At 38.2% G+C, this 72,089-nt stretch overlaps 3 pseudogenes; 2 read left to right on the top strand and 1 right to left on the bottom strand.

The window, feature by feature from the left end:
- Positions 1–20,775: 20,775 nt before the first annotated feature.
- On the bottom strand, positions 20,776–44,699 carry LOC125104537 (ribosome biogenesis protein NSA2 homolog; annotated as a pseudogene).
- Positions 44,700–47,804: 3,105 nt separating this feature from the next.
- On the top strand, positions 47,805–48,630 carry LOC125105438 (60S ribosomal protein L13-like; annotated as a pseudogene).
- Positions 48,631–51,622: 2,992 nt separating this feature from the next.
- On the top strand, positions 51,623–52,491 carry LOC125104536 (hsc70-interacting protein-like; annotated as a pseudogene).
- The last annotated feature ends 19,598 nt before the right edge of the window (positions 52,492–72,089 follow it).

Raw genomic sequence — 72,089 nt, 5'->3', positions numbered from 1 at the left:
TCAGAGTCAGGAAAGAAGAGGAAGGGACAGAGCCTCAAGGAGAAGCCATAGATTCCCCAACAGACTCAGTATAAAAAAACACACAACTCTCAGTGGTAAGCATCCTGGAGAATAACTGAAAGTAGGATTCACATAATTCTGTTGAAAACAGTAGTGAGCAGTCAACCTATGGGAGGGTGTGGGCAGAGCCAGGTGGCAATGCCCCAACTAGAACATGCATTTTTTAAAAAGAATTTATTTATTTATTTGACAGAGAGAGAGAAAGAGAGCATGTGGGGAGGGTCAGAGGAAGAGGGAGAAGCAGGATCCCTGCTGAGCAGGGAGCCCAAGGCAATGTGGGCCTCAATCCCAGGTCCCTGAGATCATGACTTGATTCAAAGGCAGACAACCAAGCAACTGAGCCCCCCAGGCACCCCTAGAACATGAATAACTTCTAGTTTGGTAATCATGTGGAAAGACTATGTTCTAGATAGTATTTTTTCCTTATTTTCTACCTTCCTCTATTATTAGCCTCAGTAATACTAGCATATAAGACTCTGTTACACTCAAGTGAGGAAGAATGCAACACTCTTTTACTTTACCTTTTTTCTCATTGTTATGTTTTACTGGCACAGCTGCTGCCTTATCAGTCCCAACCTGGGCTGAGCCATAATCCATTACAGACCAGTTTTCTAACAGATTCAATGAGTTTCTTGTTTAATCATTACTTTTATCTTCAAAACTTCATTTTACAAAATCTAGATAAATGTCTGCCAGTTCTTGTCTTCACATTCTCCATTCAATAAGAATCTAGAAGACTCTAAGCAGGCTTCATCATTTTCTTTCTCTTTCAGCCCTCTGTCAAAATCAATGTATGCACCTGACAGTAATTTTCATCAGGATGTTACAAATACATAGCCCATAATGGTAAATGAAATCATGCTTAGGGCTGCCAAAGGAGCATAGTGACTCATAGACAATTGACTTGCGTGTGGGTGGGGGGTTCTGTTCTCAGAGGCATTCTCTTCGACTAAGCATGGAGTTGGTAGGAGAGTAGATGTAGACCTAACTGTTAAGATAATCAGCTGAGTCAATCAGAGCAATCAATATGTAACAAATACAACAATCTCATTGTTAATGAATTCTGGCAAATACCCTTCCTTCCTCCCTCCCTTCTTTACTTCCTTCCTTCCAAAAGTAATTCTTTTTTTTTTTTTTTTTTTTTTAAAGATTTTATTTATTTATTTGACAGACAGAGATCACAAGTAGGCAGAGAGGCAGGCAGAGAGAGAGAGAGAGGAGGAAGCAGGCTCCCCGCTGAGCAGAGAGCCCGATGTGGGGCTTGATCCCAGGACCCTGGGATCATGACCTGGGCCGAAGGCAGAGGCTTTAACCCACTGAGCCACCGAGGCGCCCCCCCCAAAAGTAATTCTTAAACACTACCCCAAATACCATGAGAAGTGCTCACAAAATAGCAGGTAAGATAAGCTTAGGCCTTGACCTGGAGCTTACATTCCAGTGGGAAAATCACACAATTATAAAAGTCAAAACAAAAAAACCAAGGTAGCATAGGTATATCCAGAAGTCAGTTGTAACTAATTTAGTCTAGGGTCTGGGTGTTAGTCAAGGAAGACTTTCTTAAGGAAGTGACTTCCAGAGTGTGACCTGCAGGGTAAATAAGCATTGACCAGACAAATGGCACAGTAGGGAGGTGGTGGTAAGCATAGGAGTTCTCAGGTAGAGAAAAATGGATACAGAGAGGAATCATCAAAGAGACTCCTTTAAGGAACAGAAATGAGTTTGGTCAAACTGGAGGACAGAATGCAAAGAAAGAAAATGAGGAGTGATAAGAATATAGATGTAGACAGGAACCAGGTCTTGAATATTCTTATAAACTATGTATTGATAGTATAAAACTTCAGGCTGTAAAATTCAAACATGAAAGATCTCTAGCTCAATTTTACTTTAACCCAATCTTTTGATTTTGAGCCCTGTAGTAAAGATTGACTAGCTATTTACCAAATCTGTTTCCCATTCCTCTGAGACATGTGGCTAGACAATGTTTTCCTTTCTCCCTTGCAATTAGCTGTGGCCATGTGTCTGAGTTCTAACAGAATGAGAGAAGATTCTTCTATGCTTAGCCAATGAAAACCTCCTGTGCAGTCCTCCACTGGCTGTCTTCCACTGTCATGCCGCTGGATATCAATGCCCAAGGTGAGCTTGTAAGCCATGTACAAAGAACATCACTCCTCCCTCCCCCATGCACACATACACACATACATACCACTGTGTTAAGTGGATGTTAGAAGGAACGTGTTCCTATTGTCCTAAGCCTTTGAGATTCTGATGCTTATCTATCACACCAGTAATCCTCAAAATGTTATTCTGAGAGGAACAGCAGTAACATCACCTAAGAACTTGTAAGAAATGCAAATTTTTGAGCCCTCCCCCAGATCTACCTGCTGAATCAGAAACTCTGGAGCTAGGGCCAGCAATCTGTGGTTTAGAAGCCTTCCAGGTGATTCTGATAGGAGTTAAAGTTGCAGAACAGGCTTCCTTATTTTACATTACTTTAACCCATTCCACCCAGTGACAGTCAAGTTCAGGTAATTCAGGGTAGTCAATCAATGCAGGCTTGCATTTGTCAGTTCAACTCATGTACATTATCAAGGTGTGAGATGGGATCCATCTGACCCTTAGTTATTAGCCTTTATTCAGCTGCAGTACCCTTTACAATTTCTCTCTCTCTCTCTGTGTATGTGTTTATTTTTGACTGGTTCTCATTGTTTTTCCATGATGATTGCTACTTTGTCTTCCTTATGCCAACCTCTTCAGGTTGGACCCCCAGCTACTTTTGCATCATCCTTCACATGCAAACAGACCCTCCTACTCACTTTAAGGGAATGCAGATTTCCACCTAGCTGCCTCTACTCTTCCCCTTCCTATGCTATGCCAGGATAGGAGAACTCTTTAATATTCAGCTTCCTCAGCCTTTTCCTGGGGTCTTAGAGACAGGTGTTCTGTATTCTATATTTTATTCTTTATCTAACCAGACTTGTCTAGTGGAAGGGCAGGAGCGGGACTTTGTTTTAGGGACAAAAAGCATAATTTAAGTGTATGGCTTCCTTTTGACTATCTCTGAAAATCTCCCTTCTCTGGCCTGCTGTGGGACTAAGAAAGCTGGCTGTATTAAATATGCTGATTGTTTCGTGCATTTTGTTAAATCTATTCTTTATGCTATAAAATTTGTGTCTTAGGTTTTTTTTCAAGTTTCATGTTTTTTCTTGTTTTTGTCTGACAAATCCGTGATTCTCTCAACTTCCTAATAAAGAAGTTATTCTCATGAATTTTCAGATTTTGCAGTTCAAAAAGCTTAGATATATTTCTGAATATGCCTTAGTCCACAAATCTTTTCAATTTCTCCATGATTTGTACTGAGTTTCCCACAAGTAAAATCAATTCTTTTCCCACATGAATATAGTATGATAAATATAAATATAAATATAAATGATCATTTATCTTGGGACTTTTCTATTTTTTTTTGTTATTTTATTGTGGTAAGGATATTTAACATGCTACGCTCAACAAATTTTTAAGTGTACAATCTATTATTGGTTACTATTAGTACAACATTGTACAGCAGAGTTCTAGAACTTATTCATCTTGCTTAACTCAGACTTTATGCCTCTTGATTAGTAATCCTTATTTCCTCCTCCCTCTAGCCCCTGACTACCATCATCCTACTCTGTGATTCCATGGACTGAAGTATTTTCAGTACCTCATATAATTGGAATCATATAGTATTTGTCTTTCTATAGCTGGCTTATTTCACTTAACATAATGTCTTCAAGGTTCACCCATGTTATCTCATATTGCAAAATTTCCTTCTTTTTAAGGCTGAATGATGTTCCATTGTATGTATATCCTGACTTTTCATTACCCTTTCATCCATTGGTGGGCATTTAGGTTGTTTCTACATCTTGGCTATTCTGAGTAGTGCTGCTGTGAATATGGGGGTATGGTACAAATATCTCTTTGAAATATTGATTTCATTGCCTTGGATATATACCCAGAAGTGGAATTGCTGTGTCATATGTACTTCTCTCTTCTTCTTCTTCTTTTTTTTTTTTTTTAAGATTTTATTTTATATATTTGGTAGAGAAAGCACAAGTAGGAGGAGCAGCAGGCTCCCTGCTGGGCAAGGACCCCCCCCCACCCCCACCCCCCAATGTGGGACTCGATCCTAGCATCCTGGGATCATGACCTGACCTGAAGGCAGATGCTTAACTGAATGAGCCACCCTGGTGTCCCTGTACTTCTCTTTTTAATTTTTAAAGCAACCTCCATACTGTATGCCATAATTTATATTCCCATCAACAGTGTAGAAGGGTTTTAATTTATCTCCATCCTCACTGCTTATTTTCTGTCTTTTTTAATAACAGCCATTCCAACAGATGTGAGTTGATATCTCACCATGGTTTTGATTTGTATTTGCCTGAGGATTAGTGATGTTGAAGACCTTTTCCTCACCTGTTGTGTGTCTTCTTCTGAGAAATGGGTCCTCCCAGGTCTCTGGAAAGATGGGACTGGTCAAAAGGGGCTGGAGCTGAGTCCATAAAGGGACTGGGGATGTTTTGGGTCTATAACTGTAATTATGTTCAGCAAGCCTACTGCCAGGGCGAGGGCCTGCTTTCTCACAGCAGTTCTCCTTAATCTTGGACTTTACTGGGATTTCACAATCTCCCACCTGGATCTCCAAGCTCACATAAAGGCACTTTGGTTGATGGATGACTGCCAGATTGTTGCTTGTGTTGAGGGATGTGAGCTGGGGACCTTTTATTTCATCACCTTTGCTGGTATTACCCTCCCCCTGTGGCATTTTTTACAGAAATAGAAAAAACAATTCCACAATTCATATGGAAACAAAAAAGACTACATATAGCTAAATCAATCCTGTGTCTTAGTTTTAATGATGTCAAAAGACACCTAAAAGAAAGAAGATGAAAAGATAAGCAATAAACTAAGAGAACATATCTGTAATATCTAGAGTCACAAAGGAGATATATATATACATATGTGTATATATATATACATATGCATATATATTTTATTATATAATATATAATATATTACATACAAATATATACATATTTGTATGTAATATATTACATATATCTTGCTAATCAATAGAAAAATCTTATATATGTATTTACTGGTACATAATATATTACATATATCTTGATAATCAATAGAAAAATCTTATGTATTTATTGGTACATAATATATTACATATATCTTGATAATCAATAGAAAAAATCTTAAGTATGTATTTGTGTATGTATATCAGTATGTAACTTAACTAATCAATAGAGAAAACAAGCATATCAATAGAAAAATGGAGAGAAAAGCAGAAACAGCTATGAACAGAGGGAAAAAAGGCATATGGCTAATCAATGTACTAAACCGCATTAGTGCTTTGGAGAAGAAAATCAAGGCCATAAAGATAAACAAATCAAGACCACACAAGATAAAATTTGATTCCACTTAATGGGTAAAGATAAAAAAAGCCAGACAATTCCAGAACAGATCAACAGGATTTCTTATACAGGGCTCACCAAAGCCATGCTTCAAACATTTTAGCATTATCTATTAGTGTTGCGTATCTAATAAAGTTGTCTAAGCAATTCCATTCCTTCTTACCCAAGAGTCAGTAGATGCAAGTTATATTGGTAGGGTTTTGGTTCTTTGACAGTATACTAGGTTATAAGGTGCTCTTTATATTACTAAAAAGAGGACAAAATAAATGATGGCCTTGTATGAAACATTGATAGTGTTTCATAAACCAAGGATCATGATTCATTCAATTCTAAGCATACAAGGTCCATAAAAAGAAAGAAAAATAATCTTTAGCCTTTTCAAATAGAAAACTCTGATTTCTGAAACAGATGAGATTTATTTTTGATTGTTATTATTATTATTATTATTATTATTATTCTTGGTGGTGGTGTTATTTACTACTCTTATCAGGTTTACTTGCCTGGGGCATTAATGGATTCCATGGAGTAAAAGAAAATCATTACTGGGAACAAAACAAGCATTTGGTTAATATATGAAAATAGCATATCATTATTAATGATAAGATGGTTAGATTCATACCATCAAGGGCTTTCCTTTTAAGCAGCATTATAGGGTTTTTGTGAACCATTTGGAATATTAATACATTAACATATTCCATATTTTTCAGAAAGTCTGATATAGAAAGATCAACTTGATTGGCGATTTTCTAGTCATTTACATTGAGACAAAGCCATTATTCCCATCCACTTGTAAAGCACAAATATGCACCATCTACTCTACTTCTTAATGAGCATCTAAAGAGGAAGGGAATTTTCATCTTTCAAAGAAAGCTGGTGCATTGTTGAAAAGTGTCAGTGAAAGAAAAACCTGATACCTAAACAATTTTCTGAAAATGAAGGTCCTTCATAACTCAATGACTGGGTTAAAAAACAAAAAGTTTCCCATTCCGAAACATCATTGGTGGGTCTCCTTGCAGTTCTCGTCAACAACATGAAACACATCCGTAAAATAGAAGTTAGTACTTATAACAAAGTATATTTTCTTTTTGCATGTTTTTGAAGCATGAAAACAATTTACAGTTAGTAGTTCTTCAAAGTGGAAAACGGAGGGATTATACAGATAGAGGAAATAGAACTAGAGGAAATATTCTGACATCATAACCCTTTGACAACATAATGAACATAGTTTTGAGATATACAATTAAAAAATCATTCTCAATTCTTTAAGAAATTAAAAATAGAGCTACCCTATGACTCTGCAATTGCACTACTGGGTACTTACCCCAAAGATACAGATGTATTGAAAAGAAGGGCAATCGGTACCTCAATGTTCATAGCAGCAATGGCCACAGTTACCAAACTGTGGAAAGAGCCAAGATGCCCTTCAACAGACGAATGGATAAAGAAGAGATGGTCCGTATATTCAATGGAATATTATGCCTCCATCAGAAAGGATGAATACCCAACTTTTGTATCAACATGGAGGACTGGAAGAGATTATGCTGAATGAAACAAGTCATGCAGAGAGAGTCAGTTATCATATGGTTTCACTTATTTATGAAACATAAGGAATAATACAGAGGACATTAGGAGAAGGAAAGGAATAGCGAATTGGGGGAAATCAGAGGGGAAGATGAACCATGAGAGACTGTGGACTCTGAGAAACAAACTGAGGGTTTTGGAGGGGAGGAGGATGGGGGTTGGGAGGGCCTGGTGGTGGGTATTAGGAGAGCACGTATTGCATGGAACACTGGGTGTGGTGCATAAACAATGAATCTTGGAACACTGAAAAAATAAAACAAAATTTAAAAAAAACATCCTCATTGATAAAGCCCTGACTATAGCAATTTAAATTATTAAAACTGATTATAGGTAATCTACCCATAAGTAAAGACATAGACAAAAAGAAGCAATATGAAGTTCTAAATAAGAGGGTTTTTTTTTTTTTTTTTTAAAGATTTTAGTTTTAAGTAATCTCTACACCCAATGTGGGGTGCAAACTCACAACTCAGAAAACAAGAGTTGCATGCTCCACTGTCTGAGTCAGCCAAGCACCCCCTGAATAAGTTTTCAAAATGAATAGTTGGGGTGCCTAGGTGGCTCAGTCAGTGGAGCCTCCGACTCTTGATTTCAACTTAGGCCATGATGTCAGGGTCATGGGATCCAGACCTGCATCATTGGGCTCCATACTCAGTGGAGAATCTACTGGAGATTTTCTTTCTCCTACTCCCTCTCCTCCTCCTCCCACCCCAGGCTTGTGCTGTCTCTCCCTCCTTTTCTCTCTCTCTCTCTAAATAAATAAATCTTTAAAACAAAGAAAAGTGAATGGCTATTTGTGTAATAAATACATATTATACCTAATATGCTTTAAATAAAGGCCCAATTTGTGCCTTGTGGATTTTTATTTTTTGTTTTGAAGCACCTATGTTTACAATTTTAAGAAATAAGTTCTTTACATGAAAAGACATTGCCTCTAGTTATGAATGCTATAGCTAACAAATTAAACATCCAATTGTTTGTATCATTATTTATAATATTATAAATAAAATGGAAAACATATTGAACAACAGGGAATTATTTAACTTATGTTACATCATTAAAATAATGCAATTAAAATAATGATTTGCCTTTGCAGCACTTGTCTAAATCATTTTAGAGACATTAAAATTCATGTGTATCACAATTTATCTGTATGAGCAAAAGCTTATGACACGATATTAAGTTTAAAAATACATAAAACAATAAACAATTGGTGACAATTAGGTATAGCCATGATTGGTGAAACGAAAAGTCTCATGTGTCATTATTGCCATGTTTTCATGTTGTAAAAGCAGGTGGTATTTTTCTCTATTACCAACATTTTTAATAAAAATTACGATTATCATAATAAGCATCCTTGTGGGAAAGTTTCTGTTCATATCATTTGTCATTGCCATATAACAAATCCTATAAATAGATGCATTAGATCAAAGAACATTTCCAAAACTTCTTACCTAGTGCCAATTGCCGTCCAGAAATGCACAAATATACAGTCCAGCAAGCAGTAAATAAAGATGGCCCATTGTAATTTTTACAAAGAAAGACTAATGAAGCAAACCATCAATATTTGAGCCTCTTTTTTTCCAAATGTGGTTCTAAGGTCAATTGTGTTTTATGATTACTATAGAAAATATGCAAAGAAGTTGGGAAGAAATCATTGTCATGTACTTCTGCTTTTCAGCGTGGTAACAAGTGCATTTGAAAATTGTCCGCTTTCTCTGATTGGGAAGCTTTGTAGAGATCCCCAGGAAATATAGTCCCATTAGTTTATGTAGTCAAGGTAAAAAAAGCCGTGAGTGCTCTGAGAGAGACCATTCTTCAATTACCCCCTTGAAGACCGCTTCCAATCTCTGTGGGGTTGGTAAAGAAAGTAATTTATGTCTAGATTTTTCTCACGTTTGAGAACAGTTTTTACTTATATTCAGTTCGGTTTGTCTGTTTTCCCCGTGTTAATGTTTGAATACTTTATAGACTTTAGCCAAGACTTTGGCCATTATTTAAATCTTTTTTTTTTTTTCTTAAGATTTTATTTATTTATTTGAGAGCAAGAGAGAACATGAGCAAGGGGGAAGGGCGGAGGGAGAGGGATAAGCCCACACCCCACTGAACAGTGAGCCTGCCCAGAGAACTTGATCACAGGACCCTGGGATCATGACCTGAGCCAAAGGCAGACGTGTAACCAAGTCACCCAGGTGCCCCTTTAGTTAAATCTTTTAATAAACTGTAGGATTTTAAAACATTTAATCACACTACAATTACTTTTCACCTAGTCATTCGGTAAATCCTAGAAAAACGGCAGAGTCCGTATTATACAGCTTTATGTTGTTTAATTTTTTAATTTCATTGTGAATTGCAGTACTTTGTTTTGGACACCCTTGCCTGAAATTTTCTGTAACTGAAACACTGATAAAATGTAGAGTTTGAGGAGGCAGAATAAAGTCTAGAACCAGGATACCTAGATATGACTGTATGAAGCTCCAGTTCCTTCATCTAATGTGAGGATATTAATAGTAACTGCCTCTAGGATTTTTAGGAGTTTAAACAAGATAACTTCATGTACAACATGTATACATTTCTATTCAGCACTAAGTAGGTATTAGTTACTAGTTCATTTACCATCATCACGTGCTCGTTTCGGCAGCACATATACTAACATTTACCATCATCACCACCATCATTAAACCTGCATTGTTCAATGAGTAGGTCTCAAATTCATGAGTAAGTCTCAAACACTGGAGAGTAGTTTTAAATGCAGATTCTTAGACCTCACATCCAAAGATTCTGATTCAGTATGTGGGACTGAGGCTCAGATGATTCTGATATAAGTGGTCAACTGACTACATTTTGAACTTCTGACTTATACCTGGTCTAGGGATGCCTAGGTGGCTCAGCTGGTTAAGCATCTGCCTTCGGCTTAGGTCATGATCCCAGGGTTCTGGGATTGAATCCCACATCGGGCTCTCTGCTCAGTGGGGAGCCTGCTTCTCCCTCTGCCTGCCACTCTCATTCTCTGTCTGATAAATAAATAAATAAAACCTTAAAAAAAAAAACTTTAGCTGATCTAAGAATTAAATTGACATGAGACAGATTAACAGGAGAAAATAAAATTAAATTTTATAGTTACAGGGAATCCCCAGACATGAGGTTCCAAAGACAGGCAAAGTAAAGTATATATATCATCCCCATCCAAGAAGGGGATAGGGATCAGGGACTTCAAAGAGAAGGAAAGCAATTCCTGGGTATGTTTGGTAGACAAGTGTTTGCTGAGCCATAGGAAATCAATGGGACAAAGAAAGGAATTTTAACAAACAGAGTTTACTAAATTCATTTTATACTATAATTATCTATGGCAATAGCTCCCTTCCTGGAGCAGGTCCTTTATCTAAATTCCTTTAGGCAATTACTTGAAGGTCAAAATGTCTTCCAAAACTCAAACTTCCAAAAAACTCATTTTTTGGACCTTGATTGCCTTCAGCTTGAAATGTAATCTGTATGCTAAAGTGGCACGTTATGGGCAACTCACCCTTGGCCCCTACAGGGGTCAGGGTAAGGAACTTAACTCTCTGGGGTTTTTTTTGTTTGTTTGTTTGTTTGTTTTTGTTTTGCTTGTTTTTTAATTTCAATCACATGGAAGTGGAAACAACCAGAAAAACTGTTTCAACAGGGCAACTTTTTCTCCAAATGGATTATCCCATGTTCACTGTGTATAACTATTGATAATGGACCAAATAGTATATGCCTTTGGGGATAGATAGCCCTCCTGCTTTCCTCCTGATGCTTTCCTTTTGGAGAATTTCATCACTCTGTGAAATCACAAGTCGGGGTTTATTGGAACAGAAAAGAGGAGTGGACCCAGAGGAGAATTCCATCAGGAAGCACCAAAACCTTGGTCAAAATTGGAATACTGATGCTGTGTGGCCTCAGCACATTCTCTGGGTTGATCACTTCAATCCACCATGCCTACTTTCTCATCTGTAAAATAGGGAACTAACAGTGTGTCTGTCCTATAGCATTGTTACTAAAAATTAAATCATGGGACTTTGAAATAAGATGACTAAAGTTAAAGTGCATTTTAATTAATCATCTTTGTTCAGCCGTCTTCCTCCCTAAAGGTTGGCCGTCATTGATCAAATAATGTATCCTATCTCTTCCTCTCCCTAGTCAAAGATGCCGCATATGATACAGAATACAAATTATAAAAGGAAACATGGAACACTGGTCAAGCAAAATGTACTGCTCTGCCTGCAATTTCCCCTTCTCTACTCCAGATATTAAAAAATAATTCTCTCAGTTATTCATTGCTGGCAGAGATGATTAATTTAATCTTTATAGATAAAGTAAAATGTTTGGACGAAAGGAGCAAATACTCTGCTGAGGCTAATTGTAAGGCACATTCGGGTGAATAATTCATTGTGTGCAGTATAATAATATCATAGATGGTTAGCCAAGAACAAACATCAATTCTATAAAGAGAATTAAACTAAAACCAAGTCCATTTGGAAGCAGAAAATGAATATAGTCCTTACAGCCAATATGGATCTCGCTTTGGTAGATCCTACCAAGGCCCAGGAAGATTTCACTATTACCAATTTATGATAGCCCTTCATATGTGCCTTTATCTCTCAGTACTGATTTTTCGCTTCAGTAAAATATTTAGGGTATCACCTGGTATTTAGAAATGTGTATGAGTAAGATAGACATTGGAAAAATCCCACGCTGCTACTAAATGTGGTAGTTGTGCGTATGACTTAAACTCCACAAGCTTTCAGTTTCTCACCAGAAAAATGGGGAAACAAACATCGGGTAGTTACGAGGATAATATGAGATCTATTTAAAGCATTACTTAAGGGGCAACTGGGTGGCTCTGTCGGTTAAGCATCTGCCTTCAGCTGAGATCCTGATCTCAGGGTCCTGGGATCCAGCCTGACATCGAGCCCCATTTCAGGCTCCCTGTTCAGTGGGGAGTCTGCTTGTCCCTAAGCCACTCCCCATGATCTCCCCATGCTCACTCTCTCTCAAATAAAGAAATAAAATCTTTTAAAGAAAAGCATCACTTAATGTAGTCCTGGGCTTATAGCAAATACTTGATCAGGGAGAAATATGGAGACATGTAATATGTGTACATGTGCATATCTATAAAAAATACATATGCATATTATAAATAATATTTCTATTTATCCTCTTACCATCCAGCTATCTTCCTTTTACACCCGGCTGTGTTCATTTCTGTCTTTTTTCAAGGTATTTTCCTTTTCTCTGCACATTTTAAAATCCTCATCAACAAATACAAGAAGAAAACAGATGGAAAGATTCTTTTCCTCATTAGTAGTTAAAAATGCAAATTATAGCACCCTGGAAATGAGAATTAAAAAAAAAAAGATAACATGAGCTGATGTGGCTAAGATAAACTAGTTCCTTGCTAACAATACTTTACAATCTTTTTGTAAAGCTATATTTCAAAAGTAAGAGCCATAAATGTGCTCTTAGCCAGCACCCCTGGTCTTCCCTAAAAGTAAATCCAAAAGAACAATCTGCTGGAAGCAAAAATTTAGTGACACAATTAATATCTTCATGGGTAAATCTAAGATAGCAAAATTTTTAAAATAAACACACACGCCAAATGGAAGGCTGCATAATTTATGGCACAACCAGATGATGGAATGTTACATGATGATTACAAATATAAAGTATGTAAAAACATGAAAAATAGTTATGACAATGTAAATAAAAATGCTTAATAAATTGTATATCAAGATTATGACTATTTAAACTGTGCATTTGTGAACATTAAAGCAAAACATGAGCTTTTAATGAGGTAGAATGAGCAATTTTTGTGATGACAATTTTTTGGAATTTTTTTTAAGATAGTTTTTTTTTAAAGAGTTTGTTTATTTGTTTGTTTGTTTGTTTATTTGAAAGAGAGAGAGAGAGTGCTCATGAGGGGGGAGAGGGCCAGAGGGAGAAGCAGACTTCCCACTGAGCAGGGAGCCTGACGCAGGACTGGATCCTGGGAACCTGGGCCGAAGGTAATCGCTTAACCAACTGAGCCACCCAGGCACTTAAAAGATGGAATTTTTTTTCATCTTGGCTTTTTCTTTCTTGAAAAATGATGATCAAAGTCTGCTCCGAATGTATGATCAGAAAATCATACATATTTTCTTTCCTTTTTCAAAATAATACAATGCCATTTAGTTGTGTTTCTTTTTTTTAAAGAGTAATTTTATTTAATTTTTTAAAAAGATTTTGTTTATTTATTTGACAGACAGAGATTACATGTAGGCAGAGAGGCAGGAAGAGAGAGAGAAAGAGGAGGAAGCAGGCTCCCCACTGAGCAGAGAGCCCAATGCGGGGCTCGATTCCAGGACCCTGAGATCATGACCTGAGCCGAAGGCAGAGGCTTAACCCACTGGGCACCCAGGCGCCCCCATTTAGTTGTATTTCTTATTCTGAACCTTACATATATTATTTTTATCATTTTCACTTACTTCCTCCTTGTTCATTTCTTCTCAGAAAGCCTTTAAACCCTCTGAAGAAAGAAGTGGGGTAATTTCCAGTTTACAAATATCTTGCAACACCTACCCCAGAGCAGGAACTCAGTGAAGCTATGAAAAATTGAAGAGAATTGCCCACAAATATGAATGAACCACAGAAGTATTACCAATACACTTAGATAAAATTGCTTTATCAATTTGTGAACTGGTTAACCAAACCAAAATGCTTATGAGGCACCATCATGCAGTTCCTAATACAGAATATGGATATAGAAAGGCACTTGGGGCTTCGTTCTCTTGATGCCTTCAAGGTTCACCTTCCTGTTTTTGTTGAAGTTCTGGGGTCACTGCCTTCTGCTGCTGCTCTTTCTATCCCGGACTCTTACATTTCCTCGATTTTCCCCAAACCCCATTCATGCAATCCATTGGTATGTGTGTAAGACTCACTAAAGATTTGACAAAATAGATCACACATCCATACAGTGGGAACTTTTGAAAATGCAATATTAGACACTCCTTGTATCAGTCAGGGTCTTGTCAGGGGAAGCAGAAATCCCTCTAGACATTTAAAGAGAGAGGATGTCACTTAAGGAATTAGCTGAACAGGCAGGGGAGGTAAGCCACTGGACATACGAATGAACACTGGTCTGCTCACATATGACAAAATAACTCTGACCCTTAACCTCTGTAGAAGTCAGCCCAGAATGGTCAGGACTTGACCAATGACCACTGGCTTCCCCATCTTTTTATCCACCGCCCGTCTCCTACTCCTACCACCTGCCAACTTTGGGGAGCATATCCCAAGCCAAATACGCTCTCCAAATCAACAGAGCCTGCCTCTGAGATTCGCCATGCCAACAACCCCCAGCTCAGAGCACCCCTGAAATCTTCCCTTTTTCACTGTAAAGAGTTTTCACTTTCCAGCCTGCCTGTGAGTCTCCGCCAACTGAAGCGATGGTGGCTGACTCCTTTGCTATAGCAAGCTTTGGCTAAATAGTCTCTGTTTGTTCTCATTTGGTTTTTTTTTTGTTTGTTTGTTTATTTCCACAGTGGATTAAAAAGAAAGGAGGTCACACTGAAGTAATATAAGGTTAATAATCACTGCAAGCCATCACCACCCCTAGAGTTGGAGACAAAATGGGGAGCTATTAGAACCTAGAAGTTCAGACCCCACACAGTTGGGAGAAGCCCTGCAGGAAGGAGTCACCATCTGGCTGATGCCAGCAAATCAGCGTCTTGGGGAGGGCGTGGCTTACGTATGAGGCTGAGCCCTCTGAGAAAAGGCTGTTGCCCCTCTGGTGCTGGTACATGGATAAGGGGACAGTGAGGCTGGTCCTGGAAGTGCCAGAACAGAGAGACTGAAGCTGACTGCTGCTCCTCGAATGAAGCTCTTTGTCAGGAAGATGGTTATAGAAACAGCAAATGGCTCCAGTGATAGGAATAGCAAGAGGAAGGAGCAAGTCCCCAGACTCACTGTGGCAAAACCTCACAAAGGCAACTGACAAAGGAAAATGTACATTACAGCATCCGAGCATCAGCATAGCGAAGCAGCACACAGAAGGGCAACAAAGGAGAAAGACAACCAATTAATAATTAACACACTCTGTCCTTAAAAGAATTTTAAGCCACCCACATTACCCAAAGCCATTATTTTGCTTTTTTCTTCCTTTGTTTTCTTCCCATTCTTTCCTGAATCCTCTTTATTTTCACCAACCTTACAAGCAACAGTGACTCTCTCTTACATTGTATCCTTCTACACTGTGTCCTGGGTGGCTCAGTGCTTGCACCCTAAATCAGCCAATGGAGGCATTTTCCTTTACAAAAAGCTGTTGGCTCTAGAGGAAAATTATACCACTCCCTCGGGGGACAGAAGCCGCTGCTGCCATTTGGGAGTTCTAAAAGCCTTTTTGTCCTTGTTTACTTTGTTAACGCATGTTTCCATACTCCCTGTGCATTATGTGCAGGCAGATGCTGGGGTCGCTGCAAAGGTGAAGTTTCCAGGAGGTAGGCATTTTGCAGTCTCTCACTGTAGGAGAATCCCTGTTAACACAGGTGAGGGCATGAAGATCTAGTGGCTGCAGAGGGTAAACGTCTGTGGGTATGGGCGATGAAGTCCAAGTGGGGAAACTCAGAGGCCACACTTGAAGGAGAATGTTTTCTTCTGTTAACTTTTCAAAGTAAACTACTTTGCAAAAATAACACACGTTCATCGTAAACAACAAAACAAAACAGCATGTTGGTATGTAAGGAAGTAAACATCCTCCTGCCTCTTCCTCCATTATTTCCACCTCCTGGGTATGCCCACGTTATTGAACGGTGAGTATTCTTTTATGCTTTTTTCTTCCATGGGTGGTCCCCTCCCACACTGCCTGGGTTTGGCCACATGACTTGCTTTAGCCAATGAGCTGATAGCAAATCTGATGCAAATAGGAGCTTGAAAAATGTGCATTAAGGTGTGCCCTCTCCTGCGGCTGCCAACCTTTCCACCTTCATGTGAACAAGCCTAGGCTAGCGTCCCGAGGAGGAGAGACCACGTGCTGTGAGCCTCAGCCACCCTAACCGCCCCTGACATTCCAGCAGAGGCCAAGCCAGGTGAGTGAGGTCATTCTAGACAGTCCATGTTCAGCTAAGTCAGAATAACTCCAAACCCACCCATGGAATCATGACAACTAAGGGTGTTTTAGGCAATCGAGTTTTGAAATGGTTTGTTGCACATTATAAGTTTGTTCATAAAGATGGAAAGATATAACTATTTAGATATAAATAGATTTATATTTCTGTATATACATAGTACAAGGTTAAAATATTTTTATTCATCCTTACTTGAGTCATATATGATTATGTTCCATACAAATCACAAGACAACTCATAAGGTGAGAGAATCCCTATAATTAGTAGTCACCATCCACGTTATCAGTGGGTATGTGCTCATGTGGATCTACTCCTGCTTTGTGAATTAGAAAAGAAAACATTTTATTTTCTCAAAAAAAAATTTTTTTTTTCTCTAGCCAATCAACAGCATGGCTTGGAATTATGCCTATCCCAGTGAGCGTACATCTGTTCCTACACACGCACACCTCCACCATAGTTTACTACCTAGATCTTTAGAATTTGAAATCTCTTAGATCACGTTGCTCTCAATTTATTCTTTTATGAAACTGCCTTTACCTTTTTTCACATTTATTCTTTCACTTGAATTTTATTTTTTTTTTATTTAAATATTTTTTTCTTTTTCTTTTTTTTTTTTTTAAGTAATCTTTACACCCAGACTGGGCTCAAACTCGCAACCTGGAGATCAAGAGTTGTGTGCTCTACCGACTGAGCCAGCCAGGTGGCCCTCTTTCACTCGAATTTTAGACTCCTCTGGTCACGAAGGATGAAACATCTTGTGGGAAATTCTGGGAGATTACGTTGAATTTAATCAGTTTGAAAGAATTAATAACTCTATTGTATTTCATCTTCCCATGAACAAACATGTTATATTTCTCTTTTACTCAGGTCTTTCCATCACCTTCAGCAAAATTGTATAATTTTCTGTACATTATTATACATTTACTTCTAGATTCCTTCCTCATGGCTTTATATATTGTGTTTCTATCAAAAGAAGGATCTTTAAATCTATTCTATCCCATTGGTACATAGGAGAGCTCTAGATATTTTTTAGCATTTATTTTTACCAGGCCACAATACTGAACTTTAGTCTACTAGGAAAACTAAGACAATCAACCGACCAACTATATAGGTAATCTTATCACTTGTAAATCATGATTTACCTCTCCCTTTCAGTATATGTACTTCACATTCTTTTTCTTATTTTATTAATTTGGAACTGCAGTGTAAAGTATTAAAGACATTAGCACTCATCTTTATCTACTTCATGACTTTGATGGGAATGCTTCCAGTGCCTCTCCATTGATCACAATATTTACTATAGGTTACTGGTAGAAATTTCCTATCAAAGTAGGGTTATTTTTTAGTTCTCATTTTCTCAGAGTGTTTTTTTTTTTAATAAAGAATGGGTGTTGAATATCATCAAATGCTTTTTCATTATCTATTAAGATCATCATATAGTCCTCCTTATTTATGAGCTGAACTATCATAATAAATTCTAATATTAACCTACTTTAGCATTTCTGAAATAAATGCTAATTACATTGTGTTATTTTTCTAAAACACTGCTATGCTTTATTAGTAGTATTTTATTTTAGATATCATGCTTCTGTTCACAAATGACTTTTTTCAATACTTTTATTTTCTTATTCTCTCCTTATCTACATTTGGTAACAGGTAACAGCTGAGCCTTTAACAACATGGGTCTGAACCACAAGGGTCCATTTATATGTGGATTTTTTTTTTTCTGAGACAGTACTGTAAATGTATTTTTCCTTCCTTATTATGTTCTTAATTATATTTTCTTTTCCTTAGCTTACTTCATTCTAACAATATACAATAATACATATAATACAGTACATAATACATATAGACTACAAACTATGTTAATTAACTATTTACGGTATTGGTAAGGCTTTCAGGCAACAGTAGGCTATTCATAGTTAAAATTTTGGAGAGTCAAAAATTATATATGGATTTTCAGCTGCCTGTGAGGTCAGCACGTTTAACCAGCATGTTGTTCAAGGGTCAGTTAAAATACTGGCTTGACGATGTGACTGTTGTAAATGACTATCTGTAGTTATAAAGTACTGTGTTTCTTTGTGCCTGTTTATATGTGTGTTTTCTTCTGCCAATGACATATCTATATTAAATTCATTCAAATTCTTCTCTCCTCATCTATCTCTCTATCTACCATCTTTCTCTCTTTCTCTATCATATATTCATCTATATATCTACTATCATCTCCTCCGAGTAATTTTGATTCTCATCTTCTAAAATAGCTGCTGAAATGTTTAGTTCTGTCTTCAGTGACTCTCATTTTTTTCTTATGTTTTCCTCAGCTTTCTGAGATAGCGTTTGAAAGTGATAGTGAATATTTACATAGCTCTTTATATACAGGCACTGTCCTCAGTATTAACTCACATATGACTCAATTCATGTCTTGGGTACACATATGAACTTGATTCGATCTTCATAACCACCTAGTTCTGGTAGAACATGACAAACTATATTAGTCGGGATTGATTTGGGAAAACAAGACACCCTTGATGTTTCAGCAGAGAGAACTCACACAGGGGATTGATTAAGCAAGTACTAGAACTCTGAAAAAGCAAAATGAGAACACTGAGGTAACCTAGAGGTATATGGAAGTACAAGTGGCTACCACCTATAAGTGTGGGGAAGTTCCTGAAAGATTTTCAGAACCTAGAAACTCCACAGAATTGTAGTACAGAACTCTGAGCAGGAGGTGTTACTGTAGGTCGCGTAGGCAGAGGAAGGGTCTCTTGGAGATGAGGCAGTGCCCACTGTATACATATTGGTGAGGGAGGGTGAGGAAGCCTGCTTTGTGCTGCCAAAGGAAGGTGGAGACTGGAACCAACTGCTATGGCCATGATTGCCTCCTACTACTGTTGGGACCACCATGACACGAACTATAAGCAAACAGGAAGTTCCTACCCTTGCCTCCAGCATCTTTGTTGCGCTTTTGTGCTCTCTGTCAGCATAACTTCACAGTTTAATAAAGTGACAAAGGGACAAAGGAGAAATAAATTCACAAATTCCTAGCCCCAATTTCACAAAGAAAAGTATTGTAGGATACGTTTGGAGTTTAAAGAAAAAAGCTTAATAACAAGCACAAAAAATTTAAATGATTTTTCTAATGTCACACAGACAGTAAGTATAGACCCAATATTCAAATCTAGGCAGTCTGTTTCCAGAGTCTGTGCTCTTAACCACCACACAAACTTGCCTCTCCAACTATTTAAATTCCAGAAAATTCCTTGGTTCTAGCTTACTAGTTTCTCTTGAACTATGTCCTTTCTTTTGCTCAACCCAACTACTAGGTGTTATTTTAATGATGAGAGTTTTGTTTATTTTTAAATTTTTAAAATTTTATTGTGGTAAGAACACTTACCATGAGATTTATGCACTGACATTTTTAAGTGTTGTTCACTACAGGCATAATGTTGTACAGTAGATCTATAGAAGTTGTTCATCTTTCATAGCTGAAACTTTATACTCACCCATAGCAACTCTTCATTTCCCCTTTCCCTCCAGCCCCTGAAACCACCATGCTGCATTCTGCTTCTCTAAATTTGATCACTTTAGATAGCTTATATAAGTGGAACCATGAAGTGTTTGTCCTTCTGTGGCCGGTTTATTCTACTTAACATAACGTCCTCAAAGTTCATCCCATTTATCACATATGATTTTTTTTAAGGGTAAATAATTTTCCATTTTATCTGTATACCACCTTTTCCTTACCCATTCGTCCATTGATGGGCATTTAAATTTGCTCCATATCTTGGCTATTTGTGACTAGTGCTGTAATGAACATTGGAGTGCTACCATCTCTTTGAGATCCTGATTCCAATTCTTTTAGATAAATACCCAGAATTGGGATTGCTGGATCATCGGGTAATTGCATTTTTAGTTTTTAAAAGGATTTTATCTATTTATTTGAGAGAGAGGGAGAGAATGAGTGGGAGGAGGGACAGAGGGAGAAGCAGACTCCCCATTGAGCAGGGAGCCCGCTGTGGGACTTGATCCCAGGACTCTGGGATCATGATCTGAGCCAAAGGCAGATTTTAACTGACTGAGCCAGGCTCCCTTATTTTTTAATTTTTTTTTTTAAGAACTCCATACTATTTTCCATAACAGCTACACCACTTTATATTCTTATCAACAGTGTGCAGGGGTTCCATTTTTTGCATATTCTTGCCAACCATGATGACAGTTTTAATTTCCATTTTATTTGGTTAATTTTATTATGGGTTAAATATCTTCCTACAGTTTTTAGGATATAAATTATATTTATTCTAAACTTCCTGTTTTGCTTATTCTTCTGTCTCTGTCCTTATGCTGAAGTTGATTAAGTTGATCTTTTATTGAGGAACAACAAAATATTGGCCTTCCTTGAATGATTGATGACTTTTTTTCCCCCTAAAACTAGGCCATTTTAATGTTTTTTTTTTACATTAGAATAAATAGTATTCTTGATGATTTCAGACATGTAAGGCTGTTGGGTAGTATTCGGAAACATCACAGTAATGCTGGTTTTCTCGATTGGTGTGTAGTCTTCAATAATTATAAGGAGTTACTTGTATGGAAATGATGTCAAACCATAGAACCATGCCTATGCATCCATCATTTTCATGATTTCTGGTAACTTGTGGGCATTTCTTCCCCAAATACTTTCCCTCCTTGTGTCACTGTGCCATAAGGCCCAACTTGCTGATGTTCACTTCAATGAGAGTTCCTTTGGTAATGACATTCAAAGTTGTGTAGAGTGGGGATAGAGACTCTTTTTGATACTAAGCATTGGTGGGCAAAAGATGCCATTTAGTTCAGGATGAGTTACATGGCCTTTTTCAAATATAAGCCCAGCCACAGATGTCTATAGCCATACCACCCTGAATGCGTCTGATCTTGAAACATAAGCCCATTGGCTTAATGAGTCTTTCATATTTAGGTGGTTTTTGAGTAAAGCCATCTCCAACACAGCAGACTTTAGTAACCATCTTCTTCCATATTTTCTTCTTTCTCTTTCTTGTTTGAATAACTTTTTTTTTAAAGATTTAATTTATTTATTTATTTGACAGAGAGAGATCACAAGCAGGCAGAGGAGAGGAGGAAGCAGGCTCCCTGCTGAGCAGAGAGCCCGATGCGGGACTCGATCCCAGGACCCTGAGATCATGACCTGAGCCGAAGGCAGCGGCTTAACCCACTGAGCCACCCAGGCGCCCCTGAATAATTTTTAATACTTTTATTTCTTCACAGGCAAAAAGTTGGGCAGAAATTTCCTGATTTCATTCTTTATTTTTGTTTAATCATTTTTTTTAAGTCTTTATTTATTTATTTTGAGAGAGAGTGATAGAGACAGTGTGTGTGTACACAAACAGGGTAAGGGTGGGGCAGAGGGAGAAGGAGACTCCTTCCTAAGCAAGGAGCCCAATGTGGGACTCAATCCCAGGTCCCTGGGATCATAACCTGAGCCAAAAACAGATGCTTAACCAACTGAGGTATCCAGGCACCCCTGTCTAATCATTTTGGAAAGTACCTTAGCTCAGGACTGTCCCTCTTTATCCAATACATATGCAAGTACTGCTCCTTATGGAGTCTTTTTATCATTCTTTTGTTTGGTATTTGTCTTTTCATGCATCTTGATAGTCTTTTCCATTTGTATTTTCTCAGCATGGCACTGTTTGTGGTAGAACTTAGCTTTCAGACCAATCATCTAGCCTCTTGACCTTCCTTCTTTCTCTTTTTCTCATGGTAATCCAAATGATATCCATAGTGCTTATGGTGTAGGTGTAGCTCAATACATTTTTTTTTTTTTATAATAAGGTGATGGCCACCAAGCCACCAGGTGCACAAACAACCTCTCAATTTTGGGGTCTCAGAGACTTATGAGCTGACTCCACACCACTCACAACAGGAAAGGGACACTTCTAAAGTGTCCAGTTCCAGACAAAAAAGCATGATGCAATTGGTGACTATTGGTGTGCTCTCATCTCTAACAGCTGAAATACCTTGCTGGATTGACTGACTGATTGTCCACTTATGGGGAGAGGTGAGATGAACTGCTGTGGCCTGTGACTGAGTAGCCTTCATTCAGAGTAGAGAGGCTTAGAATATCCCACTGGTGCAATATGTAGCCTTTAGTTATCCTATTTCCTTCACCCCCCAACCCCATTGTCATAGCCTGATATCCTCCCATCCCCACCCACCTGAGTCTGCAACACCTGTGGTTGCTCTCTGGCCTGAGGAGGTGGATTTTTCAGAATCTGTCCTGCTTGATTTCCTCTTCTGATTACCCTTGGTTATTTTTAAGACCACTCTTGAATTTAGGATCCACTACACTTGGGTATGAAGCTCCTTTGGGAGTGTTCCCAACTTTTCTAGAAGGAAAATATGTCCTATGTCTTGGGAAATTTCATTCGTTCATTTCCCACCTTCCAAGGATTTTTTATATGTTATGATCCGTTAAGAATTCTCCTTGAGGGGCACCTGGGTGGCTCAGTGGGTTAAGCTTCTGCTTTTGGCTCAGGTCATGATCTCAGGGTTCTGGGATCGAGCCCCATGTTGGGCTCTCTGCTCAGCAGGGAGCCTGCTTCCCCCTCCCTCTCTGGCTACTTGTGATCTCTGTCAAATAAATAAATAAAATCTTAAAAAAAAAAAAGAAAAAAGAATTCTTGATTTACATACCAGATGTGAATTTTAAAAAGAAAATGCACGATCATTTCTAGAGATTCTATTATGATATGGAGTAGCTAAAGCAGTGCCAAGTTTGCCATCTAGAATGAAATTTTATATATATTTTTAATAAAAATAGGCTTCTGCTACTCACAATATTTTGAAATTTTTTTGATGAACAATTAAACACATTTCCATGAAAGTAGATATATGTTATTTTAAGGTTGCCTAGTGTTCTAGATATAAATATACCACCTAGACATTCCTCTGTTGATGATCATTTTAGTTTCTTTTCAGTTTTTATATTACAAACAATATTTCAATAAATATGTCATATACTTTTGAAATTATTTCTATAGAATGGAATTTTCAATATAGATTTATAAAGTCAATAAGAAATATTCGTGGAATGTGGTTTTCAAAGGAAGAGATCACTCTTTCTTCTCTAAGTTTTCATTAGCCCCCATCTGCATTAGCTCAAGGTTCTTATCATTCTGGCTATTTCAGTCCTAGAGTTGAGTGACAGGCCCATCATCCATAAGTATTCTCTTTTAGTCAGAGCAAAAGCACCAGGACAGAGGAGGGTATTCAAAAGCATGGAGAGGGGCACCTGGGTGGCTCAGTGGGTTAAGCCTCTGCCTTCAGCTCAGGTCATGATCTCAGGGTCCTGGGATCGAGGCCCACATTGGGCTCTCTGCTCAGCAGGGAGCCTGCTTCCCCCCCTCTCTCTGCCTGCCTCTCTGCCTACGTATGATCCCTCTCTGTGTCAAATAAACAAAATCTTAAAAAAAACAATAACAACACACACACGCAGAGAAACATGATGCAAAAAGAAAGCATCACTCATGCATTCCCAGAATGTTAAAAACCTACAATATCTATTGATAAATAAGTGAAAATATCTTTAATTAAAATGTTTACTGAATAATATGCAGAAAAATAACATATCCTGAAGTCAAACAACTAATTTCTCAAAATTATCAGGAGCTTTACACTCACCAAGAAATTCTTAATCCTTTTCAGCAAAGAGATATTTCCTTCACATTCTAAATCCTTTTTCTCAATAGACTCAAATCCAACATCTGTCTTCATTGCAATTTTAAACATCTTCTTACCTGTTCTGGACTTCTTTTCAACAACTAACACTTTCAAGTTTGGTTCTTTTCTTTTATCCTCAAGTGTAAACTCCAAAATATCTGTGTCAGAACAAACATATGGTAGATCTACTAGAAGAACCCCAGATACAAACTCAGGTACCTTTCATCTGAAATGAGCTAATTAATAGCAGCTGACCAAAATATCACTAGAATTTACTAGGCATGTGTTCTCCATACATGAGTTGTTATTTCTTTTTTAGAAACTATAAGAAAGCACAGATAGGACACAAACAAACACACAAAGGAAGGAAAAGAGAAGGAAAAAGAAAAAGAAATAATCATTGTGGCAGACCATGTTTCAAAAACTGTCCATGTTTTTGTGTTTCCAGTTCTATGATTGTAGAACCTTGACATTTGTCTTATCAGAAGGTGGAGTCTAATTTTCACCCTTGAATGTAGGTCAGCCTTTGTGACTGCCCAATAAGTAGAATGCAAAGGAAGATACTGTGTGACTTTTGAGACTAGGACACAAAGGGTGTTATAGCTTCCATCTGGCTCTTTCTCTGGGATACTCACTTTTGGATCCCAACCACCAAATTTTGAGGAATCCCAGGCTTCATGAAGAGGCAACCTGTAGGTGATCCTTTGACAGTCCTATATCAAGTCCCTGCTGAGAGCCATTATCAATCACCAGGCACGCATATGAACAGCCTTAAGATGATTGCAGTTCCTAGCCTTCCTTCATAGTATCCTGCCGATGAGGCTTCATCAGTATGGATCAGTGACAAGCCTTCTCTTGTGTGCTCTATTCAAGTTCCTGACACAGAGAATCTATAACAAATGGCTGTTTTTGCCATTAAATTTGGGGTAATCATGGAAAAACCACCCTCACCCTTAGAAAAACAGAACACTTGCCTTGAGTTATTGAAATAAATAAATATGGGAGGATATATGTTTAAAACAACAGGTTTGAAAAGGGCTGGACACTCACACCCTTCCATCACAATGTTAGTTCTAGTGTAGAATTAATTCTTTTACTAGAGATTTGAATCAATATTGATGGATCTCAAAAGTTTCAGGTGGGTACCCTTTCCTGTCCTTTGGCATTTTCTCTGCTGTATATCTGAAAAATGTTTAAAATTGCAATGGATTCTCCTAATGTTTAATTGAACATTGCCCTTCCTAACATCAGCCTTGACCCTCCCAATGCCTATTATACACTCTGCTGAGATTCATTTCTCTTCCTTAGCACCTGCTTTATCTGACTGTTAGGTTTGGTAGAGTTGGATAAGAATTAATAATTTATTCATTTGGAAGAAATTGATAAGTTTATTATTTAGCAAGTATATTTCGGAATACCTGAGGCTCATCTATTAATGATTCCTTCTCCTTTAGCTCATAAAAACAAACAAAAACCAAACCAAAACAAAACAAAACACACCAAATATATAAAACCAACCAGTAAAGATTTTACCCAAGCTACCCTGTTAGGTCAACTCAGCAAAGAGAAATCAAATTGGCTGGGACCTGGTTTTGTTTTTAGTTTTACTGAGCAGGACTCTTTTCTTGAACTAAAAGCTTGATGTAACAGCTAATGGAAAATTTTATCTCTTTCTGATGATATGCAAAAGAGCTACACAGTTGAGTGTATGTCTTATATTCAAAGATTAAAGCCCACATTCATTTATGGTATCTCCAATTCTGTTTTGGTGATGAAATTTAGTGTTTTAAAAAAATTTACACTGCAGCCCGTTCTAACACAATTGCTATCTGACTACTTTATAACCTACACCATACCATTTATGGATAAAATAATGAAATTTCACAGAGAATTAATTTAATGTTCTCAGAGGAATTTTCCATATCTGTTTTTCCTTTAATTACCCAATATGGCTGTGTGAATAAGGCGGAGGAAAGACATGGCAAACTAGATTCTATTCCTTTCCTGGGATTTGATCTAAAGCCGCTAAGAGATATTCCATTTTTAGGTTCCTCAGATGGAAAATTTTCTACTCATGATAGTCCTTTATTTTCTTAGGTGAGGTATAGGTAATGGGATGCTGCTGCAGATTTTTTTTTTTCCTGCTGCAGATTTGAAGATGACTATGTCACAAAGGTGTCAGAATCAAATAATAATTTACAAGTGTATTAAATAGTCTAGTATTACTTTTAAGCCACACATTAAATTTGAATTGTCAAAAGTGATTTAAAATGGGACATTGAGGGGCGCCTGGGTGGCTCAGTGGGTTAAGCTGCTGCCTTCGGCTCAGGTCATGATCTCAGGGTCCTGGGATCGAGTCCTGCATCGGGCTCTCTGCTCAGCAGGGAGCCTGCTTCCCTCTCCTCTCTCTCTCTGCCTGCCTCTCTGTCTACTTGTGATCTCTCTCTGTCAAATAAATAAATAAAATCTTTAAAAAAAATAAAATGGGATATTGATACACTCTACCCATTCTGTCTGGAAAGCCAAACATTTTTATTGCTACAGTTACTTTGTTTGAGTCTGGGTGTGTATGTATGTATACATGTGTATTTTATAAAATGAAACAAAGACCAGAGAAGTGTATCCTCAGAGAAATTGCATGCAAATAGGGAAATCCTTTGTCCCTGAGGCTATTGGTGGCTTTCTTTCTAGTCCACTTCAGGATTTTTCCTTTAAATAATTATGGAGCTGAGAGTGTGGGACAGAGCCCACTTGCTGTTTTTGCCCCCTTCGTGGGCTATAATAAGCTTCTTACCTCAACTGGACTTCATTTTTAGCAGGTTCCAACATTTTTCCTGCCATTATGACACAACTATGTATATAAGAGATCTCTGAACGTAGTAAACATTGCTAGAACATCGTCATTCATTATAAGCTAAAATATAAGGATGCTTATATAAAATTTTTTTGTGTGTTTATTTTGGTTTAAACTAGGTTCCTCTGATTCTAGGTTGACCTTCATATTCTAGCCCATGAAAAAAATTTTCAAGTGGTATTTATTAGGCAATTAATCTAGTGCTTTCAAGGCATTGTGATAGAATTTTTGAAGTGGCTGTAATTTTTTTCTTCCTCTTTATGGACCACTGCAAAATATCCACCCAGTCAACACTTAACTGTGATCTATGGTGTGTGACCAAATCTACTGGAGAAAATATCTGTTCTTGCAAGAAATAAGTGCATGCAGATTTTGGAGATAATTAGTTTGTACTCCACAGTCATAGTTATTTTTATTTTAAAGAACTTGGGATATTATTCTCAGACCATTCGGGGGCAAGTCCTTCTGGTCCATTTTCCTATAATAGTAATAACCACTATTAGTACTACTGTCATCACACTTTTTTTTTTTTTTGTGGATACCTACCAGATGTCAGACACTGCTCTACATGTTAAATGTAGGTTATCTTCCTAAATCTTGTGAAGTAGACATTACCCTTATTGTAAAAATGAAAAAAATTGTCACCATGCATACTGGAAATAACAAAATCATTGATGTCAAACAGACTTAGACTCATTCTCTGCCACTTCAGAGCTGCCTTATGATTTTTTAAGTCATTGGCTATTTTTTGAATCTTACTATAATAAAAGATATAAATGTTTGGTTTGAAGGAACTATGAAGCAAAAAGCAAATGAAAGAAAAATATAAGCAAAAATCAAAATAAGCAAACAGAAACAGATAATCAAGCCTTAAAGTCGTTTTTTCCCCTTCAGGGATCTAAATTGTTGTAAAAATGATCTCCAGTTATATTGATCAGGTGAACTTTCACTTCTGATTTTTTTCCTTTGAATTTTAATGAGTCAGTCATTCTCAACGATATGATGAGCCTTTTAAGTTACCAAGGAATGAATTTTATGTGTATTTAAATTCTAAATTGCCTAAAAATATGATTTTTGTCTTCATTTTAAGCTTTCAAGAAATTATGCCTGAATCTCTGGTTAATCAAGAGTTCTGCTCATTTCAGTTTAAATCATTCTCTTATTGAAAAAAGCCTCAGTATTAACTGGATTGAAGTTGATTTTAAGTTATCATGTCTCTTAGAACCCTTCCTTTTCAAATGAAGTTCTGTAGCTTTTTCACTGACACCTTTAAACCAAGACATTTAACTGACACTAATTGAAAATGAAAAAGAGAGACACTATGGGGTATTTTCAAATCTCAGCTATGGGAAAAAAATATGTATATCCAGTCTTCCAGAATTAATGCATAGTCTGGAAGATACCAGTCCAGATGTGCAATGCTCTTTGGTGATCATCTGGCCCAGGATATGAGTAATTTTTGAAGCTCCCTCTGGGCAGAGATATGTGCAATAAAATACCACCTCTGTTTGCCCACAACAGCTTCCTCACCATCTAATTTGGCCAGGTCTCTGTAATATCCTTTGTCCAAAAAGGACGCCCTAAGTATTGATGGGTACTAAATAGCTCATACTACCAAAGAGACTTCCTTTTCATCTTCTAGTCTCAGATGATCATAGTAATCCGGGGAGAACACTATTTTGTGTTGAGGTGTCTTTTCCTTCTGAACACTTCAAAGTGAAACCATCATTAAACTCGAGTGGCAGTCATTATTTGTCTCCAGAACCCAAGTGAGCAGATGAGTGGTGACTGTCTAAATGGCAAAGGGCTTGACCACTGACAGAATTGTAAACCTGGATTCTGAACCTATCCTTTGTCATGAGGACAATGAAAGGGAGACAGATTTTATAGTAGGGAGGGTCAGCAGGAGAGAGATGTTCTTCAATGGTGGTCAAGGTCTATCAGTTCAAAAACACTCAACACACATTTAATGCCTACCATGTGCACTGCTGTCCTTGAGGCATATCACTCTCTGTGAACTGTTCCTTCAGAGGAAACAATAGCCCACACTCATGAGCAAGTTCTTAGCAGCTGTGACCTTAAAAGCTGGAAGTGTGGTTTCACACTAAAGTTTTCCAACTGGAATTAAATGCTGGAAAGGGCATGGGAGTCAGAGGCACAGCTAATCCCTGCATCCTACAGACAGATACAGAAGACTTAATTAGAAAGACTTTACTAGAAACATGATTCACCCTAGTTTGAAATGTTTCAAAGGGAAATGTTCACAATTTTCCATGGAAGCCCAAATTCACAGTCTGTTAGAAGTTGTTATCCTCCTGTCTCCTTGCATTTAAAAGTGCGTATTTTTCTTTCTCTTTTGATTCTTCCACCTCCTATTATTTCCTCCTAACAGAATGCTTACTCTATTCCTTTATCATTTCCATGTGACTGTGGTTTGGAAGTTGATACCTAACGATTACTAAAGAGTTGGCCAAGTACTCTTGGAAGGTACCTTGATGATTATCTCAGATCCACAAAAATGTCTGCACTTTAGATCACATACAAATTAAAGGTAAATACATTTTTTTTAAAGATTTTATTTATTTATTTGACAGAGAGATCACAAGCAGGCAGAGAGGCAGGCAGAGAGAAAGGAGGAAGCAGGCTCCCCGCTGAGCAGAGAGCCCGATGCGGGGCTCGATCCCAGGACTCTGAGATCATGACCTGAGCCGAAGGCAGCGGCTTAACCCACTGAGCCACCCAGGCGCCCCGGTAAATACATTTTTGAAGTATAACATATAAGGCTAAAAAAATCCATATTTAAATAACCCTGGGTCAGTCTTTTTTGTAATCAGTTCTTTAAAATAATTCCTGTACTAAAATTTGAGGTGAATGAAAGCACCAAGGTTCTTTGGCACTTGGATCATTAATTATCTGCCTTCCTTTGCCATGTGATAAAAGACAGGCTTTTGTCTTGGTTTTCATTCCTTTGTCAATTTAAAAAATGCTTTGCCTGCCTACCTTTGACACATTGCATTTCACATCCTGCTTAGCCTTTGCTGGGCAAGGGAGCTTGGATTTTTCTCTCCTAGAAAGTCCATTTGTTCAGAGACAAATTATATGAAATGATCAGTAAATGTGGCCTTGGGTGATGAACATGTGTGCTCATACTGTTCATGTACATGCCCTTCAACCCAGTATAAATTAATTTTTAATATATTAATTAAAACATTCTTTCCTAAAGGCAGAGAGCACATCTCCCTACCTCCCTCTTCCTCTGTCTCTCTATCTTCCATGTTGCCTAGTAGAGTGCTGTATACTTTGTGATTGCACTGAGGAAAGGGTGCTGGCATACTTTAAAGACAGTAATATAATAATAATAAAACCTTCTATTTTCTTTTCCAGTTTCCTAATCTAAACTCTGTATCTTTCTATCAATCACTCTTATGGTTCCCCTCAGCTCCCTTCATTTCAATTGTATCCTTCCGTAAGAAAATGAACAAAGCAATGTCAATTTTCAGGTGGTATTCTCATGCATTTCCATGGCTTTATTTACTATGTATGCAGGTGACAGCCTGCTCATTCCATCAGTCACAGAGGTAAATTCCCATGAGTCCCCAAGATGCCTCGATTTATTATCCCTGGACTATTCCTTTTGAGAGATTTATCAAAGAAAGGGTGTTTCAGAGAAACCTAACAATCCTTGCATTGAGGTTCTCTCAATCATTCCGACAGTCTAAGGCTTCACATTTGTAAAGCCTCCTGATGCATAAAATAATGCAAAGAGAGGAATAAAGCTCACAATGAACTTGCACTAGTGGGAAAGTCACGAATGGTAGTGATTAAAAACACAGGCTTTGGATTCAGTCAGGATTCAAATCACAGCCCATCAATTACTGACTGTGTGATGAGGGCCAGGTCCTGAATCTCAGTTTCCTTATATGTGAGGAGAAGTAAGAATATCGACCTCATAGGACTTCGGAGAAAATCAAATGAGATAATGGTTGTAAATATGAGACCCAGTGAAATGTCTGGAATGTGTTGCATTTTCCTAAAGCTGTAACTATAGTTATTCCTAAAGGCTGCAAAATGGTCAGTATCATTATGAGAAGGTTTGTTATTTCAGTTCCACAGATTCCTTTACCAAAATCACATTTTTCAAAATATCTCTATTGAACATGGAGGGAGCATGTATTACCAGACATTGGCAGTGCTGTCTTCCCATCTGCAGCATTATCAAGGGGCAAGGAAACCATCTCATCACATTGTGAATTTGGCAGAAGGATTAAAAATGTATAGAGCTTGAATCATAAGCTATGTGTTAATTAGTATAGAAGCCAAAAGAGTACTTGATTTTCAGTTCAACTTGAAATTTTCAATTTATTTCTCAGTTCAGTGGAACAGTGATATTAATAGCTAGTATTAGTGGAGGGATTACTCAGTGCCAGGCACTAGATTCCCTAGCACAAATATTTCTCAATTCAGGGGAATGCTCTGCAGGGTCCCTGGGACAATAATCCTTAGGTAGGCAATAATTATCTTGCCTTCTCCTCAAATGAATCAAAATTCAAATCAAGTTCTCCTTTGACTTTGTATATGCCAACATCTGGCAGCCAGTTTGACATCTATGTCTCACCAGGCCATTTATAATTCCCTGATTTTCTCTTCATTCTGAAGACTGCTTTTTCATGAATTCCTCACCAATGCATAAAAGCCGTAAAGTTCAGTGCTTTTTCATAGTCAGATGAAGAGTTCCAGGGACCATTTGTGTTATCAAGATTGCAACATCACTAAGGTATTCCTTATTGCCCAATTTTTAATTTATTCAGTGAAAAAGCAGAGGACAGTTAAAACTATTAACATTGAATGCTATATCTGAAAAACCTATAAATAGGTTAACTGAGGGGCTAGCTACACAGGACTGAAAGCAGTAATTTCATGGTAGGAAGAATGCCTAAAGGTCTTATTTCAAATTCTGATGATGCAGCAGATCTAGACGCTAGCGTTTTATAGTAATGCCTGAACTGACAAACATTAACCAGAAATCACTGCCCATGATACAAGTGGCAATCTGTCATGGTAAATGTCAGTATGGGGAAGACCTTAAAAGCCAAAAAACCAAAAAAGATCAGATATAAAGCTTATCCAATTGGACTTTGCTCTCTAGAGGAATTTTTAAATTCATATTATAATTGGGTAACCTGTGCTCTTTATAAGTTCTTGAAAGGTTCTCTAGCTCTAGATAGTACTGTTTATGGCCTTGAATGATTACATATCAAATCCCCTTAGGAGAGGCAATCTTTGAATGACAAAAAGATTTCCAGATTCTAAATGATTGGCCCATGTAGTTCAAGCTACATTCAGATCAGTAAAATTTCAATGTAGCACTGATGATGGGGTTGGATCCATCTTTTGTGATCAGCATTAACAAAATTTTACTCTCAATATTATTAATTTTTTTTCAAATAATAATGATCGTTCAAATCAGAATGTTAATCAAAAGAAACCAAGCAGAATATATCAGCTTCTTCTTTTAGATCTAATATCGTTGTTTCTAACAATGATATGATAGAAATCTCCCACTGATGTGTTTTTAATACATGAAACTTAAATACAACTCTCAACTTACTAAAAAGATACAGGGTCTCTTGTTCCAGAAATGAAGACTAAATCATCAGCTAAATACAAAATCTTTCAAAATGACCCCAACTTAACTTTCTAATCTTTTCCCTACCATTTCTACTCATCTTCAAAATGTATACCTAAACCATAGTTACAGAAGACCTGTTGCATTTCTCCAATGTGTCATGGATGTTTACCTGTCTGCTTCTTGTACTTAAATGACCCACTTCCCTTCTCTGTGTGAACAATTCCAAATCAGCCTTCAAACTGCAGCTCAACTACAACCCAGAGCCGGTCGCCTCTTCCTCTGTCTGTGCTCAATCTATCAGAGCATCTGCCATATTGTGCTGACCTCTGACCACATCACACAGAGTGATAAGCTCTATTTTGCCTTTGTATTTGCAGTACTCAGAGTGGCATTGAGGAGTCAGTGGACAATAAATAATATATTTTTTTCTGAATGAATCACTCCCAGGGCTGCTATGTACATCTCTGCAGGTTATGCATGACTTCACTCTAGGGGCCACAATTCAGATAGATTACGATGTGAACAGGAACCCTGCAGTCGTGAAATACATATCCTGACAACACATGGCAGACTCAGTCATTCGGCTACAAGTTTCATACTCCCTCATGCTAAGCGTTAGTGTTTGGTGCTGCTCACGCCCTCTTCCTTCAGTTTCCAAATCCTGATAAATCAAGATAAGTTGGTTTTACTGTAGTAACAAACAGTTCCAAAGTCTCATTTATTTGACACAACAAGTGATTCATAGGACATGTCCAATACAGGTGGGCAGAGGAATTCTTTTCAATATTATCTTTCAGAGACCAAGACTGACAGAGGTTCTATCTTGACCCATGGTCATGATCATTGAGACTAAAATCAGAATGTGGCTGATTCTGTACATGATTCAAAAATCATGTACTGGCTCTTTGAGCTTCTGTTTAGATATAGCACGTAACACTTCCAGTCACATATCAGTGGCCAAAGAAAATCATGTAGCTGTACCTAATTTTGAAGGGGGTCAAAGAAAATGCAGTTCTTCCAGATGCTCTAAAGAAGGAGAAATACTCATAAATTGGAGCATCTCCTATCTCTACTCCATTTGTCTGGTTTAACTCCTTCTTCCCTTATCCCTAGACTATAACTATCACCTACATAGCTTCCCTGCTTTCTTTTTCTTTCTTCCATCTTGCCCTCAGCCCTTCTCTTCATCAATGATAAATTGGTCTTTAAAAAATAAAAAAGGGGCACCTGGGTGGCTCAGTGGGTTAAAGCCTCTGCCTTTGGCTCAGGTCATGATCCCAGGGTCCTGGGATCGAGCCCTGCATCGGGCTTTCTGCTCAGCAGGGAGCCTGCTTGCCCCTCTCTCTGATTGTCTGTCAAATATGTTTTATGTTTTATAGGCAAATATAGTTGGGGATGGGTGAATTGGGGAGGGGTGAAGGCAGAAGGAAGAACATGGATAAAGATGGAGGCATGAAAATTTGGTGTGTTAGAAATATAAATAGTTCTGTAGGCTAGAAGACAAGAAGCTCAGGTGGTGGGATGGGAGTAGTTCTGATGGGTAGGAAGTACACATGGAAAGAGAGATTGAAGTCGTGAGAAATGGAGGAGCCTTACAGTTGGTTTTAAAGAGTCTGGCCTTTGTCCTTTGGGAATGGTAGAATAATTGAATAGTTTTAAGCAGGAAATGATGTGATCTACTTTGTACTTAAGGTTCATTCTAGTGGTAGCATGAATGCAGAAGTGGAAAGCAGGAAATACCCATTTTGGGCTGACTTTTTACTGTGATTAATTTTATGTATCAACTTGCCTGGGCCATGGGGTGGCCAGATATTTGGTCAAACTTTTTCTGGGTGTTACTGTGAGGGTATTTTGGGTGAGAGTAACATTTACATTAGTAGTAGTTTAAATTAGTAGCCTTTGAGTAAAGCAGATGAACCTCATCCAGTGAGTTGAAGGCCTAAATAAAATAAAAAGACTATTCTCCCCTGAGCAAGGGAGAATTCTCCAGCAGACTGCCTTTAAACTTTGTCTCTAGCATCAGTTTTTTCTGTTCTAAAGCAGACTGCCTTGGGACTCAACTGGAACACTGGCTCTCCTGGGTCTCCAGCCTACCAGCCCACCCTGCAGATTTTTGACTTGCTAGCCTCCATAAGAGTGTGAACAAATACTTTATAATAAATCTCTCCCTCTCGCTTTCTTTCCCTCTCCCTCCTCTCTATCTGCCTCCTCTCTCACTGTCTCTATCTCTCTCTGTCTCTCTTTGTCTTTCTGTCTCTCTGTCTCTCTCTCTATTGGTTCTGTTTCTCTGGAGAACCCTGACTATACAAATTTTGGTACTGAGAGTGGTTCTGGAAGAATAGAATCTTAAGGATGAATTTTGTGAGTTGGTTCTAAGGCTTCTAGAATTAGGTTTTTAATCTGCTTAGATTTAAAGACATTAATGACTCTATTTTAAGTAGTAAAAAGAACACTAATAGCCCATGTGTGACCTGGTAATAGTACTATGCAAAATATCACCAATGTGATAATCAAAGGCTAGAAGTAAGAATCTGGGTGTCCATGTATATAATACTTGGACATATTTGTCAAGTAAATCCTTAAAAAAATTAATTAATTAATTAATTAATTAATTAATTTATTTATTTTTAGAAAGGGAGTGGGAAGGGAGAGGGAGAGAGAGAATTCCATGCAGACTCCACACTGAACCTGGATCCCTACTCGGGACTCCATCTCACAACCCTGAGATCATGACCTGAACAGAAACCAAGAGTCCATGCCTAATCAACTGAGCCACCCAGTTGCCCCTAAAGGTAAAAGTCTTAAATACTTAGCATTTACCAAGTCAAGAAATAGTCTATGAAATGTTAAGTGCCTTGCCCAAGGCACTAAAACTTAAAGTGAATGAGGTGTATCATGAACTCACATTTGCTGGTGCAGTTTCTGGTATTTTCACCCATTACTCCAAAACTGAAGGGCTGAGTTCAGTCCAAGGACTTTACCTTTGAATTATAATTTGTAGTTCTCTGGAAATAGCTCAGTACTTTTTGGGATGCTTATAATGGAGCTGCTGACTAATGGTTTATTAACAATGGAGGTGGACATAATCTGATGGGATTAATCAAGTGTGGGTCAAGCTGCCCCCAAAGTAATTTCCATATACTCCATATAAATAGAGAACCTAATTATGTAAATCACTCCAGAGATCCCTAACTGACCTTCTTGACAAGAACTAACCAACAGTAATAAGTGGAAAGAGAAAATATTGGAAATTGGATCATTTCCTCAAATAAATCCAGAGTTGACAACAATGCTTCTTGTGTTTGAGTGCTGTAGTTGCTGACTGGGGACGATAGTGCTGATTCAAGCTCCCTGAATGGGATGTATAGATTCACTAGGAAGTAAACTAAAAAGAAATGTTTTCTGTTTCTGTATGACCTAGCTTTATATTTATTAAAACTTGAAATGTTTCTCAAAGTGATGGTAAACAAACTTGTTCAACTGGCAAGAAAAAAAAAAATCACCCTGTATTTTCTAATCAAGGAGGATTAAAAGGCTGTGAAACTGTATCCAATGCACAAATGTTGTAATTACGATAAATATTTGTCCTTTCTGTTTTCACTACAAACTCAAAAATCCTAGAGTCTGTGTTTGGCACATGCAGGAGATTACAGCCATCTGCTGACAGACAAAGCTGTCAATTATAAAACAATCTGGCTTTCCATTTCATTCCATTTCCAGGTTAAATGTGGCCCAGCTGAGGTAGGATCTTAACTATTATTACTATAAAAATTGAGAAGTTCTTGATCCCTTCTGCCCTGTGATCCCTTCTGCTCTGGATCCCCAGAAATTTGCAAATTTCTGAACTTGGAGTTTCAAACTCAAGGTCAGCATATCTTGTACAGGCCATTTAATAAGGTAAACCACACTAAGGGAAGGCTATGAGCTTTTTATCTAACTCGAAGGCAAAATGATGGTTTCATTCAATTAAAATGTACTTTAGACTGAGGAGAGAAATTACGGCAAACAGACATAGCAAAATGGAGATAGGACTATTGCCTGTCTGTTGGACTGATGAACATTTAAAAGGGAAGTTTTGAGGTTAATAAATAATAAAACAATGAAACATGGGGGGGCATGGGGCTGGCTCATTCAGAAGAACATTCGATTCTTTTTTTTTTTAATTTATTTATTTGACAAAGAGAGAGAGATCACAAGTAGACAGAGAGGCAGGCAGAGAGAGGAAGGGAAGCTGGCTCCCTGCTGAGCAGAGAGCCCGATGCAGGTCTCAATCCCAGAACCCTGGGATCATGACCTGAGCCGAAGGCAGAGGCTTTAACCCACTGAGCCACCCAGGTGCCCCAGAACATTTGATTCTTGATCTCTAGGTCATAAGTTCAAATCCCACATTGGGTACAGAGATTACTAAAAATAAATAAATAAATAAATAAATAAATAAATAAATAATAAACTTTAAAAAAACACACAGAATGAGGGGTGTCTGGATGGCTCAGTTGGTTAAGCGTCCGACTCTTGGTTTTGACCCAGTTCATGATTTCATGGGTCCTGAGATCCAGCCCTGTGTTGGGCTCTGTGCTCAGCAGGGAGTCTGCTTGAGATTTTTTCCCTGTGCCCCTCTCCCTGACTTGTGCTCTCTATCTCACTCTAAAATAAATAAATAAATCTTAAAACAAAACAAAACAAAACACAAAACCCCACACATACAATGAAACATGGAAAGTAGAATGGCCAATTTAATGCCTTCAGATTCAGGAGGAGGGACAGTTTAAAACCATGGTAGAGACATTTTAATGAAATCAGCAGTGGCCCTAAAATTAAGGCCATTAAAGACCTAATGGAAATGAGTTAGCCTTTGTTTTGGCCAGATTCCATACTAGACAATTCACTCTGATTTCTTGAAATTTTCCTACAGTTTCACTGGAAACAGTTATCTTGTATTTTGTCTTAGTTAAATTGCCTTTTAATGGACTGTTCGGTAACTCTTCTATTCCTCAGCAGCCGGGGAGGAAGAATTGGCTTTTAAACAGACACCTAATAGTAGAGAATACACATTTTCCCACCTAGATCTGGGCATGGGTCAGGCCTGAGGACACTTCCAAGGGACTATTGAAAGCCTAATTAAGGCTCCATATTTACATAATGTTAATCATAGTGTTTTTTGAAAGAGTTCTTCCTCAACGCCATTAGAGACCAGAGGGAAGTGAAAATGAATTTGAATTTTCTCAAGTGCGTGATTCCTCCCCTCCTTTCAATTTAACAACCACAGTTTGCATTTCATAACAATGACCTAATCTTGGGTAAATAATTTCACCTACTGACTCCTGAACTCAAGGCAAAAGAAAAAAAAAAGAGACACTATATTTACAACTGAAGAGCCCACTGAAACACAATTCATAAATCTAATGCTTCTCAGTTAAACATAAAAATCTGTACCTAGAAGGATTCCATTTAAAGCAAATTGGGTAACAATTAGGGCATCTGGCTCTATCCTACAGAAGCAAATTTTGCCTCCTGGTTTCAGGGAGAAGGTTAAGTTGGATTTCAAAGTTACCTTCCACTTTGCAACTGGCTCTGTTCTCCCATCTGGTGACATCCTCAATGTCAGCATTTCATTTTCTCTTCTCCATGCCTCTTATACTCAGCCATCAACATTGTGTGTCCTGGGTCTCATTCTGTCAATTGGATTAAATGTTAATCCAATGGTAAAGAACAGTGGACTAACTTTATTGTCTAGTACAGCTGTTGGACCTTTCAATGTCAATACATTGTTGGACCAGAATCAACTGGAAGGTTTATTGTAATTAATTTAACACCTATACACAGACTCCTCTACTTGAAGACTTTCAACTCCAGACTCTTAGAGACATAAAAAAATTTCCCTATAAAATTATCAACTTTTCTTTCCTTGACAAATGGTAGTATAGGAGGGATCCTGCAGATAGGTGTTGAAGGGGGATCAGGATATGCCACCTCAAAATATGCCATTTTGACATAAGGATTCCTTTGAGTTGAAGGCAATTGGTCCTCCCCATTATCTGCTTAAAAGTGAACATAAATTTCCCTTTGTAAAGTTGACTCCATTTTACCAGGAAGAGAAGAGTGACTGTTACCTGGGATAGAGAACAAACACCAAGGTGAGTTTGTACAAACAAACCTTACTAAAATAACTCTTATCTCCCATCAGCTGCCTGGTGTATTTCTAGTCCCTTCCCTATAATTTATTGTCCTTTGAAGCCCTAACTTTCCTTCCTTTGTTAAAATGGTGTATAAGCCCCCGAGTCTAACCACTTTTCTGACTCTCACTTTTCTTTCTTTTTTTTTTTTCTTTTTCTTTTCTTTCTCTCTCTTTCTCTCTCTCTTTTTTTATTTAAAGAGAGGGAGAGTGTGTGTGTGTGAGAGTGGCAGGGAGGAGCAGAGGGAGAGAGAGAGAGAATCTCCAGTGAGATTCCGCTGAGTGGGAAGCCCAGTGCAGGGCTCCGTTTCACAAACCTGAGATCATGACAGGAGCCAAAATCAAGAGTCAGATGCTTAAATGACTGAGCCACTGAGATGCCCCTTGACTGTCACTTTTCTATGGACTCCTGTGTATGTAACTATTAACAAAAATCCTGTACCTTTTTCTCCTCTTGATCTACCTTTTGTTAAATTCACAGATCCCCAAGACTGAATATAAGAGATAGAAGAAGATATTTTCCTCTCTAACAGTGGACAGAAGTTAAGTTTCATCACTGTGTGCCTACATTGATACAGAAGGACAGGAGTATCTCTGAGACTATAAATCCTACATGTATTAAAGTTCCTGCTGATGATAATTTTCCTGGGGACTGTGGATGCTGGTTCATACTCAAGACATTTTACATCCACACATCCTCAAGGTCAATGGTAAGAAAGAAAATGAAGATACCCAATGGGGTTTATGAAGTTTATTAGTGACATATGGGGCACCCACTGCTTGTTAACCTACAATATCTATTTTCCTCTTTTTTATTCATAACTTGAATTTCTCATTCATAATGATTTTTTTATTAATAACCCTTACTTCCTTATCAGATCTGATTTCATTCAGGATAGCAGTGATGAACAGTTTAGTCCAATTAAAAGAACTTATGACCTTACACCTCCCCAAAATTAGGAGATTCTGTGGCCCAGGTGTGGCTAGTGAGGGCAGGTCTCCAAGTGGGCATATTGAGAACAACATTGTTTTCCTGTCAAAAGTGACAAACTAAGCCTGTATGAATCTTTTTCTGTTTATTCTTTTCTTTTCCACTTGCTGGAATACAGATGCAATGTCGGAAGTACAGAAGCCATCTTACAATCATGAAGGTAAAAGACACAGGCTAAAAATGGTGGACCAGGAGGTAGAAGGGGCCGAGCTTTAGATGACTTCCCAAAACAACTGCCCCAGTTTTAGACTGCCCACCTCTGGAGATCTGGTCATGTGAGAAAAAACTGTTTAAGCCACATTTGAGGTTTTTGTTGTAGGAAGTCATCCCAATTCTAAGTGACCCAAACTGCTCCAACAGATTTTAATTTTATTGTTAAAAAGTGGTCTATTGGGGGGAAAATGCTTGAAAGATTTTATTTTAAAAACTTTGGGGAGTAGCTCAGACTTCTATACAGGAGAGTGTATGGTTGAGCAAGTTAAATTTCTCTCTGCAGCTATAAATTTACAAAAAGAGATAATTAAAAGGAGTTACACACAGACATTTTGGTTATTTACTTTCTTTGCCAAGGAACTAGCATTAGTAAATTAGTTCTCTTCATGTAAGTTAAAATACACTGAATATTATTCAACATTCAACATTCAACATTCAACAATGCCTCCTTCCCTCACTTGGGCACTGAAGCTCCCAACTAGTGATAGAAGGTTGGATCTCTAGTACTCCTGAAATCAGACACAGTCCTGGACACACCCTGGGAGTTTGTCCTCTGTGAGAATCTCCTTTGCTGTATTTGTCTAGGGACCTCTTTACAAACTGCTGGAATAACACATGTATCTATGATTAGTTTTTTAAATTAGCACACTGATTTTAATGATCCTTTCTGAAAATGCTGTCTTAACCCAGCAGAATCCTGTAAGAGAATGAGAAGGTGAGTATTTGGAAAATCGGGGCCTTTCAGCATTCCTCAAAATTGGTTCCACATCCATGGGTAAGCCCCTTCTAGAACATGAATGCTAGATGGAGGAAAGCTGACGGAAAACTAAAGGGAGAGAAGAAAGAGGTGGCCTCCATCACAGTAATTTGCCTAGGGCTCTCAGTAGGTCTGTTTGCACAACAGTAATTCCTTGGGTTTCCTTCCACCAGATAAAAAGTCCATCATTAGGGTTGTGATTTGCAAAATTCCCTTGCTGCCTCACTCTCACTGGAAGGGACCAAATGAATCAATCAACATCACTTTCCCAAGGCTCTGTTTGCAATCAAAAGGACCAAAGTTTTTCTCGTTTATAATTAGTGAAACATCCTGCTACAACAAGATCCACATGAAGGCTTGCCAGCATCACACATCCTCATCCCAACACCTAACTCATAAAGAATATACACTCTGTGTTGTGTAGAGTGGTGCTTAGCAGCTGCTTAATGGCATAGCAACTGTACACGGGACTGAAAAGCAAAGGAAAATACCAGACTTGATTGAACCCGCAGGGGAAATTTCAGGTGGTATAATGTAATTACCAGAGTTAGGATATTGAGGTTAAGTAACACCTATGTTCTCTTATCTAAAAGTGTCCAGGATCTCTACCAGCCATAAATGACTTGGATCTTAGTTTTATAACCCGGTAGTGGAAAGGGAGGCAATTCTCCAGCAGCACAGCAGTCTCTTGTTGGAAACCCTGTTTCTCATCCGACACCACCTGTGTGTCCCTTTGGCTGCCCCCCAGCACAAGGCACCGATGCAGCCAAGCCCACTGAGCCCATGAGAGTGGCCAGAAACACAGCAGAAGGTGTTGGCTTCCTGGCCTCTCATTGAGGCCATCTGGACTCTCTAACACACCTGTTTGGGAGGGTTTCCATAGCTTGGTTTACAAATGTAAGTGCAGCTCAGAATGTTCTGGTCTGGGGCTGATCATTGGCCTTCACTTTTTGGGATGTTAATTATGCAACAAGATCATTTCTGTGCCCATTTTTCTCCTCCGTTATAAACTTTAGATGGCAAAAATGTGCTTCTCGGTATTTTTTTTTTTTTTTTAGTGGAATGAACAGATGTAAAAGTGTTTTCAATTCCTTAATAAAGGTGACATTAGGCCAGATTTGATATTACACTAAGTCCCACATAACATTTAAAAATGAGTTTTTTCAACCATAAAATTACTAATTGATCTGTCTTGTAAAAAGATAAAGGAAATGAATGCCTATTTGAGTTTCATTTCTGTCAGGCTCCCGATTCCTTATTTTATGTAGCGCAAAATGAATTTTAATGAAGCAGCCTCCAAATTTCAAAATATGCCATTACCCTTCTGAAGTAATTGGCATATTTGACTGCCTTTTCCTGTCTTAGAGTCTGTCTGACTTTCTCATCTTAAAGTCAATGTTCCATTCAACATGTTCTTCTGCATGCCATGTGAAAGAAGTAAATTAAAACAAGAGGAGGGACTGTACCAGAAAGAATTAGTTCATTGAGCGACTCAACAAATATTTATGGAATTCCTGCTGTAGGTCAGGCACTGCTCCAGGTGCTGCAGAGAGAGTGGGGTGTAAGTGAAAATCCCAGCTTTCATGGAGTTTCCATGTCCGTGGAATGAGACAGTATAACAGACACACAAATATATGATATTCAGGAGATTTGCATTATGAAGAAAAATAATGAATGTTAATATGTGGAAAGGGACAAGACGGAAAGTCTGTGTATGTTGGGTTTTCTTGTTTGTTTGTTTGTTTGTTTTGTATTTTTTTGAAGGGAACCCAGATGAGCCTCTTTAGGAAGAAATGACATTTGAGCAGAGACCCAAATGAAGTAAAAGGGTGAGCTATTTTGGCAATGAGAATCAGTAGATAAAGTAGGCTTTCTTCTTCCTCCCACACTTTTGCCTACTTATGTACATATAAAACACTTGGGGTTGCTTTATCTAATCTGGGAGGCTACAGAAGGGATGAGGAGAAAGGCAACTTTGGTTAACTACCTATGCTACAATATGTATATTTCTCTTTTGTGAACCTGTATGACAACTCTCTGGCCCAATAATCGGATCCCTTTTTACAGCTAGGGAAGCAAAGGTTCAGGGACAGCTTGACGTATGAATGCTCTAGTTCTTTCTTATTGCATCACAAACTCCTAAATTTTGTGGGCTAAAATAACAACAGTTCTTTATTTTGCTCATGAAGATGCAATTTAAGCAAGACTCAAAAGGAAAGGCTTGTGTCTGCCCCATGTGGCATCATTTGGGAAGCACAGTTTAGGGTTAGGAATCCATATCCAAGATGGCTCATCCCCACTGATGGCAAGTTGGTGCTATTTACCCAATGATAGATAGCTGTGTCTGAAGGCCTGTGGGCCTCCTTTTCTCTCTGTGCACACTAGGCTCTCTCAGAGCATGGTGACTGGGTTTCTAGGACAATGCCCTAAAAGAGACCACAAGATAGAAAAATATGGCATTATGATGTAGTCTTGGGAGTCCATATGCCCAGATCTGCCTCTCATCGTGTTGGGTTTTCAACAAACTGACATCTCCCTGACCCCCAGGAAGGCATTCTATTTTCCCAAATAACACCTTTCTCTGCATCTGTTTGTTTAGTCAACAAGCATTCCTGAGTGCCTCTAGCACAATAGTTAGAACTCTGCTCTGGAGTCCGGTTGTTTGAGTTTGTATCCTGGCTTTTCCCACTTACTTGTTGATGAAACTAGGGAGATTTACCCAATCTCTCTTTGCCTCGGTTTTATTAAATGTAAAACATCAGGATTTAAGGAAGGTCCAGAGAACTTCTCATGCACCTAATAAGATCACTAATTTCTAGCCCTGTAATGCTACCAGCTCAGTTCCATTGTCTTAAAAAAAAAAAAATCAATCCCAAGAAGGTAAAATTAGAATTAATGACCTACTGGGGCACCTGGGTGACTCAGTTGGTAAGTGTCTGACTCTTGATTTCAGATCAGGTCTTGATATCAGGGTTGTTGAGTTCAAGCCTCATATTGGGCTGCATCCACACTGGGCATGGAAACTACTTTAATAATAATAATAATAATAATAATAATAATAATAATAATAACCTGCCTTCTCCAGAAAGACTGCCATACATTTTATCTCCACAAGAGGCCCAAGACATATATGATATCCTTTATAAGAACTTTTATGCCCCTATGTTTCTGTATAACCCTGAATCTAATTCAAGCTCTCATCTCTTACCATGACTACCACCTCTGCCCCAGCAAAGCACCAAACCCTTCTACTTTTTCCTTTGGAATTCATGGTCATCATCTGAAAACAAACAAACAAACAAACAAATAAAACCTGTTTTCTAAGCAATCTCCTCACCTTCTTTCTCTAAAAGAAATAGTTTCCTAAAGCTCTTTCTTGTGATAGCTGTTTTGTTTTGTTTTTACCACTACTACCCTATGTAGTAAAGGACTTTGTGGTAGGATAATTGTCTTTCTTGTTCTTTCTTACTGTGTCTAAATCATTTCTCCTCTCACCATCCCCAAATCCAATGTTCACTGAAGCAAATGCCATAAGATTATACTGCCTACATCCCTTCATAACACAATCATCCATCAGTACCCTGCTTTTTCCTTACGCTTCACATGAGACTTTAGCCCTTGCCTCATTCGGTAGGTTTTCCCCTAGTATTATACCTATCACTATATTACTGGGTTTTACCACATATACAGATAATCCATCTACTATCCTGGCTTCTAACAGTAAATTCTCCTTCCCTTTCCAACAATCTTCTTTCACCCCATCTCTACCATCCACTCTTACAGCCATATTTTGGATCCTAAATCTTGTCAGCTTACTTCCTTTAGTACAAGTTCCAATAATTCTTCAGTTCACCAAGAATTTTAATCCACTTTTCTCAAAATTTCAATCTTCCTACTTTTTCCTTCCTTACCTTGCTAGGTAGCATTCTACAGCCCATTACTAAGGACCACTCTTTGCATATTTTTTCAACAACTTGAACTTTGTCACCTATGGATGAGTTTTTATTGGTGTCACAACAAATCACTACAAATGTAGTGGTTTGAAACAATACACATTTGTTTATCTTATAATTCTGTAGGTCCAAGTTTGGTGGGCTCTTACCTGGAGTTTCTGAGGAATCATCCACTTCTAAGCTCATCAAGTTGTTGGCCATATCCAGTTCTATGCAGTTGTAGGACTGAGGTCCCACTTCTTTGTTGGCTGTTGGCTGGGAGCCACCCCTAGCCCCTAGAGGACATTTTCTGGTCCCTGCATGTGGACCACTACAATTCAGAGCCAACAGGTTCTACTGAATCCTTCTCATACTTTGAATTTCTCTGATCTCTTATTCTGCCTCTTTGCTTTTAATAGTTCTTGTGATTACCTTCAGCCCACCTGGACAACCTCCTTATCTTAAACTCATCTGATTAATAACTTATATCTTTAAAGTCCCTTCATAGTAGGACTTATATTAGTGTCTGATGGAATAACCAGAGGATGGGATTTCGGAGGGACATTTAAAAAATTTTGCTTATCACCATCCATGTAATTTTTACATGATAAACTCTAACTCTGCTTAAAACTGGCCCTGGACCCCTTTGCAGCTGCTCCACAGCTGAAGAAAAACATTCAGTGTTCTAATAGGGACATTCTGAATTTGTGATGACAAACCTCAACTAGGACTCAGCACAGCCAAACAATCATTCTGTATTTCCCTAGGAGGCATTAGCATATAGAAGATATTTAAAACATTGGGACTAATGAGCTCAACTATAAAGAGAATGTTGATAGAGAATAGTAGAGAGCTGATGACTAAGTCCTGAGGAAGTCCAATGCTTAGAGGTCAGGAAGAAGGAGAATCAAGCAAAAGAAACTGATAAAGAACAGCCAAAGAGAAGTACAAGAAAACCCAGGAGAGTATAGTGATCTAGAAGATAAATAAAAAAGGTGTCTTAAGAACAGGGGATTCATCAACTGTGTCAGGTGTTGTCTAGAATTGGGAATTGTTCATTGGGTTTGGCATAGCGGATGTCCATGGTGAACTAAGTGGAATATCAGTATATTGTATGAGCAAAGCCTGACTGGGATGAGTTGAAGAGAAAATAGCTATAGGAGAAGTAGAGGTTGCAAGAATAAACAACTCTCTAAGGAGTTTTTCTATAAAGATGAGCACAGAAATGGGGTAATGCTATAGGGTTTCATGGGATTTAAGAGCAGAGAAAGATTGGTGGGGAAGCACATGGGGGCATTTGTATTGACTTCTAGTTGGTATGAAAATCCAAAAGAATCCACTTAGAAAATTTCAATTTCAGATTTTCACTGTTAATATTTTCAAATTATTGAACATTGAATGCAGGGACACTTCCTTAGGTTTTTATGCATTACTGGACAAGTTCTTGCACAGTGTAGGGTAAGAAGGCTATAACATACAAAAATGTATCTGAGAGCCATATATCTTTGACACAACAAAGTCCAGGGAGGACTTTTTTAAAATGGGAGATATATTTGCATTTTGTACGGTGACATTAAGTAATGTAGGAAAGAAAGGAAAAAATGCAGAGAAGAAAGTATAATTGCAATTGGAAAGTCATAGAACAGGCAGGAGGGGATGAGATTGAGTGCATTCTGGGAGGCTAATAGTAAATTAAAGCAAAGACTTAAATAGAAGCAGGGAAGCTGAATATATGCATGAAAATGCAACAGACAACTAGATTTCATAATGGAGAAATATTGTAGTTTTCTTCCAATTGCTTTGAATCTTCCTCCCAGTGAAATGAGAGTTGAAGCTATCACATGGAGGTAGAATATGAATAGAGTTTTGAGGATCAGAAAGACATGTGAAATGCCATCTGGGGCAGTAGAAGCAACCCATACCAGTCAGGCTTTGCCCCTATCATTTACTAATATTCCACTTTTCAAGTTCACCATGGACATCCGCTATGCCAAACCCAGTGAACAATTCCCAATTCTAGACAGCACCTGACACAGTTGATGAATCCCCTGTTCTTAAGACACCTTTTTTATTTATCTTCTAGATCACTATACTCTCCTGGGTTTTCTTGTACTTCTCTTTGGCTGTTTATCAGTTTCTTTTGCTTGATTCTCCTTCTTCTTGACCTCTAAGCATTGGACTTCCTCAGGACTTAGTCATCAGCTCTCTACTGTTCTCTATCAACATTCTCTTTATGTTGAGCTCATTAGTCCCAATGTTTTAAACATCTTCTATATGCTGATGGCTCCCAATTTTAGATTTCTAGTTCTGACATATCCCTTGAGCATTAAACTCATTTACCAATTGCTTACTCAACATCTCCTCTTGGTTGTCTAATAAGGTTCTCAAAATTAGCATGTCTAATATAAAACTCATGCTCCTCTCCATTTCTGCTCTCCCTTCCCCACCACAATTCACTTCTCTCTCTATATGTTTCATCTTTGTCAATGTTACAATTCACCTACCTGCTCAGATCAAAGCTGTATTATTCAGGGTTCTCCACAAGCATAACCAAGAAGATATGTAAACATATAGAAAGAGAGAGATATCTTAAATAATAATTATTAGCTCAGCAACTATGAGGGCTGGAAAGTCTAAAATGTGCAGGAAAGCCAACAGGCTAGAGACTAAGGGAGGGGTTGATGTTACAACTTAAGTCCAAATGCAGTCAGGAGGCAGAATTTCTTCTACCTTGGGGAACCATAGTTTTTGCTCTTAAGGCCTTCATCTGATTGGAGCATACCTACTCACACTATGAAGGGTAATCTGCTCTATTCAGAGTCTACTGATTTAAATGTTAATCACATTAATCATGTTAATGTTAATCGAAATTCAATTAAAATTTAAATGTTAATTTAAAAAGTATCTTCCCTGCAACATCTAGCCAAGCTGACATAAAATTAACCATCATGGTCCACCCCTTGTCAACCTGACATCCATATGCATCTCCTTAAACCATATTTAATCTCCAAATAAAGGCCACAATAAGGTCATAGTTCTAACATATTACAGATATCCTGTGTATAACCAAAACACACTCATATTTTTCCCTAGAGAGAATGCAAAGTCCTTAGGTGATACTCAGTTTTCTTCTTGCCATCTTATAATTAAATATGATGATATAAAGTGAATACATCTTATAGAGAAAAGGGAAAAATCAAAGATATTATTATATACATATATATACACATATATCACCTTTGGTGTCAATGCAGAGCTTATATCCAATAAACCTCAGTAAGTCATTATTTTCAGTTCTTCCTCAGAGGAGGCCCATAGATGGCAGTCATGGCACTCAACTAAAATGGCCTGATCCTGAAGCCCCACTTCCACAAGGACTGGCAGGGGCACATGCCCACGTGGTTCAACCAGCTGGTGCCAGGACATCCACAGACATAAGGCCTAGCAAGCCAAGGCATGCTGCATTGCTCCATGCCTGGCATGCAGACCCACCTAACCCATTGTAAAGTGTCCCACAGTAAGGTAGCATGCCAAAGTACAAGCTGGCTGGGGCTTCAGCTTGGGAGAGTTAAGGGTGGCTGGCATCCACATGAAGGTGGCATGGGTCATTGGGATTGCATTGGGCTTTCAGTGGATCCAAAAATGTGGGACAAGTCCATGGGATCCTTGTAGTCCAACATGCAGCAGCTCAAGTGGTATCATCCTTGGTTCCCAAGAAGGGAGACAACTCTGCTAAAGAACTCAAATTGGCTACCCAGCTAACAGGACTGGTCATACCCAGAAGGAATGTCTATAAGAAGGAAAAAGCCAGAGTCATTACAGAGGAGGAGAACTTCAAGGGCTTCACTAGTCTTAACGTGGCCAGTGCCAAAGCCTAGCTCTTTTCATATCTGGGTAAAAAGGGCCAAGGAGGGACGCCTGGGCAGCTCAGTTGGTTGGGCAGCTGCCTTCGTCTCAGGTCATGGTCCCAGCATCCTGGGATCGAGTCCCACATTAGGCTCCTTGCTTGGCGGGGAGCCTGCTTCTCCCTCTGCCTCTGCCTGCTACTCCGCCTGTGCTCGCTCTCGCTCCTCTCTCTCTCTGACAAATAAATTAAAAAAAAAAAAAAAGGGCCAAGGAAATTACAGAACAGGACATTAAAAAGAAAAAATAAAGTGTCATTGACAACTTGTAAAAAAAAAAGTCATTATTTTCTTTTTCTCAATGCACAGTCATCTTGGTTGAAGGCCATATATCACTTTGGAATAGATTGGGAGAAAGAATAGCAGGATACATTTTCGGCAGTGTACTGGGTCTTTCTCCAAGGGAAACTGGATTCGCCTTCACTCAAGTTCAAGGGGTCCCAAGCCTATAAACTGTCTCAAATATAGGAATTAACTATGGGTCTGTGATTCTTTGCTTTTATGATTCAAATTTGACTTTTGTTCTTTTGACCTAGAACCCTCTGCTTATACAAATAAAGAATTTAGACTTACCATTTATTTTACTCCTAGAAATATCAGGATCAGCTAGCCAACAGCTCTCTGCAAGTCATAGTATTCTAATTGCTGCTTTGATTCTGCTGTTCATTAGAGTAACCATGCCCACCTTGCCTTTGGTGATTAAATAGCACCACTTGTTTTGATACCTTGGAATTCAATTACTTTCATTACATTTAGGTATTCCAAGTCAGTGACAGTTGTTCCCACTATAATTTCTGACCTATGGAGGAAAACAATCACAGAGCTCTTCAAGAGTGTTGGGCCTTCCCTCACAAACTTATTGCTCATAGTCATATTGAAAGGTATGTCCTCTGCATCCTCCTAGGATGAATGAGGAGATCTTAAGTGATAAATCCATTCTAACATTCCAATCTCCCTAAGCTTTTGAATCTCTTCCTCTATAGTTTATCAAGACAGTGCTGGCATTTCAGTCCATTTAGTGTAGGCTGTATCTTCTAATGTCAATGAATCTGTTGGTTTGTGTTTCGAGTAACCAATCAACCAATCAGGTAGAGTTCTTTCTAATCTCCTAAACTGCAACATTAAATCCACATCTCTTCTTAGTGGGCCCATGTCGATAAATTCTGCCTGATCCAATTTTATGGTCCTTCCACCATTATGCCACACCTGTAAATACTGACCCCCACCCATATTTCCTGGATTTCTATTTATATAGATAAATAGCTTGACGTATGAATGCTCTAGTTCTTTCTTGTTACATCAAGAAATGGCAAGATCATGTAGTTCTTGTGGAGTGTACTACACTCTTTATGGGTGACATTTTGTCTGTCACCATTAGGGGTCTACAGGAACTTGAGTCCAGTGATAGATCTAGAAGCAAAGACAGTGGTGGTCCATCAGTGTCTTGAAAGGCAACTACTTCATGGGAGGTCATTACAGTTTCTTTAGGCAGAGCAAGGTTAATCTCCTCAGATGAGGATGGAGTGGATGCTTCTACTGGCAAAGAAGACTCATGGGAGTTAAAATGTTCAATGTCCCCAGCTTTATCAGGATCTTCCCATATGTCCCTATTCTAATTTTCAGGATCTCATTCCTTCCCAATTTATGCCTTCACTTTAATAGCAGACACCCTGTGAGATTGAAAATTCAATTTGCATTGTAATTCAACCACTTGCAGGATGAGACTCTGAGTTTGGTTTTCAGCACTCTTGGTTCTTTTGGCTGTACAGGTGATAAGGGTTTTTTTCAGCACAGAATAGAAACTTTTAGGTCATTTATGCAGCACATGAGCTGGGAATTTGATTCCTAAACTCTTCCTTCTTTTTCCTTACTTGGTCCAGTGCAATTAGGAGCAACCAGCCAATCTCATACTCATTATTTTGCTAAAAATGTTCTAAAATATTAAATACATAGCCACTCTGTAACTTGCCTCATAAGTATTTGACTAGGAGTATCCGATTGTGAAACTTTGTGAATCTCTATTGTCACATCACACCACAGACAATCCATGTTCACTTCACCAATGGAAGTAGTCAATGGTACTTTTGAATTTAATAAGATTAGAGAACCAATTTCAAACACTGGGCACCATAGTCTAGCCAAGTTGACACTTAAGCATTATAAAAACTTATGATTAAAAGTAGAATTAAGCATTATAAAAACCTACAAGTCATCCTTGGTGTCTTTCACTCTTACTACATTACATCCATCAGCTCCACTTTCAGAGTATATCCTGCCTCTTATCACTTATCATATTCAATATTATTGCCACCCTCATCGAGGCTATCATCATTGCTCATCTATACTCTCGAAATACTCTCTTTTCGGTTTCTTTGCTTTCACTCTGCCTTCTACCCCGCTGGCCCCCTACCCTCTGAGTCCATTATTTATGCAGCAACCAGAATGGTTTACTTTAGACACAAATTTAATCAGTTCACTCACCAGCCCCAAAACTCCCGTGGCCCCAATAAACTCCAAATAAAACTCAAACATCCTATTATTGTTAACAACTCTATGTAGTCTCACCCTGACTCTCTTTCTTTGATTTTATTTCCATATTCACCAGCATTTTTATGAATTCCCCAATGTCTAACTGAAGGTGTTTTTGTTTCTTTTGCCTGGAAACCTCCTCTCCCCGATGCTCTTATGGCTCCATTCAGATCATTGCTCAGAAGTCATCTCTTCAAAGTCTTCTCAGGATCACTCTATTTAAATTAACTGCATTATACACTATTCCCTTACTCTGATTAACATTTCTTCATTACTCCTATCATCATATGGTATATCATACATGTATTTGTTTAATGTCTGCCTTCCTAACTAGAATAAAAACTCCAAGAGGACAAGGGCTTGCCTGCCTTGTGTCTTGCCAAATCCTGAGACCCCATAACTACATCTAACGTACATGCAAAATCATTTATCAAATATATGTATGGTATTTATAGAGTACCCTATGTTAGTACTCATAAGGTTGTTTAGAGGGTTAAATTTGATAAAACACAAATACTAAATACTGACAATTATCTCCTAATTTAAATTCTTCCTTCTTTCCTAAGAGAATCCCCAATTTTTATTTACTCACATGGCTTCCCAGAATAAAGACTCCATTTCCACCCCATCTACATAGTCACACTGAGCTAGTACCCACAACTGGTATCAGGCTGCAACCTCTGTCATTCCTGCCACCTCTCTTTGCCTCTGGCCATGGATTTCCACAGAGTGAATGAGCTTTGGGCCTTGGTGAAAATGTGTAAGCAGGATCCGAACATTCTGCACACCAAGCTATGTGCTTCCTGTGGGAGTGGGTGGCAAGTGTGGTGGCTGAAATACTACATGCTGCTCTTAAAACTAAATCAGAAGACAATATCAAGGAGGAAAAAACAGATAGTAAGAAGGTGGAGGAAAACATAAAGACAGAGGAACCATCAAGTGAGGAAAGTGGTCTAGAAATTGACAATGAAAGTGTGACTGAAACAGATCCAGATGCCTCTCAAGGAATGGGAGATGGGTGCCTGAGTGGCTCAGTTGGTTACGTGACCACCTTCAGCTCAGGGTCTGATCCTGGAGTGCCAGGATTGAGTCCCACATCAGGCTCCCCACTCACCCAGGAGTCAGCTTCTTCCTCTGACCCTCCCCTCTCTTGTGCTCTCTCTCTCTCAAATAAAGTCTTAAAAAAAAAAAAAGTGGGAGATGAAAATGTAGAGCTAACCAAGGAAATGATGGATCAAGCAAAGAATAATAGTGGCTGACATTGATGCCCTAAGTGATGGTGAACTATGGAAAGCCATTGACTTGCTCACAGGTGCCCTCAAGCTGAATCTTCACTTGGCCATTCTGTATGCCAGAAGAGTCAGTGTCTTCATCAAATTACAGAGCCAAATGCTGCCATCTGAGACTGTGACAGAGCTACTGAAATAAATCCCAATTCAGCTCTGCCTTCTGAGTAGTGAGGGAAAGCACACAGACTTCTGGGCCATTGGAAAGATGCAGCACATGATCTTGTCCATGCTTGTAAACTGGATTATGAAGAAGATGATCATGCATGCTGGAAGAAGTTCAACCAAGGGCCCTGAAAATTGCTGAACGTGTGAGAAAGGATGAACAAAAATATGAAGAGCAGGAGATCAAATAAAGAATAGAAAGGGTTAAGAAGGCTTGGGAAGGACATGAGACAGCCCAGAGGGAGGAAGAAGCCAGAGGACAATCAGGAGCACAGGATGGCTCCTTCCCAGGTTACTTTCTTGGAGGAATGCCTGGAATGGGAGGGGGTATGCCTGGAGTGGCAGGGATGCCTCGGCTCAATGAAATTCTTAGTGATCCAGAGGTTCTTACAGCCACGCAGGATCCAGAAGTTAATGGTGGCCTTCCAGCATGTGGCCCAGAAGCCAGCAAATATGTCAAAATATTAGAGCAACCCAAAGGTTATGAATTTCATTAGTAAATTACCAGCCAAATGACTTTCTGACAAATAAAGCCCGTGCTGAAGGAAGAGCAACTTTGATCACCCAATGGACATCACGATAATACAAACAAGTGTACCTCTGACCTTCTCATGGAGAAAACTAGGGTGCTGTGAAGAGAATCCCTACTCCTCTGCTCCACAAGCAACTGAAACATTTTATAGTGGTTTGCCATTAGGGTATTCATTCAGATAATGTTTTCCTACTAGGAATTACAAACTTTAAACACTTTTTTAACCTTCAAAATATTTAAAAACAATTTAAAACGGTATGTTAATTCCTATAATATTTATTTATTTATTTATTTATTTATTTTTACTAATCGTTTCAGGTTTTTTTCCTTTGGATTAATTGGGCAAGGAAGACACTTCAGTATGGAAGATTTATTGCTTAGTTTGAGTGAAATGAAGGTTTATTAGTGGAAAGCAAATATAGCATTTAAATACATAAAGTTTGGGTTGAATTTATGGTTTCTGAGGCATTTTGACTTGTCTTTTTAAATGCTTTATTTTTTAAAACATGATTTATTGCAATACAACCATTGGGACTACCAGTATTGCAGTAGGATCTGGATGGGTACTAGAAGTACTTAGCAGGGCAGCAGCAATATAACCACTACTTTTATATAGCATGTATCCTTGTGCAGATGCATTTAAATCTTTTAAATTTAAATTTAAATTTAAATCACTATGGTGAAGGGATGATTTTTATATATGCGGTAGTGAAGTTGGATTACTTAGTTGTGTTCTTGTCTGATATAGAAAATAAATGTTTCACGTTATTTCCACACACACACAAAAAAAGACTCCATTTCCCACCATACCTTTCAGTCAATATTGATCATGTGATTAGTTCCAGCCAATATGGCATAAGCAAAATTCCACAAACTTCTGAAAAGAGATCTTAAAAGAAGTGAGTAGAGGAGTTTGCCCCTCCCTTCTCTTTCTTTGCTAATCGCAGTTTAGGTATGATGGATCTCCAGAAGCTCTAACATCCATCTTGAAGCATGAGATGACCTTCAGAATAGAGGTTGGCAGTGGAGGATCAGGAGATTTTGTAGAGCCTAGGTTTTTGCTACCACAGAGTGACATAATATGTTCTGAACCTCTGAACCTCTGAATGTGAGCAAAAAGTAGATTACTTTCATTTGTTATTTATTACCATTTTGAGATTTTCTGTTTCTTACAACCGTACCTACTCCTAACATTTTTTTTAAAGATTTTATTTGTTTATTTGACAGAGAGAGATCACAAGTAGACAGAGAGGCAGGCAGAGAGAGAGAGAGAGAGGGAAGCAGGCTCCCTGCTGAGCAAAGAGCTCAATGCGGGACTCGATCCCAGGACCCTGAGATCATGACCTGAGCTGAAGGCAGCGGCTTAACCCACTGAGCCACCCAGGCGCCCCTACTCCTAACATTTTTAACACATAAATTACCAAGACAAACTTTGGGTCCCAATAAACCCTTAATAAATATTATCTTTTACTTGGTATTATCATCATTGCTTTAATTTTTTTTTTCTGTTTCTATATCTCTTGTTAGCATTGTTTGTTCTTAAATGCTATGTACTATACCAAATTTTAGCAATATGGACAAGAATAAGATAGATCTTTGAGTTAAAGGACATTGTGGTTTGGGAGGGTAGAAATAAAATTACAATACAACATGTATTGTGCTTTAATGTTTTAATAAAAACATGCTATGGGAACACATAGGAAGAAGAGCATAGGAAGTCTTCCAGGGGGAATAGAGGCAGATTCATTGCAGAAGACATAAATCTTTTTTTTTAAAGATTTTATTTATTTATTTGACAGGGAGAGAGCACAAGTAGGTAGAGAGGCAGGCAGAGGGAGAGAGAGAGGAGCAAGCAGGCTCCCCGCCGAGCAGAGAACCCAATGTGGGACTCAATCCCAGGGCCTTGAGATCATGACCTGAGCCGAAGGCAGAGGCTTAACCCACTGAGCCACCGAGGCGCCCCGACATAAATCTTGAAACAAGATGTAAATATGTGTAGTAACTATCATGAGGACAAAAGGTTGGGGAGAGAGAGAGAGAAGCAAAAGGAATGACTGTATAAGGACTTTCCTAATTGGTGAGCAGGAGTAATTTGGATCTTACAAAAAGAGAGAGATAGATAGAGAGAGAGAGAGAAAAGAAAAAGAAAAAAAAAAGTTTGTTTTTGTTTTAGTTTTTGTTTTTGCCTTTAAGAAAGCCCTGTCTCTTATCTTACCCAATACTTTATTGCAAATGTGAGGTCATTATATTAAAACAAAACAAAACAAAACAAATAAACAAACAAAAAAAACAAAAGACAAGGAAAAAACATTAGCACCAAAGAGTTTGAATAAAAGATGAGTTAATATCTTAGAAAGCAGAGTGGATTTCCAGATGGAACTTATATAATCAGGACTACTAAAATAAATCATGATGACATATCTTAGGTTGAAATTATTGGGGGATAAAGGTGGGGGGAGGAGGTTAGGAGGTGGCAGGACAGAATATACAAATCTGTAAAATTAGAAAGACCATCTGAGGGAAAGATACCTACTTAAGGTTCTTAAGGCAACAATTTTTAAAGTAGTTTCTAAAAATTACACTCTAAGTACTCCCTAGTCTATCCCTTATATTGACAAGCAATAAGGAGCTTAGGATAGTATTCACTTGACTTTCGTTTTCAGGGCATTTTCTGTATAAATTTCAAAATCCTCATCCTACCTCTACTGTATGTTTTTGCAGTGCAAGTCAGAGAATAAGGGAAGGATAACTAAGATAGCAAAACAAGGATGGACAGTTTGGGATTTCCTCCTTAACACATCTTCACTGTTGTAACCTCAAGGCTTCTGGTGATTCCTAATTTGGATCCTCAGGATTCTTGACATTGTCCATTTAACCTCCTGAAACTAAGCTGACCTTAAATTTACTCCTGAAATTTCCCATTCCTCTAATACTAGATTTAGCATTTGTTCACAGCTTCTCTAATAGCAACTCTTGATTTTTTTTTTATCTTAATAATCTCTCCCATTGGCAAATTATTTTAAATGTACTTTTTAACATGCCTTAGAGTCAAGTGCATTTCTGGCCAAATAACACACCTCTGAAAATACAATGGAAATCTATTGAAAACTATTTGTTGATCTATAAAAGTCTGATTTACAGATTTTAAATGTTAAGAATGACAGTACAAAAAACCCAAAATAAAATAAGCAAAGCAAACAAATTAAAATACTCCACAAGGCAACACTTAAAGGAATTGATTTCTGGGACTGAAGAGGAAAGGGATAATAACATTTGCTTAATATTAATCTATTATACTGTATCCTTCATGTCAGCTTCTCTTTGCCACACTCTAAAGCAGCAACACTTTTTACTGACCGTATAATTCAAATCTTTCTTTAGAGAAATATGCAATAGTTGGTAATCGCATGCATTCTAAAGCATCTCATTTTATGCCCCCCAAATGCATGATTTACTTTGAATGATAAATATGGCTATGAAATGGAGTGTTTCCGGCATTCACAGATCAAATGTAACTAGGGAGAGATAACTCAGATGCATCCCGATGTTTTATATTTCCATGCACTAATATTTGCTTCACACCATATGTCACAGTTACACAAAAATGTGATAAAGTAGAACAGCCCAGTGGTTTTCTCTTCCAACATCTGGTCTTCTGAGGAAGTCTAACACTTTAGAGATTCATGTTTAAATCCCCAGATAGGTGGGATAATCAAATGTCTTGGTGAGAGGAAGCAAAGGGAGTGCTGGAAAGTCTTTCCATTATCAAATTGGCATCAGTGAACACTGTGATAATCTCAACTGAAGTAAACAAACAGACCTAGAAGTCCAGTGGACCCTCCATGGAAAACCACACACAAAGTCCATTCCCAGAGCAGTAAAGAGAACCAGATGTCAGCCTTTTAAATGGTGGCTATCCGTCAAGCCTTCTGACTCTTCATTTTGTTCAACACAGTCCAGCCCTGGAGGGACCACAGCTACCTAAGGAACAATAGCAAAATCATCTTCCTAAAGTTGGCTTGGCCAGTCTATACAGAAAAAGACCAAGACCACATCAGCTAAACTGATGGGATTTGCAACACATGCTTGTGTCCTTGTGTCTCCAATCCTTAAAAAACAAAACACAACAATAACAACAAAAAAAGATGGGAAAAATATGCTTCCATATTTCTTACTCCCCTGCAGGAATAAATTAGCTATATTTGTTCTCTTCATTCCCTTACATGTTCCTTGTTCTTTATGCAGACATAATATGGCTACCAGCCCTGCCATTTCAAAGAAGCTACTACCCACTGAGTTCCCAAGTGGCCACCATAGAAGCGAAACTTTACATACCCTTTCTATCTTTATTTTGCATCACCACATCATTTAATATATTATTGGCTGCTCTCTCCTTCTCAGAAGAGTTTTTCCTGCATGAAATGTCCACCTCTCTGCTTTTCTAATCACTCTCTTTAAATCTTTATTATTATTATGTCTTTACTTTGTCTAGATACTCAAATTTTGATGTTTAGCAAAACTTGTCCTTAGGTTTTCTTTCTGTCTTCATCTCTTCCTGGGTGATCTAACCCTCATCAACCGTCCAGGCCTTTATCATCCATATGCTGCTTATGTTGATATATTCTCTTCTCCTTAGGTCTGTTGTCCACTCTTCTGTACCCTGTTCTGTACTGCAGGAAGCTGATCTCTTAGGAACTCTGTCATTGGTTCTTCGTTTGGTGGTTTGGTTTTGTCAAGGAAGACACCAGCAGGAAATTAGATACCAGGAGGAGAGAGGTAAGATACTATTATCTTTCTGGCTCCTTCCCTGCCAGGCTCTGGGTTAGCAGTGGCTGCATTTCTTTATCAGAAACCATAACTGTTAGGCAGATTTCTTCTATAAGTATAGGTCTTGGAGTTTCCAGTAACTTCTCCTTTCCCTTTCCCCTCAAACTGAGAGGTGGTAGCTGCTTTCAGTTTTCAACCTGATCCCAAGTTGAAAATTGAAGTCCTCATTCCGGGGGACTTCCCCACTCTTGCCATGTTCCTGAACCCAGTCATCAGCTTTGTAAATAGTTTATTCATTAAGGTCTTTTCTTGTGCCTTCTTTCCAATATGCCATCTATTTGTTGCCAAAACTCTGACCCACAGTCTGAAATTACCCTCATCTGTATCTCAAGTTCATCTATCTTGTTGGAGGTCGAGATTCAAAAACTGACTACTGTGATCACTTGGATTTTCTAGAATATTTAAATTCTAACATGGACATCAATGAACATATGAGCTTCTCCTCCTCTTTCTCTGTATTCCCCTTTACAGGAAATGACATTTGCTATTTTCAAACCAGAAACATGGAAGTCACCTTTAACCCCTTTTTCTTTCAATTCTAATTATCCAGTGAAATACTAAATTTTACTGAGTCTGCTCTAAATATTTCTTGAACACATCCATTTCCTCCATTCTCATCGCTTTTATGCTAAACTAGACTATCTCCAACTTTTGTCTGGTCTCCCCTATGATACATTTTCCACAGTGAAGCCAGAATGATCTCTCCAAAAGGCAGATTTCATTATATAAAACTCTATTTAAAAACCCTTAAAAATGATTTCCATTGCCTTTGGATAAAATCTAGGCTTCTTTCCATGGTTATGTGCTTATCCACTACCTGATCCATTCTCTGTTGTAACATTCATTGTAATTTGTTATTTAAATGTCACCTGCCTCCATTAGAGTGAAGGTCCACAGGTTAGATGTTTGTCTTGAGTTGTATTCCCCTAAAATTTATATGTTGAAGTTCTAATTCCCAGTATCTCAGAATGTGACCTTATTTGGAAAGAATCATTGCATATGTAATTAGTTAAGATGAGGTCATACTGGAGTAGGGTGGGTCTCTAATCCAATATGACTGGTGTCCTTCTAAAAAGAGGAATTTGGACACAAACACAGACACATGTGTAGGGAAGGTGACTGAAAAAAGTGGGGAGAAGATGTTCATCTATAAGCCAAGAAAACATTCCCAGAACAGATCTTTCCCTCATAGTCCTTAGAAGGATTTAATGTGCCAACACCTCCATTTTAAACTTCTAGCCTCCAAAACTATGAGACTATCAATTTCTGTTGTTTAAGCCACTTAGTTCTAATATTTTTTTGCAGCAGCCTTAGCAAACTAATACACAGGGAATGTGTCCATCTTAATTATTGTGGTACCCCAAGTCTCTGACAGTGTCTCAAACATACACAGTAGCTATTCTACAAATATTTATAGAATGATTGAATGAATTCTTGTAATTGCTGTGAAGCAAAATTACATATTGGGCAGGTAGGTCAGACTAATCTGATGGAGCTTAATTATTGAAATATCAAGCGTATCTCATTAAAACCTGATCCCAAGTTGAAAATTTAAGGACAATGTTTAGTCAAGTCCCATCACATTTAATATTAATTAATTAAACAGGAAAATAGAGTAAATTTTTCATCAGAAAGAGGGAAAAAAATGCTGAGCGTCGTTACTCAGCTAGAATAATAACATTTTAAACATACCGTATCAAGTAAAATGAAATAAAATAAAATGCCACATAAGCTTTACCTTATTCTTTTCATAAGCCCTTTAGATTTTACTTATCCAAATAATAGAGAGTCATTATAGTCAACAGGAACACAAGCATAGAGGGTTGGAAGAATTTGAATGGGTCCTTTGTCATTTTTACTTACAACGGAGACACCAGGCAAGGAAGGTTATTTAGTTGCTACTTTTTGAGTTTGTCTTTTCCTAAGTCAAACCTGAGAGTTTCAACACCCTCAACAGAGTACTTATAGGCCTAAGGTTGGAAACCTTATTAAAATTTCATGAACCTGAATCCAATATATTGGTTTATTCAGCTTTCCTTGGTGTTCCTAAGGTTCACATGGTTCAGCTGAGGCATGGCATGTGGATTTCCTAGTGAATAGTGAATTCTGTAAGTTTATATGTATTCTAAAATGTATATCTCTTAACCCAATATCACATGTTCAACTTAGCTAATATCTTGGAAATCAGAGCCTCCTTGGCATTTGGGGCACCACAGGTTGGCATTTCACAAATGAAACAGTCCTCTTTAATTAAATAAAGATGAGTCATGATGATAAGTGGTGAATATAATTTGAATTAAATTATATTCTGAATGGTTAAGTCTAGAAAAATCAGCAGCCTAATAAAACTCATTAGTATTGACTTTGTACTTGGTGACATCAACGATCTCTTCCAATTTTTATTCTTCAGGTGTAAAGTCACATACATGACACTGGTGCATGTCTTATGAAATGTCATCAAGCTTCTGCCTTCAAAGAATTGAGAATACTTGAATTTGACCACTTTTAATAGCATTTCTTTCTTATTAACTGCTATTTTGTGCATCTAAATCATGAATCAAGCCATTAAGTGCAGTTGATATTTGTATCATACCAAGATGACTCTGTAATCCCAGTCAAGTTCTCCATGAACAGAAGCTAAATGATCAGAACCTTGCACTTTCTGTAAATAATTAATCTGTTCACATGGCTATCTCTCAAGCAGAGAAGTCCTCACTCCCTGGCGAATTTTTGGCCTAGATCCTAAACCTGTCATGTCATCTGAACTGGAATTCTTTTTACTAGTATGTTATTTGAATCATCGTTTCTTTGTGCACTAGAGGCTCTTGCTCTGATAAATAACAGTGCTTTACTGCCATCACATTTCCTCAGGTATGCCCTGCACATGGTCCTTCATATGGTAACACCCATCTTCTAGCCATTGAACCTCCTATATACCTCATCACACCATTGGCCTTGTAGCCAGAGATTTCTGTAGTCCAGGAAATGGGAAGTTGGATGATAATCAAAGATATATAGTTTGCCTTTGTTACTAATCCTGGGCTCCCTTTTCTATATCCATGGACGCTTGGAATCCTGGTTCACAAACTCATGGAGGTATATTGGTGCCATGATGGTTGCTCCATGGACTCCTATCGGAGTCAGATGTATCCTTTAAAAAAGTTTATAAATGTTTTAGAACACTTCTTCATTATCAAAATATTTTATAATCTTCTCCCTGTTTCAGTCTTCTATTATCATAGCAATTAGAAGACTGATTAGCACCACTGCTACCTGGAACATGAATTCAGAGAGAATTGTCCTTGAAAATCTTCCGGTTTAATCCTTGTTTGAGCCAGTAGAAATTCAGTTTTCTATTCCTTGCAAATAAGTGATTTCTAGCAAGTCATTTAATTCAATCTTTCATATCAAAGAAACTTTTACCCTATTTTAAAATTTTAAGAGTTGGGGAAAGAAGACAAAGATGAAGAAGAGCAGAAAAGGAATGTGAATGATGAATTGAAAATGTCTTTTGTCTCTGAAACACCAGGAGCAGTTTCACAGACTTTCCAGTTTTGTCACATTAGGTATCCTTATGATTAGGTCCTCATGATTCAGCTGGTTTCAGGTAACTTGTCCAAGTATCCATGAAGCAATCATGAAATCAGTGTTTCTAGTCAGCATGAAACATGATTATTGTTTTTAAAGATCCTTAAATATTCTTAATTATGAGCATCTGAGGTTTAAAAAATATATCCAAAGAGTAAGTTGTTTTTGAGTTTTGATATGAAGTAGCAGAAAAGGGACCCTAACACTGACCTAAGTTATTAACAAAAAGATTTAAGTATCAATGAATAAATGTGGAGCATATAATGATGTTTCTTAAATTTTTTTAAAAGAATCACCTTCAGTTTATTAATCTTTATAATCCAAATATTCATAATTATTTCTGAAAGAAAGGATAAGATTACTAATAATCATTATACTTAGAAGAATTTGAAAGAATTTGAAAGAGAAAACACTTTCTAGTGGAGCAAATGTTTCAAGATGCAGGTCAATGTGATCTAGCAAAAACACTGTGAACTCAGGCCTTTTATAAATACGTATATATATATATATATGTAATATATATTATATATATACATAATATTATATATATATATATAAAATTCAATATTTGCCTATTAATAAAATACCAAAGGTCAGGATTACAAAATGTGCTATAAGCACAGTTCATCTTTAGAGGAAGAACAATTGCATCTTTGCATGTTTCCTTTAGATTGACATTGGAATAATTATACAGTAGTGCATAGATCAATAATACACTATACCAACATGCCTTGATAGAATATCAAACCCTAAAGATCCGTTTATAGTTTGGCTGGTCAACATTTCTCTAATTTTTCTAGAATTTAAAGCACAAAAAGCACAAGCAATTTTCTCTCTTCCATGTTGGTTTCCAAAATAATGTCTTCACGGAGCCTGCAGGGAAACTTGGGAATTGGAACTCTTTTCCAATTAGTAAAGGAAAATCAAAGAGAATTTCCAGTAGTGACTCAATTAATCCAAGTACAGCAGGGAGTAACATCCTAGTAGTTGGAAAAAGAAATGGTGGGAGGATGCCTAAAATTCATTTCTAATTCCAAAGCTGAAAAACTGAGTCGCCTAAGGCCATTCTACCTGCTTACCAGTCCTTCACATTTCCCCCTTGATGAAAAATAGAAAAGGAAAAGTAAATTTAGTTTCATCATGTTAGCAAGCGTTCAGAATATTTACATGCTCTACTAACAGTGTTCCTAGAGCAGCGCAAAGAAGGGGCCTAGAGACTGACGAGACTATTAATTGCTAGTTATGTCCTGCATTAAGTTTGTACACCTCAGGTCTTCTTTGATGTCAAGAATATTTTCGCATTTGTCTTCATTCTCAGATAGTTCAACCTTTCTGGATGGGGAGATATTTATCTGTGTAGCCGAGACAGTTTTGATAGAATCAGTTTCAGTTTTAAATCTCTCTTGAGAGGCTCTCATATCTTGTAGGTTCACCTAGGCCGATTCCAAGGAAGTCTCTCAAGTAACTCGCCTCGGGCCATGTGCATGCATTTAGCTTCTCACTGAGATTCCACTGAGTTAGCAGTTTGTTAAAATTGTTTTTAGAAATATGTTCCTGCGTGGCGAAGCTCCAAATAACATCTAAATTATCATTTGTGAGGCATGAAGGGGAGTGTGACTGTCTCCACTGCGTCCCTCACGGGCCAAGGCCCACCCTGACAAAGCACAGGATGAAGCTCTCATCTCAGTGGAAAGACACAATACCTCCAGCCACTTCACCCCGGCAGCAAAATGGCAGCAGAGCTCCAGGGTAGACACAGCTCATTAGGACAGTGGAGTTTTGCTTGCTTCCTCTTGACTGATGAAACAATGTGCATCTTTTCTTTTTTCCAATCAAAATGCAGATTAAATTTCATCATGCACTACAGGTGCTTTGAAAGAGCAAACTGGTTCCAAAAAAAAAAAAAAAAAAAAAAACCTATTGTGTTTGACTCGTCATACATATTCTTTCTTCTGTTTGGAATGTCTTTCATCTTTTCAACTGGGAAAAAGCCCAGTTCTAAAGGAAGAAAGTCTTGCTTGGGAACCTTGTTCTCTCCCCAGTTAATCTGAGTGCCCATCTACGGATACCCAGACCCTCCCATGACTCCCATGTCATAGCACTTTTCCCACCCTAATACAATGTTTGGGTCACTCTCTGGATCATTAGACTGTAACCTCCCTGAAGCAGAGGAAGGTGTCATCACCTTAGTATCTACAGGGTCTTTAAGTACAATTACTAGCACAGAGTTATACTAAAAGAAGCATGTTTAGTGAATTAATGTACTTAGTGCTGCCCAACAATCAATGCTATCAATAAATAACAATTTAGATTTATATATCTCTGTCACTACTCCAGCACTTCCCGAACGCAGACTTGGATGGAGATAATGGATTATCTCTATTTTTCAAGTTTTTAAAAAAAATTTTATTTATTTGACACAGAGAGAGAGAGCACAAGCAGGAAGAATGGTAGGCAGAGGGAGAGGGAGAAGCAGGCTCCCTGCTGAGCAGAGAGCCCGATGTGGAGCTCGATCCCAGGACCCTAAGATCACGACCTAAGCAGAAGGCAGACACTTAACCAACTGAGCCAACCAGGCACCCCATATAATAGATTATCTTTAAACTCTTACTTTTCTTAGAATGCCCTCTGACTCAAATGTGGTTTCTTGCAGCCATAATTTCTTCCCATTTATCTTTTTTATTAGACTTTAAAAAGAGGGAGTGTGCCATGCTTCCTGTAGCTAGCAGGTACAATAATAACTACTTTCTGAATAAATAAACAAGCAAATACGAAAAGGTAACTGTTGATGCCCATAGCTAGGCAGAGGGCATGGCTATTGAGGATTGACTCAGTAGCTACACAGTTAATCAGATAGAGGTGGTTGGAGCTAGGATACAGAGGATTTAGGAAACTAATAATAAAACCCTTCTACAGACTAAATAACACTATCCACAGTCAAGATAAAAGAAAAATCATCTCCTAAATAAAGATGTTGCCATAGAAATAGGAGATGTGATCTTACAGTGTAGAAGGGTTAAAACCTTGTTCATTGATGAAAAAGCTTTTTTATTAAGCTTAGAATTAGAAAAAACAACCTTGAGTTATACCGATGTAGGGGATGAAAGAGGGACAGTCTGCAGTATAGACCTGTAATAGGCAGTTTTCCAAGGAAAAGAACAGGTTGTTTTGACATGGGGCTAAAGGGAAGATATGGGGACATGATCAATTCCAGCCATGGACAGCTACCAGAGAATTAAAGGGAAATAAGCCTGGAAAATCCCTTTTCCACCTAAAAGGTATGCTCATTTCCAAGTGACTTGGCTTCTTTTCAATGCTGGCCCATAGCCTATTAGAAGAGAGAATCATTTCAGAAGCCTAAAGCAGCCAACCCAGATGCTTCGACAGTTCTGGAATGCCTCATTGTTTCATCAAAGCACCCAGACATCAGAGCATTGTACTGCACCAATGGGAGACCAGCCTTTTATTCTGATGCTTATGGGTTCTTAGGATACACAAACACTTGGAAACCACTAAGGGGAATTACCAGCCAAGGTACCACATCGTGTAGCCAGCCATGATTACCAACAGAGCCCTACTAACCCCAGTGCATGTTTTGTTAAGAAAAATTAAAAAGTTACTCAGCTGTGAAAACCACTTCCCATTCAATCGTTGCCAGTCCCAAGGTGCAGTTACACGGATCCAAGTTAACAGCAACATACAAACATACACACACCCTTCAGTTATAAATCAGGACCCACATGACTTAGCATTGAGTCTGGCAAATAACTAGAAGAGGTTTTTCTTTCTTCCCCTTCTTCCAGTTGGCTGACAGGTATAACAAGCTTACTGAGCCTGCAATCAGCTCCATCAGAGAGTGTGGATAAAAGAGCAAGATGCAGAAGGATTTTCTGTGTCTAGCCTACAGAGCATCCCCTGGGAAATCTGCAGAAGTGCAAAACACTTTTCAGAATTACTGCGATATACTACCTGTTCATCGGAGGTGCTTACAGTGATTGAAATGTCCTAATTAAGTTTCCCATCTGCCTTGGGGACTGGGATTGTAAAGGTCATTAAAGCAGGTACTGACCAACTAGTACTGACCCAACACTCATGCATAGAGCCCTTGTGTCACCATATTTTTTTCATTATATTCTGTATAGCCAGAGAGAAGTCAAGCCAGGTCCCTGTTCAGTTACCTGCCTCTGCTCTTTAAAATTTCAGGGATATGGTAAAGCCTATGATGTGTGTGTTGGGGTGGGGGTAGGGTGGGGTAAGAGGACATGGAATGACAGGAAGGGAGCATGAAAACTGAGGAGGAATGGGATGGTGGGAAAAGCTCATGGCTTTTCTTACTGACTGGTTTTTAGTAATGATGGCAGTGAATGAATTACCCAGGTATTCTTAATGAAGAGATTAATGGATGTGGTTCATTCTTAATAGGTATTTAAGAAAACTGCTAGATTTCAGGAAGTCAAAATGTAAGTTTTTTTCCTTGTCTTAAGAACCATCTCTAAATGGATGATTTCCTTGTGTGTGCCTCAATTTAATCCCAATATTTTCATATGGGCATTGCCTACTGAAGTGCTTCCTCCCTCTCTGATGGATTCTGGAGATACTTGACAGATGATCCTCCTCTCCATGCGTCCCTCTAGCCTGTTTTGGAACATCTGCACCATGTTACCCATGGCTGTTACATTCTTCCAGGACCCTTTACCCCACTGGACTGCACTCCTTCCTTGAGATGCTATTGGGCACTTGCTTCTGCTGGCCCTGACCTGGCTTTGCACGGGGATGGACTCCTCCTGTAACAAGAAGAATGTGAAAGCTTCCCGAGGGAGAAAAGGAAAGAGCTTCGGCATTAAAGTCTTTTCTTTTTCAACCCCTTGAATGTGGTCCAGATTGTTGAACCAGTTTTGGTTATTATCTGTTTCTGCACCATGCAGTCCTTGTAGAAATCCTGCTATATGCAGCACCCAGCTCCATTTCTGACCACCTGGAGCATGGGTTTTGGTGCCAAACAGCCTGGATTTAATTTAGCTCTAATCCTAACTCCCGTTTATGACCTTGGATAAATCACTTAATCTCTCTCTGTCTCAGTTTCCCATCTGTAAAATGGAGTTAAGAAGCTATTTTAAGGGGTGCCTGGGTGGTTCAGTTGGTTGAGCATCTGCCTTCAGCTCAGCTCATGATCCCAGGGTCCTGGGATTGAGTCCCGCATCAGGCTCCTTAGAGAGCCTGCTTCTCCGTCTGCCTGCTGCTCCCCCTGCTTGTACTCTCTCTTTCTCTCTCTCTCTCGCTGACAAATAAATAAATATAATTTTTTTTTTTTAAAAGCAGCTATTTTTACTTCATAGGGTTGGTATGAGAGTTAGACTTTCCGGGTTTTCCACAAGGGATGTCCACTATGACATCCTTTTGTCATAGGCCCAAATGTTTTCCACAAGGGATGTCCACTATGACATCCCTTTTGTCATAAGCCCAAATGTTTGTCTTAGGACATGCCTGGTCACTAAAGTATTTGAATTTATAGTTAAGTATTTTCAGAGTCCTTATTGCCTACTATAAACCTATGCTTAAGAAATAAGTACTGTCACAGGAGATGTTGATATTAGATAAATAACTGGTAGAAATATTTATTAAAATTAGAGATTCTTTTCTCCACATTCATTATGAGATATTTGGAACCCAAACCACCAGGTAAATCATGCCCCTCTGTGCCCAGCAAGGGAAGCAACAAAAAAAGGAGAGCTGGCGCTGGCAACTTGTAAGTCAATTCCTCCAATGAGTGTAATAACACATGTTCTATTTAAGAATCATAAAGACCAGTTGATTTAAAACAAATTTTATATTTGACTGTATGAATATTGGAAGTTCAAAGAAAGGAAGGCCAGTGTGAGCTTCAGCAGGCAAGACACCTCATGGCCTTGATCAATCAAGTTCAACGGGAAAGGATGAAGGAAGACCACTCTCATCTGGACAAGTATGGGGAGGTCAAAGACAGCATAAATAATTGTGCAATTTTTGGTATAATTAAATAAACTTCTGCTCCATAAAAAAATTTATATAATATATCCCTTCATATCCCTTCATGTTCTAGATTTAAATTTGGAGAACTGACACACACACAACACTACACACGTATTTTAGTTCTTGCTGACACATCCATCAAATATCATTACAAAAAAAAACCAATAAAACCCCCTAAAATCAAAAGGCTCTACCAACGATGGGAGGCAGATCTATCTTCAGGGCTATTATAGAATATAACTTACTGTGTTTTTTTCACTGGCTGATGCTTTACAAATTCATTTATAATTTGCTGCTGGCTGTTCTTTGTCTCTCTGGTGTTTCTGCTTTCAGAGTTCTCCTACCCTTCATAGGTCAAGCATTAGATCTCCCTCCACACCCTCAGCTTTAATGCTTATTTTGCAAGCTAAAAAATTCATTTCAACACCTGTAAATCTTCTATCATTCATCAATAAAACCATTAAGTAATTTAGGAACTAATGGAGTTGATCTTGATGCCCCCTGCCCCACAGCTGAGTGGCTCCACTTTCATTTCTAGCCCCTTCCTGCCCTTTTACCCACTTTCCATTCCACACTCTGCCACAGGCTGCTATTAACCAATGATTTTTACACAGAAGTCTGTCAACTTACATTTGATCCATATGCTCATATATTTACAGAATAGATATTATTTTGAAATCGCCTTGTAAAAACTGAAGAGAGGAAGAAAACCAGGGAAAGCTTTTTATTGTTAGATATGAAGAGACTGAAAGATTGATTCCTTTTGGGATACACCAACATAGAAGATTATATAAATTTGTGAATGCCCCCGGGCATTATTTTGTGAGATGGGACCCTGAAACATACAGGAAATATATATTTTGCTGAATTCCTTGGTACTTTCTCTCCTCCTCTTTCTGCATTCTCTTCCTTTCCACTGTCAGACTAAAACTCTCTATACCTGGAACCCTCTTTGGAAGAGACATTCACGATTTATTTTGTGCATTTATAAAGTGTTTATTTTTTTTGTATCATCTACAGGTATCTCCTGCTTTTCAAAAGTTGGCATCATACCACTTTGTTCTCATAGAAGACCTATGTTAGTACCTATTTTCACTAACCAAAAGAAATCCGAAGATCATTTTTGCTCTTATTAAAACTTATGTTACCGTCCTAATGCAGAAAGTGGGGGATACTCTTGCCAAAGTTTCATAGAAATGCTCTAATTCTGAATAGCAGGGGAAACCTGGTATTCATTGAATTTTGAAATTAAACATAAATTATGTAGTATCACAATAGGTAGTATTACACTAACGGCTTCTGTCACCACAGGGCACAGCTGGCAAGCTACTGAAAATGGAAAACATATCAAATAGCCAATAGCAAAACCAAATAAATGTGCTATACATTAGAACTCCATAAATGCAGGTTTCAATGGAAACTAGAGGTAAAACTTTTGTGAAATTTTGTTTCTGGTACCACTATTACAGGTGAGATGATCTGTGATGTGTGAATAGGAGTCTCCATCCTTGAATTTGCCATAAGAAGATTTAAGTGGGGATCTGGGCTTGAACAAAGATAGCCAGAAGGAAATTAGCAAGCACAAAGCAGTTTATTAAGGTGAAACCACACACTCAAGGTGGGAGAGCTGGGCAAGTTCCTCCAGGTGGACCCGGCCTCCACGTTGTTTTCAGATTGTTATTGGTTTCTCTGGGCTGGGAGGAGCTGTGACAAACAGTGGGGTGGTGTCTAATGGAGACTGTTTCCAATCCTCCCGGACCTATGGGAGGAGTTTTTGACCCTACACAGTGTGTACCAGAACTATCACTGCAGCCTCTCCTCCATGGGCTGTACCCACAATGCAAATGTATTTCAGTGAGTGTAGGGGTTAGTCTGGGGCAGAGGAGGAAGAGGAGAGTCCTATCTGCTCCTGCTGCTCTTTGGTCTGTCAGCCCCAAGGTCTTAAAAGCCACAAAGTCAGGATGTTGTACTCCTGGGCTTTTAATGTGTAGCTTTTTAATCACCATCCTTGCCTATGGCTAAGGTCTCTATCATTCCCCTTCAAGGACTTGGGAGTCTGCTTCAAGCATTCCTTCCACTGCTCTGGTCTAGCTTCTACCTAACACCACCCTCTCTTTTACGTGGCTACGGACATTTTAATTCCCAGGATAACTTAAATAAGATAAAGATCAGTGTGTCTCTCAGAAACATGAAGGATTGTAACAATCACGTGTTTTACACCATATGGAGAAAGGAGCACTGCCTAGTTAGTTCATTGCAGATGCAAAAGACAGACTCTCCAGAAGAATATATGGAAATTTTGGCTTTCCAGTCAGGTGGGAGTAAGTGTGACAAGATTTGCTCTCTGATGTAAACAACTGGAAAATTAGGCAAAATATATAAAACAACTGTTTTCAGACACTAGACCACAGGCAGCACAGAACTGATTCTTTAGAGAAGGAAAACAAATCAGGTTTTCTGCTTAGAATTGCCTCCTAGAGTTTTATGGAGAGCAAAGGAACCCAGACAGACAGATTTTGGTGTTTCTACCACATTGTAGAAATAGAGGTCAGAGCACTGGGTAGCTAGAATTGTGGATGGATACCAGAGAGAAGAGAAATACATAGAGACAAAGCTTCAGAAATCTGCACCAGGCACCTTGGTAGCCGGTGCTGAATACTTAGCTACACATGCATAAAATGAACATCTATAAATTAGACAAAGAATTCTCAGGGAGAACAACATCCAGAGTTCAAATGCATTGCAATCAGCCAGAGTGGGGTATTGAGTAGTAGGGTAATAAAACTTGGCCTATAGTAAAAAGCATAGTAGACTATTAATAATAATGCTTTAAATGGTGGAAATAATCTTTAGGTAAAATTAAAGCCTGCCAAAACATTTTTAACACTCTTTGTAGGAAGTAAGAACCTAATAGTAAGAGACTAAAAAAAGTAAGAGCCTAAATAATACAAAACTTTTAGTATCTAATATACAATCAAAAAATTACTAACTAACTAAAACTACTAACTAATAACTAATGAGGATTTCAGGACAAATTGACCAAGAGTCAAGTGAAAAATCAGTCAACTGAAATAGACCAAAGATATGACAGAAATAAAAAATTACCAGACAGTCTTTGAAACTACTTTTATGAATATGTTCACTATGTTTAAGAGTTACACAAAGAATATGAATATAATGTGGAGGGAAAGGAAAGATATCAGAAGGTTCCAAGTGGAAATTTTAACCATGAAAAATAAAATACCTGAAGTAAAAAATTCAGTGAATGGAATAATGACCAATTAGGTTAATGCAAAAGTAAAGATCAATGAACTTGAAGACACTGTAATTGAAACAATCCAATCTGATACACAGAGGAAAGATTAAACACAGCTTTGGTGACCAATAAGATAATGCCAAGTGGTTTAGCATATGTATATATGGAGTCCCAGAAAGACAGGAAAAGTGTGTGTATGAGGGGTAAAGAAATAACACCTCAAAATTTTCTAAATGCAAAAAAAAAAATTAAATCTACCGATCCATGGAGTTCACCAGACTCTAAACAGGACATACACACATAAACACTAACACACACACATATACAGACAACCACACCAATACATGTCATAAATACATTCCTGAAAAACCACGATAATGAAGTTTTAATTCTTCCAGAGGAAGAAAGACATGGCACATACAGAGGAATGAAGAAAACAATTCCTACAGACAGCTCAGAAGAAATAGGACAAACCAAAAGAAAATGAAAAACCACCTTTAAAGTGGTGGAAAAATATTTACAAAATTAGCATTCTAAATCTAGCGAAAATATCTTTAAACATGAAGGCATAATAAAGACATATTCAGACAAATAAAAGCTGAGGGAAATTTGTTGCCGTTAGTCCTGGATGTTAAAAAATGATAAAGAAGTTTTTTGAGCTGAAAGGAAATGATTCCAGATGGGAACCTGAATCTAAAAACAGGAATAAAAGGTACCAGAATGACAAATAGGTGGCAAATATGTAAGGCTTTTTAATCTCATGTTCAACTTTATTTAAAAGTTGTTGATGTTTTTAAAAAGATTTTATTTATTTATTTGACAGAGATCACGAGTAGGCAGAGAGGGAGGGGGAAGCAGGCTGCCTGCTGGGCAGAGAGCACGATGTGGGGCTGGATCCCAGGACCCTGAGATCATGACCTGAGCCGAAGGCAGAGGCTTAACCCACTGAGCCACCCAGGTGCCCCCAAAGTTATTAATCTATTGAAGCCAAAATGAAAACAACAAAAGGTAGGGTTTATAAATATAGGACTAAAAAGCTTCACAACACTTGTACAAGTAATGGGGAGAAGGGAATAGAAACAGAGTATTGTGAGGTCCCTGTGTTCAATGTGAAGCATTATATTATTAAAGTAGACTGAGGTAAGTTAAAGATACATATTACAATACCTGGATTGATTTGTGTGCTAAAGGAAGCACACAAATAAAGACAAGACAGTGATGTATCTAAAAAAGGAAGCACACAAATAAAGACAAGACAGTGATGTATCTAATAAACCAACAAAGGACAAATGCTCTCATTCACTCCTCGGTATCAATTCTTCAGATGACCTGAGTTTTCTCCCTCTGCCACTGGCTCAAGTAGTAGAAAATCCCCTGTGGGTTAAGATCCAGTGCGGTAAGAAGTGAGACAGGCCACGGCTTTTAGATTGAAAATCCATGATGTTTTAGACACTAAAGCATTTGGCAACAAAAGTTTCCATTAAGGATCAGCCTCACAAAGTAAGTGAAATCTGTTTT

The sequence above is a fragment of the Lutra lutra genome, chromosome 7 (genome assembly GCF_902655055.1).
Source record: "Lutra lutra chromosome 7, mLutLut1.2, whole genome shotgun sequence".
Classification (NCBI taxonomy): Eukaryota; Metazoa; Chordata; class Mammalia; order Carnivora; family Mustelidae; genus Lutra; species Lutra lutra.
Note: the sequence above shows the minus strand (reverse complement) of the source record. Positions and strands in the feature narration are given on the sequence as shown.